The sequence below is a fragment of the Petromyzon marinus genome, chromosome 17, assembly GCF_048934315.1.
Source record: "Petromyzon marinus isolate PM22_M1 ecotype Great Lakes invasive population chromosome 17, UKy_Petmar_22M1.pri1.0, whole genome shotgun sequence".
In the NCBI taxonomy this organism is placed as follows: domain Eukaryota; kingdom Metazoa; phylum Chordata; class Hyperoartia; order Petromyzontiformes; family Petromyzontidae; genus Petromyzon; species Petromyzon marinus.
Window position 1 is genome coordinate 2,994,852 of NC_133683.1, and position 72,089 is coordinate 3,066,940.

The 72,089-nt window shown below is 46.1% G+C and overlaps 1 protein-coding gene across 1 annotated transcript; it reads right to left on the reverse strand.

Annotated features, from left to right (window-relative positions):
* Positions 1 to 19,170: 19,170 nt before the first annotated feature.
* Positions 19,171 to 60,621, reverse strand: LOC116937229 (uncharacterized). The gene is made up of 3 exons (XM_076067741.1): positions 60,573 to 60,621; positions 28,418 to 28,576; positions 19,171 to 21,147 (listed from the first exon to the last, which is right to left on the reverse strand). Exons 1-3 carry the CDS (start codon positions 60,619 to 60,621, stop codon positions 19,745 to 19,747), a joined length of 1,611 nt encoding a protein of 536 aa, XP_075923856.1. The 3' UTR covers positions 19,171 to 19,744.
* Positions 60,622 to 72,089: the final 11,468 nt, after the last annotated feature.

Consider the following 72,089-nt stretch of genomic DNA (forward strand, 5'->3'; position numbering starts at 1 on the left):
GTTTACTGTATGATATTTGAGTTGTTGCATCCCCCTTTTTGCATCCTTGTACGAGGTGCCTCGGTGGATGTGTAGGCTTTGACTTTAACATAGCTATTTCGTTGACCAGTCACAAGCTAATCCCTCAGCTATTCAATGCTAAAATCTCTTGTTTGATTTGTACTAGGTGCCTCTGTTGATGTGTAGGCTTTGAATTTAACATATCTATTTTTGTGACCAGTCACAAGCTAAATCCGTCAGCTATTTCAATGATAAATTCTCCTGTTTGATATGTTAACCCCTTTGTCAAGGTGCCTCTCTTCTCTCAACCAACTTAAAAGACGCTACGAATCTTAGCAGCGTTCATTGGAGCTCTGTCGTCCCGACAGTCACAAGCTAATCCCTCAGCTATTCAATGCTAAATTCTCCCGTTTGATTTGTACTAGGTGCCTCTGTGGATGTGTAGGCTTTGACTTTAACATAGCTATTTCTGTGACCAGTCACAAGCTAAATCCATCAGCTATTTCAATGATAAATTCTCCTGTTTGATATGTTCACCCCTTTGTCAAGGTGCCTCTCTTCTCTCAACCAGCTTAAAAGACGCTACGAATCTTAGCAGCGTTCATTGGAGCTCTGTCGTCCCGACAGTTTTTTGTTCCTTCACCTGAAGAAGGCCAATTGTGTAGTGGCCAAAACGTCGTGAGAATTTAATTGTTATATTTTATTATTTTATTCTCATTCTACGTGATTTTACTGAAAGAACCAAATAAGATGAATCCTTGCAGTCACGAAAGCTTCAAATCGAAAAATGTCCTTAATTAACGCTAAGACACATATTAATCAAAAACGCTAAGACACCTATTAGCAACATCAGTAAGTATGTGCGCTTTGAGCTTTCTCAATTAAAAAAGAGAGAGGGCATCGTCATCTTCTCAGCCGACAAGGGCAATGTCACTGTCATCATGGAAAAAAAACCATACAATAACAAAATTCAGGATCTACTGAATGATGGTAGCTGTACCAAAATCAATAGAGATCCAACCAACTGCCTTGTTACAAAAACCAACAATATCATCACTGATTCAACATCTTTAATCGAACCAACCAAGCAGCTTTCCTTAAAACCCTCTGCTGTTAGACCACCCAGATTTTATGGCTTACCAAAAATCCATAAAGAAGATACACCTCTTCATCCTATCGTCTTCATCATTAACTCACCCACCTGCAAACTGGCCCCATTTCTGTATCAGACCTTACAACCATTCACTGGTAAGACCACCTCAGCTGTACTTAAATCAGCTCACTTGGTATCGTTAATTAAGGACATCTCACTATCTCCAGGTGATTTGCTTGTCACTTTCGATCTAGTATCGTTGTTTACCAAAGTTCCTGTGCCTGACACCATTACAATCATTGAAGATGTGGTCCAACAAGGATTGAATGCTGATGTACCGGCCCTGGTTAGACACTGCCTCACCAACACTTACTTCACCTGGAATGGAACATTGTACAAACAAGTTGAAGCTACCCCGATGGATTCGCCCTTATCTCCAGTTGTAGCCACTGTTTTCATGGAAAAATGTTTTGAGACGGATGCCATCCAGGCATCCACCCTACGGCTTTGTCTAAGAGGTACATAGATGACACGTTCGTCATCTGGCCACATGGCCTACCAGCTCTGGGCCAATTCTTCAACCACATCAATTCCATACACCCAGCCATCAGATTTACCATGGAGGTGGAAAAAGATGGAAAGCTACCCTTTTTGGATATCTTAATTAAAAGGAGACCTGGCGGTTCAATGAGCCACTCTGTCTACAGGAAAGCTACCCATACAGATGCTTACTTGAAACCGGATTCCCACCACCATACATCCCAGAAGAACTCCCTCATCAAGACTCTATACCATGGAGCCCAATGCATTCCGACCAGGAACACATTACCAGTGAACTCAAACACGTACACCAGGCTCTCAGGGCTAATGGTTACTCCGACTACACAATCCGCAAAGCCATCACTCCAGTTATGAAGAAGGATCCTCTTGTGGAGCCACTCAAAACCATCACCTTACCCTACATTGCAGGGGTCACTAAAACGATCTACAAAATCCTGAATAAACACAAGATCCAGGTCCGATTCAACACAGTACATAAAATCCGTGATCTGGTTCCATCTGTAAAAGATGCTGTTCCAGACATACAGTACCCGGGTGTTTACAAACTAAAGTGCCTCTGTGGTAGTAGCTACATTGGAGAAACCAAACGACATATCTCGGACCGCATCCGCGAACATAAAGCAGACTTGAAACACATTAGAACGAACTCCTCCGCCGTGGCAGATCACTGTTATAATTCAGTGGGCTCACATGACATTGACTTCTCAAAGACGGAGGTTCTGTGCAAGCCAACCGGCTACCATGAGAGATTCGTTCATGAGGCTATCCACATATACAAGCACAGAGACAATTTCAACCGAGAAGATGGATTCTGGCTTAGTAACCATTGGAAAGATGTTTTAAACCATTGCGGTTCTTAATTAATAATTTTATGGTGATCTTCAGACGGCAGCTCTTTCACTGGCATTGACTCTTAATACTTCTCACACCACGGTTAATGGTATGGTTTATAACATGATTATAACAGCGCCTCGCAGCTGTTTCTCTCCTCCCTCTGTTCCGACCATGGATGGACACATCAGTCTGAACGGGGCTGGTAGCTGTCCGTGGTGCTGATGTGGAGGGTAAGAATCCACCCATTTTTTCGCCATATAGCATCGTGATATATAACGACTTATTGTTGGTAGCTCAGCTGATTGGAGAATATATAGAGTTTATTGTTAACATTGAGGTAGTTTATATTTTAGTTTTTTTCATCTGTTTACTATATGGTATTCATTATATAGTGTAGTGCATACCCAGTTGCTGTTATGAGCTCTGCTTATTGAAGAATATATTGAGTACATTTATTATATTGATGTAATTTGGACTCAGGTTTTTTCACATCGGTTTACTGTATGATATTTGAGTTGTTGCATCCCCCTTTTTGCATCCTTGTACGAGGTGCCTCGGTGGATGTGTAGGCTTTGACTTTAACATAGCTATTTCGTTGACCAGTCACAAGCTAATCCCTCAGCTATTCAATGCTAAAATCTCTTGTTTGATTTGTACTAGGTGCCTCTGTTGATGTGTAGGCTTTGAATTTAACATATCTATTTTTGTGACCAGTCACAAGCTAAATCCGTCAGCTATTTCAATGATAAATTCTCCTGTTTGATATGTTAACCCCTTTGTCAAGGTGCCTCTCTTCTCTCAACCAACTTAAAAGACGCTACGAATCTTAGCAGCGTTCATTGGAGCTCTGTCGTCCCGACAGTCACAAGCTAATCCCTCAGCTATTCAATGCTAAATTCTCCCGTTTGATTTGTACTAGGTGCCTCTGTGGATGTGTAGGCTTTGACTTTAACATAGCTATTTCTGTGACCAGTCACAAGCTAAATCCATCAGCTATTTCAATGATAAATTCTCCTGTTTGATATGTTCACCCCTTTGTCAAGGTGCCTCTCTTCTCTCAACCAGCTTAAAAGACGCTACGAATCTTAGCAGCGTTCATTGGAGCTCTGTCGTCCCGACAGTTTTTTGTTCCTTCACCTGAAGAAGGCCAATTGTGTAGTGGCCAAAACGTCGTGAGAATTTAATTGTTATATTTTATTATTTTATTCTCATTCTACGTGATTTTACTGAAAGAACCAAATAAGATGAATCCTTGCAGTCACGAAAGCTTCAAATCGAAAAATGTCCTTAATTAACGCTAAGACACATATTAATCAAAAACGCTAAGACACCTATTAGCAACATCAGTAAGTATGTGCGCTTTGAGCTTTCTCAATTAAAAAAGAGAGAGGGCATCGTCATCTTCTCAGCCGACAAGGGCAATGTCACTGTCATCATGGAAAAAAAACCATACAATAACAAAATTCAGGATCTACTGAATGATGGTAGCTGTACCAAAATCAATAGAGATCCAACCAACTGCCTTGTTACAAAAACCAACAATATCATCACTGATTCAACATCTTTAATCGAACCAACCAAGCAGCTTTCCTTAAAACCCTCTGCTGTTAGACCACCCAGATTTTATGGCTTACCAAAAATCCATAAAGAAGATACACCTCTTCATCCTATCGTCTTCATCATTAACTCACCCACCTGCAAACTGGCCCCATTTCTGTATCAGACCTTACAACCATTCACTGGTAAGACCACCTCAGCTGTACTTAAATCAGCTCACTTGGTATCGTTATTTAAGGACATCTCACCATTTCCAGGTGATTTGCTTGTCAGTTTCGATCTAGTATCGTTGTTTACCAAAGTTCCTGTGCCTGACACCATTGCAATCATTGAAGATTTGCTCCAAACTGGAATTGAATGCTGATGTACCGGCCCTGGTTAGACACTGCCTCACCAACACTTACTTCACCTGGAATGGAACATTCTATAAACAAGGTGAAGTTACCCCAATTGGTTCTCCCTTATCTCCAGTTATAGCCAATGTTTTCATGGAAAAATGTTTTGAGACAGATGCCATCCAGGCATCCACCCTACGGCTTTGTCTAAGAGGTACATAGATGACACGTTCGTCATCTGGCCACATGGCCTACCAGATCTGGGCCAATTTTTCAACCACATCAATTCCATACACCCAGCGATCAGATTCACGATGGAGATGGAAAAGGATGGCAAATTAACATTCTTGGATGTTTTAATCGTACAGAGACCAGATGGCTCAATGGTACACTATGTCTACAGGAAAGCCACCCATATGAATGCCTAACAAAACCTGACTCCCACCACCATCCATCCCAGAAGAATTCTCTCAACATAACTCTACACCATAGAGCTCGATGTATTTCCGACCATCACCGCCTAGCCAGTGAACTGGAACACGTACACCAAGGCCTCAAGATGAATGGATATTTAGACTACACAATCCGAAAAGCTATCACCCCAACCATTGGGAAGGAACCATCTGAGGACCCAATAAAAACCATCACCTTGCCATACATAGCAGGGGTCACCAAAAATATTTCCAAAATCATGAGCAAACACAAGATCCAGGTTCGATTCAACACAGTACATAACATTTGTGATCTGATCCCATCTGTGAAGGATGTGATCCCTGACATGCAATACCCCGACGTCTAAAAACTAAGCTGCGTCTGCGGCAGTAGTTACATTGGGGAAACTAAGTGACATGTCTCGGACCGTGTTCGTGAACATAAGGCAGATCTGAAACACGGTAGGACCAATACCTCAGCCATGGCTGATCATTGTTTTAATGCTGTGGGCATACACGAAATTGATTTTTCCAAGACGAAGTTACTCTGCAAACCCACTGCTTATCAGCAAAGATTCGTTAATGAAGCCGTCCAGATGGGTTAACACAGACACAATTTCAACAGACTTGGGTACAAACTGAGCAATCATTGGAAGGACGTTATTAACCAGTTTAAGTCATGACGGGCCATGATGTTCCCAGCCTACCACCTTCTGATATTAGTTGTTTTTTTCGGCTCTCTGATTTTTTACATTAACAGATGTCATTTCTCACTAACACAGCTACCTCATGTGCCATCCTCGAGGCTGCTGCTTCAGGATCTCCCATTAACATGCTAATCTCTCACATTAACATAGCCACCTTGGCGCACTCGCCGTGAAGGAGTCTCGGCGATCTTGCATTGACATGCTAATTTCTGCCTGGCAGCCCTGTGATTGGTGGAAAGCCCACCACCGCCGCGGTCGCTACCCACCACTTGCATTGGCATTGGCTGCTGACATTTGGGCCACGCCCTTTTCAAACCTTTATACCTTTATAAGCAGTTGTTTTTAGCAGCTAACCCCACTTTTCCTGATGACGACCGCTCGTGTTGCGATTGAAACGTCGTGATATTTTTATTATGTTTTCTTATTTTTTCTCTCTACGTGACTTTACCTAAAGACCCAAACAATATGAATTCCTGCAGTCATGAAAGCTTTGAATCAAGGTTGATTAAATGTCAAGTATTGGAGATTTAATTCTGATACAATTATGTTAGTTTTTATTGATTTTGGCGCAGTTTCAAATAATTATTTTTATATCAGTATTTACGTAACTACACTCGTTTACATTCGGCTGTACTCAGCTCACCATTCCTTTGAACTAATAAAAAACTTCTGCTTAACAATTATTAAACATCCTCAGTTGTGTGTCATTAGGTTCAGTATACAAACTGGACTAACAACATTTGGTTTTATGCAACAAAAACTTTATTTCAAAATGTATTTTTTAAAAAGTGTACTGACGAAAGCAACAAATTAAACGTTCTAAATTATATTGTACGTGTACTGCATACAATGTTAACAGTAAGAGCTCAAAGCAGGAACGTACATGTACACCAGATAACTATATTCGTGTGTAAACAATAAATTGCTTACAATATTGTACTTAATGTTGCCCGGTGAAATGAAACATTCTAAATCTAATGAGTCGCATTGTAAATAACATCCTACAGGCTGTTAATATTACTGTTTAGATACGACACATTACATGTCTTTAACATTCTCATGAAGACAAATTACAAAATGCATGACATTGTATCACACTGAATTCCAGCACGAATACTGTTAAATAGTTAGACTACTGGAATGGATGCTCCAGGCACCACTCTACGCGTGAGTGGTGCCAGTGGACTGAGAGGCCGTGCCAGGAGTCGCTGTCGCTGGCTGCTCAATGACCACCACCCTCTCGGCCGCTGCAGGGAGGGCGCGGCGCTGAGCCTTGAACTTCAGCTTCCCGTCTTCAGTCAAGCAGCAGCTCACGCTCTGCGGGTCCACGTCCCTGGGCAGCTGCGTCTCCCTGTGGAACTCCTGGCAGCTGTGGCTGTAGCTGCCGCTGCTGACTTCTCCGCTCTTCACCTCGCGCCGTCCGGCCACCACCAGCTTGTCTCCAGACACCTTCACGGCCAGGTCCTGTGGGGAGAAGTCCTGCACGTCCAGGGACGCGACAAACCCGCCTCCCTGCTCCTGTGGATCTTCAATCTGGAACCCACTGCTCACGGCCGGCTGCTGCAGCAGTGCGTCTCCGTGGCTGCCCGGGGCCCGCGTGTGGCTGCTGAGCTGATCGACTCCACGGAAGATTCTCTCCATCCTCTCGATCTCGCTCCTCATGTCTCGCTGCAGCTGCTGGAAGAGACTTTCACCGCGGGGGTTCCAGACCGGCCAGCCTGGACGTGCAGGACTTCTCCCCACAGGACCTGGCCGTGAAGGTGTCTGGAGACAAGCTGGTGGTGGCCGGACGGCGCGAGGTGAAGAGCGGAGAAGTCAGCAGCGGCAGCTACAGCCACAGCTGCCAGGAGTTCCACAGGGAGACGCAGCTGCCCAGGGACGTGGACCCGCAGAGCGTGAGCTGCTGCTTGACTGAAGACGGGAAGCTGAAGTTCAAGGCTCAGCGCCGCGCCCTCCCTGCAGCGGCCGAGAGGGTGGTGGTCATTGAGCAGCCAGCGACAGCGACTCCTGGCACGGCCTCTCAGTCCACTGGCACCACTCACGCGTAGAGTGGTGCCTGGAGAATCCATTCCAGTAGTCTAACTATTTAACAGTATTCGTGCTGGAATTCAGTGTGATACAATGTCATGCATTTTGTAATTTGTCTTCATGAGAATGTTAAAGACATGTAATGTGTCGTATCTAAACAGTAATATTAACAGCCTGTAGGATGTTATTTTCAATGCGACTCATTAGATTTAAAATTCATTTCACCGGGCAACATTAAGTACAATATTGTAAGCAATTTATTGTTTACACACGAATATAGTTATTTGGTGAACATGTACGTTCCTGCTTTGAGCTCTTACTGTTAACATTGTATGCAGTACACGTACAATATAATTTAGAACGTCAAATTTGTTGCTTTCGTCAGTACACTTTTTTTTAAATACATTTTGAAATAAAGTTTTTGTTGCATAAAACCAAATGTTGTTAGTCCAGTTTGTATACTGAACCTAATGACACACAACTGAGGATGTTTAATAATTGTTAAGCAGAAGTTTTTTATTAGTTCAAAGGAATGGTGAGCTGAGTACAGCCGAATGGAAATGAGTGTAGTTACGTAAATACTGATATAAAAATAATTATTATAAACTGCACCAAAATCAATAAAAACGAACATAATTGTATCAGAATTAAATCTCCAATACTTGCCATTTAATCAACCTTGACTTAAAGCGTTCATGTCTGCAGGAATTCATATTGTTTGGGTCTTTCGGTAAAGTCACGTAGAGAGAAAAAATAACCAAAAAAATAATAAAAATTTCACGACGTTTCAATCGCAACATGAGCGGTCGTCATCAGGAAAAGTGGGGTTAGCTGCTAAAGACAACTGCTTATAAAGCTTTGAAAAGGGCATAGCCCAAATGTCAGCAGCCAATGCCATTGCAAGTGGTGGGTAGCGACCGCGGCGGTGGTGGGCTTTCCACCAATCACAGGGCTGCCAGGCAGAAATTAGCATGTCAATGCAAGATCGCCGAGACTCCTTCACGGCGAGTGCGCCAAGGTGGCTATGTTAATGTGAGAGATTAGTATGTTAATGGGAGATCCTGAAGCAGCAGCCTCGAGGATGGCACACGAGGTAGCTGTGTTAGTGAGAAATGACATCTGTTAATGTAAAAAACTCAGAGAGCCGAAAAAAACAACTAATATTGGAAGGTGGTAGGCTGGGAACATAATGGCCCGTTATGACTTAAACTGGTTAACAATGTCCTTCCAATGATTGCTCAGTTTGTACCCATCTTCTCGGTTGAAATTGTGTCTGTGTTTACACATCTGCATTGCTTCATGAACGAATCTTTGCTGATAGGCAGTGGGTTTGCAGAGTACCTTCGTCTTGGAAAAATCAATTTCGTGTATGCCCACAGCATTAAAACAATGATCAGCCACGGCTGAGGTATTGGTCCTACCGTGTTTCAGATCTGGCTTATGTTCACGAACATAGTCCGAAACATGTCACTTAATTTCCCCAATGTAACTACTGCCGCAGACACAGCTTAGTTTTTAGACGCCGGGGTATTGCATGTCAGGGATCACATCCTTCACAGATGGGATCAGATCACAAATTGTATGTACTGTGTTGAATCGAACCTGGATCTTGTGTTTCCTCATGAGTTTAGAAATATTTTGGTGACCCCTGCTATATATGGCAAGGTGATGGTTTTGATTGGTTACTGAGATGGTTCTTTCCCAACAGTTGGGGTGATAGCTTTTCGGATTGTGTATTCTGAATATCCATTCATTTTGAGGGCTTGGTGTACGTGTTCCAGTTCACTGGCTAGGTGGTGATGGTCGGAAATACATCGAGCTCTATGGTGTAGAGTTTTGATGAGAGAATTCTTCTGGGATGGATGGTGGTGGGAGTCAGGTTTTGTTAGGCATTCGTATGGGTGGCTTTCCTGTAGACAGATTGTCCCATTGAGCCATCTGGTCTCTGTACGATGAAAACATCCAAGAATGGTAATTTGCCATCCTTTTCCACCTCCATGGTGAATTTGATCGCTGGGTGTATGGAATTGATGTGGTTGAAGAATTGGCCCAAAGCTGGTAGGCCATGTGGCCAGATGAGGAACGTGTCATCTATGTACCTCTTAGACAAGGACGTAGGGTGGATGCCTGGATGGCATCTGTCTCAAAATATGTTTCCATTAAAAATTGGCTTCAACTGGAGATAAGGGCGAACCCATTGGGGTAGCTTCAACTTCTTTGTATAGTGTTCCATTCCAGGTGAAGTAAGTGTTGGTGAGGCAGTGTCCAACCAGGGCCGGTACATCAGCATTCAATCCTTGTTGGACCAAATCGTCAATGATTGCAACGGTGTAAGGCACAGGAACTTTAGTAAACAACGATACTAGATCGAAACTGACAAGCAAATCACCTGGAAATAGTGAGATGTCATTAATTAACGATACCAAGTGAGCTGATTTAAGTACAGCTGAGGTGGTCTTACCAGTGAATGGTTGTAAGGTCTGAGACAGAAATGGGGCCCGTTTGTAGGTGAGTGAGTCAATAATGAAGACGATAGGATGAAGGGGTGTATCTTCTTTATGATTTTTGGTAAGCCATAAAGTCTGGGTGGTCTAGCAGCAGAGGGTTTTAAGGAAAGCCGCTTGGTTGGTTCGATTAAAGATGTTGAATCAGTGATGATATTGTTGGTTTTTGTAACAAGGCAGTTGGTGGGATCTCTATTGATTTTGGTAAATCTACCATCATTCAGTAGGTCCTGAATTTTGTTATTGTATTTTTTTTTCCATGAGGACAGTGAAATTGCCCTTGTCGGCTGAGATGATGACGATGTCCTCTCTCTTTTTTAATTGAGAAAGCAAAAAACGCTCATCCTTACTTATGTTGCTAATAGGTGTCTTAGCGTTTTTGATTAATATGTGTCTTAGCGTTAATTAAGGACATCTTATGCTTGCTTGTTGATGTGCTTCACAGTGACGCTCGCTTCACCTGTTAGCGCTGTGAGCGCTGCTCCTTCCTCTGCCGATGTTCTGCCAGTGCAGCTACAGGAGCTGCTTTTATCGCCCTGGCAGTAGCTACGAGCAGATTCCAGGGGAGCCAGAAGCGTCCAGAATGACGCAGCTGCTCCCAGGGCTTCCCTCATCCACAGCAAATAGCAGTGACTCAAACCTGGGGTTCAGCTGTGTGACGTCTTCTCTAAACTAGCACATCAACAAGCATGGCCCTGAGTGTTTACTTTCCTGCGATGCACGTGAAGGAGAGGAACGTCTGGCCAGGCTGGCCGGTCTGGAACCCCCGCGGTGAAAGTCTCTTCCAGCAGCTGCAGCGAGACATGAGGAGCGAGATTGAGAGGATGGAGAGAATCTTCCGTGGAGTCGATCAGCTCAGCAGCCACACGCGGGCTCCGGGCAGCCTCGGAGACGCACTGTTGCAGCAGCCGGCCGTGAGCAGTGGGTTCCAGATTGAAGATCCACAGGAGCAGGGAGGCGGGTTTGTCGCGTCCCTGGACGTGCAGGACTTCTCCCCACAGGACCTGGCCGTGAAGGTGTCTGGAGACAAGCTGGTGGTGGCCGGACGGCGCGAGGTGAAGAGCGGAGAAGTCAGCAGCGGCAGCTACAGCCACAGCTGCCAGGAGTTCCACAGGGAGACGCAGCTGCCCAGGGACGTGGACCCGCAGAGCGTGAGCTGCTGCTTGACTGAAGACGGGAAGCTGAAGTTCAAGGCTCAGCGCCGCGCCCTCCCTGCAGCGGCCGAGAGGGTGGTGGTCATTGAGCAGCCAGCGACAGCGACTCCTGGCACGGCCTCTCAGTCCACTGGCACCACTCACGCGTAGAGTGGCGCCTGGAGCATCCATTCCAGCAACCTGCTTCATTGATGTTTTAATTGTATGGATATTTTGTTTAATCAGTTTCTTCTATCCACGATATGTTCACTAATATGTACGTGTTTCAGCGTTTGCAATTAACTTAATTTGATTACGTGTATCGCTGTACAGGATTGCTAAATTGTTTCGCGTCGTTTTAATTTGCCATTACACTTTAATATATTGCAATAAGATAATGCTAAATGTGTTATTCAAGTATTTTTCATCAACGCTGCTATAGCAATGTAAGTCATACTACTATTACAATAATCTATGCCTCGAGTTTCCTTACTGGCTGGGTTTCTCTCCACCACAACATTAACTCTGTTAGTGGGTTCCAGCTGTTTCCACCGAAACTAGCTGGGTTACTGGCTACACGGATTTTTCCGTTTACAGTAACAAATAAACATTACACATACATGCAGGCATCGACTTACGAACACTCGACTTACGAATTTCCGCACTTAGGAACCAGCTACCATGAAACATGTTTTAACATTGAGAATTACAACGCGAACTCGCACTTGCAAACTGAACCGAGGATCTATTCTTTTTTCAGCGGAGCGATCCTCCACGAGTTGTGTCATCCTCGCGCTTCCAGTGTTTGTGCTCGTGTGTGCGTGCGCGCACGTGTGTACATTATTGTGTTCCCACTTACAAACCGTTTGACTCACGAACGGGTCCCAGGAACTAATTGAGTTCATAAGTCGAGGACTGTCGGGATCGTTGTGTGAAACATAAAATACATACAAATTTATAAAAACATTTTATGTTCAAATACCTTGCATCCTGATGCTGGCTTGTCGTAAGGGGCGAAATGAGTCACCACAATTGCACACACACACACGGACAACAAACGCCACTAAGTGGCGGTGACGTTGCCACGGCACTTGTGCCAGGCTAAGTGCACTTTATGGCCACGTGATCACGGGTCAGATCCAGCTGCCATGGTTTGACTGAGATGAGTGGCAGATGTGTAAGCTGTGCCTCCCCTACTGTGCCAACTTGATGTGTTTTAAACGCCTGAGGCTCTGCTCGTTGTTGTGAGCGTCTCTCTGCTGCCCTCTGTTGTTGCTGGAGGGCGACTACCTCCAACTGCCCAGTATCGTCCATCATGAGTCTCCTCCACATAGGCCGCTCTTTACACTGCTGGTACCAGTCATTCGCAAGTCAATTCAGTTCCACATCCTCTTGTACCACATCATTTAATCTCTTCTCTAGCCCGTGCCGCGCCTGTTTAGACCCCTTTAATGCAGTGGTTAGGGAGGCGTGGTACATGACCCAGCCAATGTAGCATTACCTGCTGGAGGCGCTTACCGATGGGACTTTGTCCAGATCTGTAAAGGATTGTGAGCTCACACAATCCAGCCTGGTTAAACCCAGGATGGATCGTAGGAAGGCCATCCTGAATGTTTATTACCGGCGAAGATGTTCCATTAGGGGGGTCCACGTTTGGCAAGCATCGAGAAGGAAGGGCATGACCGTGGCCGAGAAGATCCGAAGACTGCTGTGGAGCGACAGATATCAGGTAGCTTCCACACAGCGTCATGCAACCGATGAAAAGATAATGCCGCTCGACTGATTCGGAGTGAGACCTCTTCTGTCAAACCGGAGTTGGTCATAAGCACACTATCCAGATGTGGAAAACCATCCAATTTACAACTGCCCCATTACCAATGGGGAGTTAAGGGGTGGAGGATTTAATGCAGACATGGGCTGGGCTTTTTAATCCGGCCCCCCGAACTTGTCCAAATATTATTAAATTAAATTTTACCTTTCACCTGTAATGCCCTCATTTCCCCATTAGATGGAGCACTTTGTCCGGGAATGTGGTAATTGGTTTGGGCGCAGGCCTCAGATGTTTTCATGATGTTTGATCAGTCATGTTACGACATGTTTTTGTATTGTTCATGTTCGTGCAATTTGTTAAATTGCCTTGCAAATAAATGCTTTGCTACCTGTTAAAGGCCAAATCCTTTCATGTAATGATTTTTACATGTCATTTATATTAGTTCACACAAACACTCCATCCATCTGTTCCTTGCCCGGCCCCTCTGTCAAATTTTAGAACCCATTGTGGCCCGCGAGTAAAAAAAATTGCCCACCCCTTGTTTAATGGCACAACATAGCGAGGCAGGTGCTTAGTTTTGGTGGGGCTGATGGTTAAGACCCCACCTCTTAGTGCAGGGGTGGGGAACCTTTTTTGTGCCAAGGGCCATTTGGATATTTATAACATTCGCGGGCCATACAAAATCATCAACTTAAAAATGAGCCTATTATATTTGGTCAAACATTTAGTTAACTCACCCCTAATGCGATGGCTGGAACTGCTTCTCTTTGGTGAGGCGTGTGGAGATATTAGCTGGCATTGATGATGTTAGCTGGTATTGATGATGTTGCTACTCGCAACTGCTTTTCCAGGTTTGCTCCAAGATTGATTGAATTTCGAGTCCCGCCTGCGGTTGCCTTGGCAGGGCCAGACCAAATGATTTCGCAGGCCTCATGGCCGGCCGGCCGGACGTTCCCCACCCCTGTCTAGTGGCACACTCCAGGTCTAGATCATTCGCATACGTAACATGGATGACAAATCGGGAGCAAGCTCTCAAGCGCACCCGTGCGTCAATCCGCCTCCCATTGTATCTATATCAGATATAGATTGCTCCGGTACGGACATGGAAGGTTTCTCGAACGACGTGGACCAAAAATATTTTAAACAGTGTACGGAGCCAGAGGACATTACTGTCGAACCCCAAGGTTAACGGGGAATAGCTTTGTCTTCCGGCCAAGTAGCTTTACTCGGCCCTGCTCAATATCATGGAAGTCCTTAATTATTGTGAGCAGAGAGTCAGAGACTCCGAAAGCATGAAGAACAACCCAGAGTCCAGACCTATTGATGGTATCATAGGCATTGACCAGGTCAATAAAGCAGAGATGTAAGTCCTGTCGGAATTCAACACTCCTCTGCTGTAGCAAACGGAAGGAAGATGTGGCATCTGTGGCTGCCCTGGCCTGAAACCACAATGGGGCTCCCCAATCCTCTTCTCAGCATGCCTGGCAAGGTGATGTTGAATAATCCTTGCCAGGACTTTTTCTGGCACTCTAACACAGGCACAGACTCTAACCAAAACTATCGAATAATTACACGGTTTATTTAAAATTGCACTTTCAATTAATGTGCCTATTAATGTCATTATTTCGGCAAAAAATGTTTTTATCTTAAACTAGTGCAATGAAAAAACATACCCTTTATTGTAAAATTTGCAAAAAAAAGACGATATAATTCCTGTACTGTTTTAGTTTATCTTTCTGAATACACATTTAATGAAAATGTGTTTTAGTGAATGGTTGTTTTTGAAGGTGATATCGTGTAAATGTTTTCCAAAGCTGCTTATGCAGCCGTCACCATCTCCAGCCGTGATTTCTCCACTTCTGTCCGAAGCCATCACCATCTCTTGCGGATTTGCAATGCAAAAATCTGTCTGGCTACTGCCCACCGGTTGATTTATTCGATCCATCTTCGCAGTGGACGCTCTATTGGTTGTGTTCCCTCCTTTAGCTCCCATTCCCACGTTAGTCACGACCACCGGCCGTCATCTCTTCAAGTTGTGTGTCCTGCCTCACCCCACCTTTCTAAACTAAAATTATATGATGTCCAATTGACGTGTCCGTCTTCCATTCTCAGTTTAATTCCTAGCATGTGCATCTCTATGCTTCCTTGTGCACTTCTCAACATTGGTTCCATTGTCTTCGTCAATGGCCATGTTTGTGATGCATCTGTTGTTGCAGGTCATATCCACTGATTAAAAAACGTTCTGCTTTAGGAAAATGGCTTTGTTACGTTTCATGATTTAAGTTCAGATTCCAATCAGCACTGTGCTCTGCCCTGATACGCCTCTCTTAATAATTTTCATCCCTCTCCCCCTTCAACAACCGCCCCACGTATAAATGCACTTCTATGTTTTCAAGTTGTGTCCCTGTTCTTTTTGTTCAATTTGTTATTCCCCCGCACCTCCAATAAGCATGGTTGCCTGCGTACGGTGCGAAAGAAGTTCAGCATGCAAACATACGCTGCGTTGAAAACTTACTCTACAGCATATTCACACTGGAGACGCAGGAGGGTGCTGCTATGAGATTGCCACATTTTTGACTGTAGACCAAGCCTGGACAGATTTCTCAGTCAGCACTCAGTCTAGAATTATCAGAACTACACAGTAAACGACACAATGCGGGTGCTATATCTCGTAAGAATGAATACCCACCACCTAAACACAAATGGTAATTCCTGGACAGGTGACAACTCTAGCCATGCCCATGAAAAAATATATAGTGACTAACTTGGAGACGTAACTTCTTCGAGGCAATTCTTTAATTACACACCGAGCATACTGTTACACACTCTCTGCTGTAATACAACGCTCTGTCCCTCGCTTAAACGCAACTCTCACTCGTGGCTAGCCTACAACACAACGCTCGCCATCTGACACTGACGGCGCTGAACTAAGACAGGCAACTACTGCTAGCAGCACAATTATCAAGTGGATGACGACAGCGGCGAAGGCGACGATCTTCAACAGCAACGACGACGACGACGACGGCGATCCCACTCCAAACGATGGCCCTCATCCCCTGCTCGGGGTCCCCTTTAATCCTCTTAGCGCGGCCTCGCTCCCCTCCGGCCACGCTCCCCTTCTAGAATCTACTAGCAGGATCTCGACGTGTCCTACCCGAGATCCTTCTCAGGTCTATCACGTGGTCTGCTGTCAATCAGGGCTGCTTCACTCTGCAGATCCCCTTCCCTGCCAGCAGCCAGCGCTATGCTATGTAGTGACCAATTCTATGTGACTACACATACACAACATCCTGACCATCACTCGCCTATGCGGATGATAAAATATCAAGCATTGTAGATTTAATTCTGATCTACTGTTGTTCGTTTTGATTGATTTTGGCACAGTTTAAAATATATATTTTAATATCAGTACCAGCGGGAAGTACCCAGCGTTTCCCGGGGCAAAAATATATTTACAAACTTGTCTTCTCTTAAAAACATAACATATACATACACAAACACTAAGCTATTGTGCCCTTTGTCCATTTGTCCGTCAACAAAATTATAGGAGGAGCGACACTAGAAAAACGGCGTATTCTATTATTTATTTCTGTCAACGTGACTTAACCGAAAAAACCAAAGAGTAATTCCTGCAGTCACGAAAACTTTGAATCTAGTTTTAGCGTGTTAATGTTAAATAAACGTGTTGTCTCCTATAGAAGCCTGAGTCTCCATTTGAGCCCACTACAACTGGTGTTGGAAGTGGCCAAACGTTAGTTAATTAACTATAGATTATGGAGACTAGGCGAACAATACGTACCAGGTCTCCAGATGAAGAGGACGACGACCCACCGGCCCCGGGGATGTCGGCGCAATCCCCCAGCCCCCACTGGGGGCCTGGGGTGTCCACCTCCGGTTCCAAACCGCCCTCCAAATTGCCTTACCTACGAGTCCTACTTGGTACAGGCCGGACCCGCTATTGCCGCCTGTTGGGCCCTGACTGCAGCTACATATTTTCCAGTAGTGGTGGCGGCGTATTACGCCTGACAATTACCCACCACATTAAGAAGCACGATGGTAGCTTGCAGTTGTGTGTCGACTTTAGGAAGCTTCATAAGATATCGGTGGCTGACGCGTATCCTCTCCCTCGGATGGACGATTCCCTGGACGCTCTGGCGGGAGCACAGAACTTCTCCACCCTTGATCTCCTGTCCGGATTTTGGCATTTGCCACTAAATGAGGCCTCTAAACCCAAACGGCTTTTCGAACACCTCAAGGCCTGTTTGAATTAAATCAGCTTCCCATGGGACTCCACGCAGCACCGGCTACGTTCCAATGACTGATGGAGCTGGTGCTGGCTGGACTTCAATGGGACTCATGCTTACAATACCTCGACGATGTCATCGTCTTCAGCCGTACGTTCAAAGAACATCTTGATTGGTTACGCGCTGTCTTTCTTAAAATGTGAGCGGCCCATCTCAAATTCAAGCCGCAGAAGTGTTACCCCCTTCAGAAATCCGTGCGGTATCTCGGTCATATTGTCAGTAAATCGGGCATTGCGATAGATCCCGACAAAACCACGTGTGTTCGGACGTGGCCGACCCCCACGTTGATGATGCAGGTGCAGAGTTTTATTGGTTTTGCGTCTTATTATCGCCGGTTTGTCACTGGGTTCGCTACCTTCGCAAAACCTCTCCACGCCTTGACGGTTATGGGTCAGAGGTTTCATTGGGGGGAGGAGGAAGCCGCATTTGTTGCGCTTCGCAATTCCCCTCCGCTACTCTGATTTTGCCATGCCGTGCGTCCTTGATACTGACGCAACCAACACCAGCATTGGCGCGGTTCTGTCCCAGGTTGTCAACAGGGTGGAGTGTGTTGTTGCATACGGCAGCAGAGTGCTGTCGCCAGCCGAACAGCGTTACTGTGTCACGCGCCGGGAACTATTCAGGTCTCCCGCATTAACGAGTTGATTGCTCTGGACATCCCTGGTTCGGTTCCCGTCACCCCTCGTGGGAATAAATATTTGTTGGTTGGCGTCGAATATTTATCGCGCTGGCCGATGGCCTGGCAGCTATGGATGGGAGCCATCCGGTAGTGCCACCTAGGCACATGCCATGGTACAATGGTGAGCACACAGGACTTGTAATCAATACAGAGGTACTATGTACAGGGGCGGCAAGCAGCTAAAAAATGGTGCACGTTTATTATAAATACGACATTCTCAAATGGTTTCGAAATTAAGTGTCTTATCAGCAGAATCGTGCAGAGTTTCTGCCGAACATACACAGCATTAGTTCCTAACACACTTTGGCAGAGTTGGTGTCACTGCCCGGGAAAGGAACATTAATGGTGATTTTGTGGAAAGTCAGGTGAAATGGGTGGTTGGTCAGACTGACCAGCACCCTGTGCTGTGTGGATCGCTCGTGGTTCTGGCCACCAATCGCCAAGCAAATTGGTTGCAGAGACTTCCACGTGTAGAGTGACTTCAGTTGTGTGCAACCGAGTTGCGCAACTGCTTGCACCGGCTGTGGCCGTGTGCGGAAAGCTAACTCGGGTCAAACCTGGGTTTCGAAGCGCGGTGTAGCGTTAACCATGACACTACCGCTCCACACAATCACACACACGCGAAGATCGACACCAAATACGTGCTCTGTTGCACCGCACAGCAACTCACACGCACACTGCAGTGTCCAATAACAACACAAATGTATTAATCATGACAACCACCTGCTCTGCCACTCAAAGCAATGTCCATCACATGGCCATCAACGCGACACATATAGTTCATCACGGTCACCCGACCAGCAGGAGTCACGTGTGTGAGCAGTCCGTGAATGTCGCCGGGCTATGGTGATGCAGTGGTGTGGGTTGGACAAGGGGCGGATGATGATGTCTGTCGTGGAAATCTGTGGAGCGGCATGGAACAAAAGTGGGACGGGTGGCCCAGTGTGGAGCAGGAGCCGCTCGGCTGGGACGAAGGTGGGGAGGAATCCACTGATCCGGTGGAGGCGTGGGGAGGAGGGCGGGACGCCGCGTGAAGCGCGACTCGTGGGAGTGGTGCCAGGCAGAAGGGGCACCTGGGACTCCGTACGCGGGACCCCGGCCGTTGCACCTGGGCTGGGGGGGGATCCGCTGCCCTGCAGGTGGAGCGAGGCCGGGGGGAAGGTGCTCTCGGTCCGGGTGGATGGGACGAATCAATGCGGATGGAGTTGAGGATTCGAGAGGAGGTTTGCGGAGGCGGGGAGGAAGGCGGCTGTTGCGGGACTTGCGGTAACGCTGCCGTGAAGAATAGGGAGCAAAAGACTCGTGTGCCGGGCCCGGTCTGGTATCAAGGTGGCGTGGAGGAACCCAGGGCTCTGGTGGAGGTGGAGGCAGGTGGAAAGCAGGGAGCTCCCAATCCTGGGGGTTAGCTTGATTACTCATGGGTGGAGGTGATGGTGCGAGTGGCGGTGGTGGCGATAGTGGCAGTGGAAGCGATGGCAGAAGTGGAGGTTGAGGCAATGGCAGGAGTGAAGGTGGAGTCGATGTCAGCAGTGGGGGTAGAGTTGATATCAGTGGTGGAGACAATGGCCTGAGTAGAGATGGAGGCGATGGCAGCAGTGGAGTTGAGGATTCGAGAGGAGGTTTGCGGAGGCGGGGAGGAAGGCGGCTGTTGCGGGACTTGCGGTAACGCTGCCGTGAAGAACAGGGAGCAAAAGACTCGTGTGCCGGGCCCGGTCTGGTATCACGGTGGGGTGGAGGAGCCCAGGGCTCTGGTGGAGGTGGAGGCAGGTGGAAAGCAGGGAGCTCCCAATCCTGGGGGTTAGCTTGATTACTCATGGGTGGAGGTGATGGTGCGAGTGGCGGTGGTGGCGATAGTGGCAGTGGAGGCGATGGCAGAAGTGAAGGTTGAGGCAATGGCAGGAGTGAAGGTGGAGTCGATGTCAGCAGTGGGGGTAGAGTTGATATCAGTGGTGGAGGCAATGGCCTGAGTAGAGATGGAGGCGATGGCAGCAGTGGAGCCGATGGCCCGATTGGAGGTGTAGGAGATGGCAGCAGTGGGGGCGATGTCCTGAGTAGAGATGGAGGCGATGGCCTGAGTAGAGGTAGAGGCGATGGCCTGAGTAGAGGTGGAGGCGATGGCCTGAGTTGAGGTGGAGACGATGGCCTGAGTAGAGGTGGAGGCGATGGCCCGAGTAGAGGTGGAGGCGATGGCCCGAGTGGAGGTGGAGGCGATTGCCTGAGTGGAGATGGAGGCGATGGCCTGAGTAGAGGTGGAGGCGATGGCCTGAGTAGAGGTAGAGGCGATGGCCTGAGTTGAGGTGGAGACGATGGCATGAGTAGAGGTGGAGGCGATGGCCTGAGTAGAGATGGAGGCGATGGCCTGAGTAGAGGTGGAGGCGATGGCCTGAGTAGAGGTGGAGGCGATGGCCCGAGTGGAGGTAGAGGCGATTGCCTGAGTGGAGGTGGAGGCGATGGCCTGAGTAGAGGTGGAGGCGATGGCCTGAGTGGAGGTGGAGGCGATGGCCTGAGTAGAGGTGGAGGCGATGGCCTGAGTGGAGGTGGAGAAGATGGCCTGAGTGGAGGTGGAGGCGATGGCCTGAGTGGAGGTGGAGGCGATGGAAGCAGTGGAGGTGGAGTTGATATCAGTGGGGGAGGCGATGGCCTGAGTAGAGATGGAGACGATGGCCTGCGTGGAGGTGGAGGCGATGGCCTGAGTAGAGGTGGAGGCGATGGCCTGAGTAGAGGTGGAGGCGATGGCCCGAGTGGAGGTGGAGGCGATGGCCCGAGTGGAGGTGGAGGCGATGGCCCGAGTGGAGGTGGAGGCGATGGAAGCATTGGAGGTGGAGTTGATATCAGTGGGGGAGGCGATGGCCTGAGTAGAGATGGAGGCGATGGCCTGAGTGGAGGTGGAGGCGATGGCAGCGGGGGAGGCGATGGCAGCGGTGGAGGCGATGGCCCGAGTAGAGATGGAGGCAATGGCCCGAGTGGAGGTGGAGGCGATGGCCCCAGTGGGAGCGATGGCCTGAGTGGAGCTGGATTCTTCAGGTGAGGAGCACAGCTCTGCTTGGTGCCGGGGCTGTTTCCCCTCCCCTGCGCCCGCCGCTTTCGTCTCCGCGCCGCGGCCATACGAGCCCAGGGACTCGGTGCTCGGCCGAGACCTCCACCTTTCTTTCTCTGCAGCGCCCGGGAAATCTTCCTCCTTCCGGTCCTCATCCTCATTCTCATCGCTCTCTGCAAAAGTTACGAAAAACATCAACGGCGTCATTAGCTGAATCTCCCTGCTCCGTGTCTGTGAGTGCGTTGTGACCCTGGGGACAGACTTGCGAGTTTGTTTTTTACGTTTTTGAGCCAGGAGGCCAGGATTGGAAAAAACTTGGGCCACTTTTCATCCAGGCAACTGAAGAGCAGCACAGACTAAGTCTTACTTACCAAACATTTAAACTAACAACAGCATACTCTTTGGTTTCTTTCGGTAAAATCACGTAGATAGAAAAATAACTAATAAAGTGAAACCTTGGATTGCGAGCATAATTCCTTCTGGAAACGTGCTCTTAATCCAAAGCACTCGTATATCAAAGCGAATTTCCCCCATAAGAAATAATGGAAACTCAGATGATTCGTTCCACAAACCAAAAATACCGTATTCATATAAAAAATATTAATACAAAATACCTTTTTATATTTTTATTATTTAATATAAAGTAATCAAATTTATTAATTACATTTAATCGTGGCTGGTGTGAGGGAGAGGAGATAGAGGATGGTTATTGTGTAGGACGACTTTCACTTGCAGTACAGTTACTAAAGAACAGTCACTACACATGGACACAAAATAAAAAAATGCTTTACGCACACACACGTATTCACAACACTACAGTACTGTAGTAAACAGTATACACGTAGTCACAACACTATAGTACTGTAGTAAACAGTATACACGTGGTCACAACACTATAGTACTATAGTAAACAAGATAGGTTCGCACGGATGTTGACTATACGAGTGAGGCACACCGACTGAGACCGAGCATGGGAGACGATTACCCACAATCCCGCAGTATACACGTGGTCACAACACTATAGTACTATAGTAAACAGTATACACGTGGTCACAACACTATAGTACTGTAGTAAACAGTACACACGTGGTCACAACACTATAGTACTGTAGTAAACAGTATACACGTGGTCACAACCCTATAGTACTATAGCAAATACAGTATACACGTGGTCACAACACTACAGTACTATAGAAAACAGTATACACGTGGTCACAACACTATAGTACTGTAGTAAAACAGTACACACTTGGTCACAACACTATAGTACTGTAGTAAAGAGTATACACGTGGTCACAACACTATAGTACTGTAGTAAACAGTATACACGTGGTCACACTATAGTACTATAGTAAACAGTACACACGTGGTCACAACACTATAGTACTGTAGTAAACAGTATACACGTGGTCACAACACTATAGTACTGTAGTAAACATTACACACGTGATCACAACACTATAGTACTGTAGTAAACATTACACACGTGGTCACAACACTATAGTACTGTAGCAAACATTGTACACGTGGTCACAACACTATAGTACTATAGTAAACAGTACACACGTGGTAACACCACTATAGTACTGTAGTAAACAGTATACACGTGGTCACAACATTATAGTACTATAGTAAACAGTATACACGTGGTCACAACACTATAGTACTATAGTAAACAGTATAGACGTGGTCACAACACTATAGTACTATAGTAAACAGTATACACGTGGTCACAACACTATAGTACTGTAGTAAACAGTATACACGTGGTCCCAACACTATAGTACTATAGTAAACAGTATACACGTGGTCCCAACACTATAGTACTATAGTAAACAGTATACACGTGGTCACAACACTACAGTACTATAGTAAACAGTATACACTTGGTCACAACACTATAGTACTATAGTAAACAGTATACACGTGGTCCCAACACTATAGTACTATAGTAAACAGTATACACGTGGTCACAACACTATAGTACTATAGTAAACAGTATACACGTGGTCACAACACTATAGTACTATAGTAAACAGTATACACGTGGCCACAACACTATAGTACTGTAGTAAACAGTATACACGTGGTCCCAACACTATAGTACTATAGTAAACAGTATACACGTGGTCACAAGACTATAGTACTGTAGTATACAGTATACACGTGGTCACAACACTACAGTACTATAGTAAACAGTATGCACGTGGTCACAACACTATAGTACTGTAGTAAACAGTATAGACGTGGTCACAACACTATAGTACTATAGTAAACAGTATACACATGGTCACAACACTATAGTACTATAGGAAAGAGTATAGAACGTGGTCACAACACTATAGTACTGTAGTAAACAGTATACACGTGGTCCCAACACTATAGTACTATAGTAAACAGTATACACGTGGTCACAACACTATAGTACTGTAGTATACAGTATACACGTGGTCACAACACTACAGTACTATAGTAAACAGTATGCACGTGGTCACAACACTATAGTACTGTAGTAAACAGTATAGACGTGGTCACAACACTATAGTACTATAGTAAACAGTATACACATGGTCACAACACTATAGTACTATAGTAAACAGTATACACGTGGTCACAACACTATAGTACTGTAGTAAACAGTATACACGTGGTCCCAACACTATAGTACTATAGTAAACAGAATACACGTAGTCACAACACTATAGTACTGTAGTATACAGTATACACGTGGTCACAACACTACAGTACTATAGTAAACAGTATGCACGTGGTCACAACACTATAGTACTGTAGTAAACAGTATAGAAGTGGTCCCAACACTATAGTACTATAGTAAACAGTATACACATGGTCACAACACTATAGTACTATAGTAAACAGTATACACGTGGTCACAACACTATAGTACTGTAGTAAACAGTATACACGTGGTCACAACACTATAGTAAACAGTATACACATGGTCACAACACTATAGTACTATAGGAAACAGTAAACACGTGGTCACAACACTATAGTACTGTAGTAACCAGTATACACGTGGTCCCAACACTATAGTAATGTAGTAAACATTACACACGTGGTCACAACACTATAGTACTGTAGCAAACAGTGTACACGTGGTCACAACACAATAGTACTATAGTAAACAGTACACACGTGGTAACACCACTATAGTACTGTAGTAAACAGTATACACGTGGTCACAACATTATAGTACTATAGTAAACAGTATACACGTGGTCACAACACTATAGTACTATAGTAAACAGTATAGACGTGGTCACAACACTATAGTACTATAGTAAACAGTATACACGTGGTCACAACACTATAGTACTGTAGTAAACAGTATACACGTGGTCCCAACACTATAGTACTATAGTAAACAGTATAAACGTGGTCCCAACACTATAGTACTATAGTAAACAGTATACACGTGGTCACAACACTACAGTACTATAGTAAACAGTATACACTTGGTCACAACACTATAGTACTGTAGTAAACAGTATACACGTGGTCACAACACTATAGTACCATAGTAAACAGTATACACATGGTCACAACACTATAGTACTATAGGAAACAGTATACACGTGGTCACAACACTATAGTACTGTAGTAAACAGTATACACGTGGTCCCAACACTATAGTACTATAGTAAACAGTACACGTGGTCACAACACTATAGTACTATAGTAAACAGTATACACGTGGTCACAACACTATAGTACTATAGTAAACAGTATACACGTGGTCACAACACTATAGTACTGTAGTAAACAGTATACACGTGGTCCCAACACTATAGTACTATAGTAAACAGTATACACGTGGTCACAAGACTATAGTACTGTAGTATACAGTATACACGTGGTCACAACACTACAGTACTATAGTAAACAGTATGCACGTGGTCACAACACTATAGTACTATAGTAAACAGTATGCACGTGGTCACAACACTATAGTACTGTAGTAAACAGTATAGACGTGGTCACAACACTATAGTACCATAGTAAACAGTATACACATGGTCACAACACTATAGTACTATAGTAAACAGTATACACGTGGTCACAACACTATAGTACTGTAGTAAACAGTATACACGTGGTCACAACACTATAGTACTGTAGTATACAGTATACACGTGGTCACAACACTACAGTACTATAGTAAACAGTATGCACGTGGTCACAACACTATAGTACTGTAGTAAACAGTATAGACGTGGTCACAACACTATAGTACTATAGTAAACAGTATACACATGGTCACAACACTATAGATCTATAGTAAACAGTATACACGTGGTCACAACACTATAGTACTGTAGTAAACAGTATACACGTGGTCACAACACTATAGTACTATAGTAAACAGTATACACATGGTCACAACACTATAGTACTATAGGAAACAGTATACACGTGGTCACAACACTATAGTACTGTAGTAAACAGTATACACGTGGTCCCAACACTATAGTAATGTAGTAAACATTACACACGTGGTCACAACACTATAGTACTGTAGTAAACAGTGTACACGTGGTCACAACACTATAGTACTATAGTAAACAGTAAACACGTGGTCACAACACTATAGTACTATAGTAAACAGTATACACGTGGTCACAACACTATAGTACTGTAGTAAACAATATACACGTGGTCACAACACTATAGTACTATAGTAAACAGTAAACACGTGGTCACAACACTATAGTACTATAGTAAACAGTATACACGTGGTCACAACACTATAGTACTGTAGTAAACAGTATACACGTGGTCACAACACTATAGTACTGTAGTAAACAGTATACACGTGGTCACAACACTATAGTACTGTAGTAAACAGTATACACGTGGTCACACTATAGTACTATAGTAAACAGTATACACGTGGTCACAACACTATAGTACTGTAGTAAACAGTATACACGTGGTCACAACACTATAGTACTGTAGTAAACATTACACACGTGATCACAACACTATAGGACTGTAGTAAACATTACACACGTGGTCACAACACTATAGTACTGTAGCAAACAGTGTACACGTGGTCACAACACTATAGTACTATAGTAAACAGTACACACGTGGTCACACCACTATAGAACTGTAGTAAACAGTATACACGTGGTCACAACATTATAGTACTATAGTAAACAGTATACACGTGGTCACAACACTATAGTACTATAGTAAACAGTATAGACGTGGTCACAAAACTATAGTACTATACTAAACAGTATACACGTGGTCACAACACGATAGTACTGTAGTAAACAGTATACACGTGGTCCCAACACTATAGTACTATAGTAAACAGTATACACGTGGTCACAACACTATAGTACTGTAGTAAACAGTATACACGTGGTCCCAACACTATAGTACTATAGTAAACAGTATACACGTGGTCACAACACTATAGTACTGTAGTAAACAGTATACACGTGGTCACAACACTATAGTACCATAGTAAACAGTATACACATGGTCACAACACTATAGTACTATAGTAAACAGTATGCACGTGGTCACAACACTATAGTACTGTAGTAAACAGTATACACGTGGTCACAACACTACAGTACTATAGTAAACAGTATACACATGGTCACAACACTATAGTACTATAGGAAACAGTATACACGTGGTCACAACACTATAGTACTGTAGTAAACAGTATACACGTGGTCCCAACACTATAGTAAACAGTATACACGTGGTCATAACACTATAGTACTGTAGTATACAGTATACACGTGGTCCCAACACTATAGTACTATAGTAAACAGTATACACGTGGTCAAAACACTATAGTACTATAGTAAACAGTATACACGTGGTCACAACACTATAGTACTATATTAAACAGTATACACGTGGTCACAACACCATAGTACTGTAGTAAACAGTATACACGTGGTCACAACACAAGCAATCGTCTTCAGGTGAAATAATACAGCAGGCGGACTGCTGAGACAGGAAGAAATGTAGCGAGAGAGCTACTGCAACCAAAGGTTACACTATATACGTTTGTGGTGGGATTTGCAAGTAAATGTAAGATCGCAGAGCAAGCATACCCCGGCTAATCCCTCGGCTACTCCGAGGGGGAGTGGGAGCGGAGGGGCTGCCGTAACGGGCGAGATAGTGGGGGTGAAATTTACAGAGGGTACAAGCTGATAGAAAGAGGATCAAACTCAGCAAACTTAGAAATGTAATGCAACTCATTGAGTCGGCCAACACAACAAATAATACTTTGCCTGGTTGATCACCGTCCTTCTCTGCTTGTGTGTCTCCCTGTGTGTGGGGAGCGGTGGTGCAGCTGTTAGCGCTACGCTGCGCTATGAACCTGGCGACCCGGGTTCGATTCCCGCTCACGGCCAACACCAGTGACGATTATCTGAACCGGTCCCGGGCCTCCCCTAGGTCGACTCAGCCTCAAATGAGTACCTGGTGCGGTGTGTAAACATCGCCACTAGGGAGACAAAGGCGGTCGGGCGTGGTGCTGGCCACCCACCCCCTCGTGTACTGTTCCGGCCTTCACAGGTGCTCGCTAACAGCACTTGCCCCTACAGTCTGTTCAGGCTATACGGGGGATCTTTGTGTCTCCCTGTCTGTGTTTGGTCTCTCTCTCTCAAATTTAGTTTCACCTGATGACGACTGCTTGAGTTGCAATCGAAACGTCGTATTCTATTATTTTGTTTATTTTTTCTACGTGACTTTACCGAAAGACCATTGAGTAACAACAGTGTTTTTACGAATCACAGCTAAGAGACAAACAACATTATATTTTCTATTAAACATAACATTTTAATAACATGTTAAAAAATACTTTAAATCTCATCACTGCTCCTCATACTCAATCCGTGATCAGTGCCGGATTATCCTCGGAACAAAATAATCATTAGCTGTGGGCCCCGCACTTTCAAGCGCCCCGCGCTAAATGATCTCACCCTATAAATCCCCGTTCAGTGATTCTGTACTTGCTCTATTACTATAGTAAAATTACAATTACTTTACTATGCAAGTTAAAAACTTCGTGCTTTATAATTGTGTTTTTTTCATTTATTCTGGGCACCTTTATAATATAAGCTACAGGACCCGCACGAGCTTAATCCGGCACTGTCCGGGATACTGTTCCAGTGCCCAACCAGGCTGTTGAAGACACCGTGAGTGGAGTTGAGGGGGATCGGTGGAGGTGTGAAGGGGGTGAGTGATGCCGACGGGCTGCGAGGGGGTCATCCGAGAGGGTGCCCAGTGGGGAGATGAAGCAATGAAATCGCTCCACGTGCAGGTGCTGGGTGGATTACTGCACAGCGGCATCGTGGGAGGTGGCGACGGCTCGTGGAGGTCTCTACCCACTAGTGGATTGACCATGGCTGATGGTGGTGATGATGATGGATGTTGCTCACTCACTTGGCGATGTATGAAACGCCAGAGATGCACGGCGATGTGCAGGGTGTTCAGCAGCACGGTGGAGCTGATGGCCTCCTTGCAGCCGCTGTACAGTTGACCCACAGCGTGGAGCAGAGCAGGGAGCGCGCTGTCCACTATGGCCTGGCAGCTGCTGCTCAGCTCACCCATAGCCTGCAGGAGGGCAGGGAGCACGCTGTCCACAATGTCCTCACTGTGGCTACTGAACATCGGTCCCCAGGTGGCGACCCCTGCTGATGCAGAGACGTTCTTCACGAGTCCCGAGTAGTTGATCGTGGTGGTGGTGGTGTTGGAGGCGTTAATGTCCGAACCCCCACGCCGAGATCCTCCGAGGAGCTCCACCATCGGCTGCGTGAGCAGCAGAACCACAGTGAGGACAGCCGTGAAGATCGCCATGGTGGTGGTGGTGGCGAAGGTCTCTGAAGAACTCGAAGTGGAGGAGCAGCGTGGGGTGAGGTGGTTTCCTCTCCAGGAGCCGACTCCACTCTGACCTCTGCCGTGACGTCACCGGGCCATGACGTCACCGTGACGTCAGAGGTTTCCACGGCTCTTACGTCATTATAGCATTTGGAACGTGGCTGTGCAATGGAACATCAACACGTGATGCACTACAACACTGTATTGTTTATAGAATTGTAATACAATACTAATTATTCACATCTGAGACAGAACATCGGCAGAGGAGGGAGCCTCACTCCTCACTTCTCCCAACCAGCTTAAAAGTCGCTACGAATCTTAACAGCGTTCATTGAAGCTCTGTGGATGTGTAGGCCTTACTTTAACATATATTTCTGTGACCAGTCACTAGCAAATCACCCAGTTATTTCAATGCTAAATTCGCCTAGTTATTTCAATGCTAAATTCTCCTGTTTTGATTTGTACTAAGTGCCTCGGTGAATGTGTATGCTCTGACTTCAACGTAACTATTTCTGTAGCAGTTACAAGCGAGTCACTCAGCCATTTCAATGCTAAATTCTATGCTAATCCCATTGTCAAGGGGTGCCTCTGCGGATGTGTATGCCTTAACTTAGCTATTTCAATGCTAAATTCTATGCTAATTCCTTTTAACAATGGGGGCCTCTGCGGATGTGTATGCTTTAACTTTTAACATAGCTATTTCTGTGACCAGTCACAAGCTAATCATTCAGCCATTTCAATGCTAAATTTTATGCTTATTCCTTCGTCAAGGCTCTTTGTTCCTCTCACACAGCTTAAAAGCCGTGATCTGAACGTGGCTCTCTCACTCCAGCGCTGTCCTACCAGACAGTCTCGCCCCCTTCACCTGATGAAGGCCGCTTGTGTTGTGGCCGAAACGTCGTGAGAATATTATTGTGTTATTTTATTTTATAAATGTATTATTTTATTCTCATTCTACGTGACTTTACCGAAAGAACCAAAGAAGATGTAGGTTTTTACTTTAACATAGCCATTTCCGTGACCAGTCACAAGCTAATCCCTCAGCTATTTGCACAAGCTAATCCCTTAGCTATTTCAATGCTAAATTACTAGTTGCCTCTGTGGATGTGTAGGTTTTGACTTTAACATAGCCATTCCTGTGACCAGTCACAAGCTAATCCCTTAGCTATTTCAATGCTAAATTACTAGTTGCCTCTGTGGATGTGTCGGTTTTGACTTTAACATAGCCAATTCCGTGACCAGTCACAAGCTAATCCCTCAGCTATTGATATGTAAACCCCTTTGTCAAGGTGCCTTACTTCTCCCAACCAGCTTAAAAGTCGCTACGAATCTTAACATCGTTAATTGAAGCTCTGTCGTCCCGACAGTACTGTACCTTTCACCTAAAGACGGCCGCTTGCGTTGTGGCCAAAACGTCGTGAGAATTTTATCGTGTCATTTTATTATTTTATTCTCATTCTACGTGACTTTACCGAAAGAACCAAAGAAAATAAAATAATAAAGATATAAAACAATAAAATTATCCAAATCAAAATTCATATACTGTTGATTTATTCACTCCATATCCGCAGTGGACACTGCCGGTTGTGTTCCTTCCTTAGCTCCCATTCCCACGTTAGTCTCGACCACCGGCCGTCATCACTTCAAGTTGTGTGTCCTGCCTCACCCCACCTTTCTAAACTAAAATTACGTCTTCTTAGTTTTTTCGGTAAAGTCACGTTGAAGAGAAACAACAAAATAACAAAATATATATAAAACAATAAAAATTATCACGACGTTTCGACCATAACTCAAACGGTCATCATCACACCTGTGGATGTGTCGGTTTTGACTTTAACATAGCCAATTCCGTGACCAGTCACAAGCTAATCCCTCAGCTATTGATATGTAAACCCCTTTGTCAAGGTGCCTTACTTCTCCCAACCAGCTTAAAAGTCGCTACGAATCTTAACATCGTTAATTGAAGCTCTGTCGTCCCGACAGTACTGTACCTTTCACCTAAAGACGGCCGCTTGCGTTGTGGCCAAAACGTCGTGAGAATTTTATTGTGTTTTTTTATTATTTTATTCTCATTCTGATGATGACCGTTTGAGTTATGGTCGAAACGTCGTGAGAATTTTTATTGTTTTATATATATTTTGTTATTTTGTTGTTTCTCTTCAACGTGACTTTACCGAAAAAACTAAGAATATGAATTACTGCAGTCACGAAAGCTTTAAATCAAAATTTAAAATTACGTCCTTAATTATATGAAGTCATATGAAGTCCAATTGACGTGTCCGTCTTCCAGTATCAGTGTAATTCTTAGGATGTGCATCATCTCTACGCTTCCTTGTGCATTTCTAAACATTGGTTCTATTTTCCGTTTGTGATGCATCTGTTTGAAAAAAACGTTCTGCTTAAGGCATATGGCTCAGTTACGTTTCATTATTAAGTTAAGATAACAATAAGCACTTTGTTCTGCCCTGATACACCTCTCTTAATCATTTTCATCCGTCTTCCCCTTCAACAACCGCCCTACGTGTAGATGCACTTCTGTGTTTTCAAGGCTGTGTCCCTGTTCTTTTTGCGTTCAGTTTGTTATTCCCCCGCACCTCCAGTAAAGCATGGTTGGCTGCGTACGGTGCGAAAGAAGTTCACCATGCAAACATACGCTGCGTTGAAAAATGATTCTACTGACTGCAGACCAATCCTGGACAGATTTCTCAATACGAGTGCAATATCGAGGGTACAGATCAATACCAACTGAACACAGATGCTAATTCATGGACGGGTGGCAACTCTAGCCATGCCCATGCAAACATACACAACATCTTGACCATGAATCGCCTATGTGGCAGATTAAATGTCAAGCATTATACATTGAATTTCGATCTACTTTTGTTCGTTTTGATTTATTTTGGCGCAGTTTCAAGTAAGTATTTTTAATAGAATTATTGTATTGCCATTTACTGTATAATTGTGATAATAGACCAAGCACTGAGACATTGCCCAGGGTTGGTCTACAATCGAAAAGGTGGCAACCCCATAGCACACCCTCATGTGTTCCAGTGTTAACACATCGTATGTTTGTATCTTGAAATTCTTTCGCACCGTACGTAGCCCACCGCTCCCCCCACCACACACGTGCACAGCAGCTCCAGAGAGCGACTTTTGGGTCAGAGGTAGCCGCATTGTACTGGGGCCGTCCATAAATGAGGGGGGGGGGGTGAGAAATGTGACGTCACATCAAAATGCGCAACTTTAAATAAATATAGACAACACGTTCTACGTAATTAAATAGACTTTTTAATAAATATTTTCTCCTACAACATCAGAGTGCAGCGCCACATTAAATAAGCACCACGATGACAATAGTTTAAAGCGATATGAAGCATGCTTTATTTTGGGGGGGGGGGCACAGCTTTGTACCGTCATATTTGAGGGGGGGCTCTGACTCTTTGTGACGCCGCGTGACGATGGGAGGGGGGGTCAAAAATCGTCTAAAATCGCGTGACGTCATTTATGGACGGCCCCCACAGCGTGAAATAGCGCAACAAACCGAACCCGCGTACAGCGAGGGAAGCCCTGGCTGGTTTATCATTCATTAATCTCCAGTTCAGTCACAAACGAATCTCTTAGAGCCGAAGGCGCGATTCAGTATCACGTTGGCATGCCGTGTCAACCCGTACGGGGTTACCCCGTATTGGTGTACAGGGAGATTGAGTTCTCAGGTCCATACGGCTTACTAGAGCCGTTTCAAAACGGGCAAAACAATGTTTTGTGTTTCTCCCCTTGTGATGGGATTCTGTAGGATGAACGTTGAGATTTGTAAGGGGCACGGGGTGACCAATAAGGTCTGAATTGGTCTGTAATAAGAGAGGCAATGGTTAGGGGTTGACAGGTGTGCGTTGGCACTGCGTGCCACGTCGCGTTGTCATACAGCTGACACTCCGATGAGCAATGATTCGGCGACGCACGGTGCCAAAGGGGCCGTCCATAAATGACGTCACGCGACTTCTGACGATTTTTGACCCCACCCCCCCATTGTCACACGGCGTCACAAAAAGTCAGACCCCCCCCTCAAATATGACGTCACAAAGCTCTGGCCCCCCTCCCACCAAATAAAACATGCTTTAAATCGCTTTAAACTATTGTCATTGTAGTGCGTATTTAATGTGGCGCTGCACTCTGATGTTGTAGGAGAAAACATTTATTAAAAAGTATATTTAATTAAGTAGAACGTGTCGTCTATATTTACTTAAAGTTGCGCATTTTGATGTGACGTCACATTTCTCACCCCCCCCCCCCCCCTCGTCACACATCGTCACAAATGTCTGATCGCCCCCCCCCCCAGGTGCGTGACGTCATTTATGGACGGCCCCAAAGACGTTCAACATTCGTGCGTATCCGCCGTGATGTGGGGCGAAGTAATATTCTAATCTTATTATCCGCGATGCCTGCAGGATTAGCTTTTTTCTTCTTCGTCTTCCAAAGCAGATTATTAATGAGAATATTGATGGAATTTCCCCCAGTGCATGTTGGCTGGGGAAGGGCTGTTTAAGACCCGCGGTGAACCCGCTCATCTCCACGTATCGGCATGAAATGATAAAATCGCAGATTTTCGGAAGCGCGTTCGTTTCAAGTGGATGCTTGTTGTCAACACCGCCATATTGACAGCACTCGCAATCATCCCATACTCAATTGAAACTCTTCTTAAGTAATTGCTTATTGTGTTTAGTTCCTTGTCCTTATCTCATACCTCCGATTAGCACGGTGGGCTACGTACGGTGCGAAAGAATTTCAAGATACAAACATACGATGGAACACATGAGGGTGTGCTATGGGGTTGCCACCTTTTCGATTGTAGACCAACCCTGGGCAATGTCTCAGTGCTTGGTCTATTATCATAATTATACAGTAAATGACAATACAATAATTGTATAAAAAATACTTACTTGAAACTGCTCCAAAATCAATCAAAACGAACAAAAGTAGATCGGAATTCAATGTAAAATGCTTGACATTTAATCTGCCGCATAGGCGATTCATGGTCAAGATGTTGTGTACGTTTGTATGGGCATGGCTAGAGTTGCCAACCGTCCGAGAAATAGCATCTGTGTTCAGGTCGTATTGATCTGTACCCTCGATATTGCACTCGTATTGAGAAATCTGTCCAGGTTTGGTCTGCTATCAGTAGAATCATTTTTCAACGCAGCGTATGTTTGCATGGTGAACTTCTTTCGCACCGTACGCTGCCAACCATGCTTTAATGGAGGTGCGGGGGAATGACAAACTGAACGCAAAAAGAACAGGGACACAGCCTTGAAAACACAGAAGTGCATTTGCACGTAGGGCGGTTGTTGAAGGGGAAGAGGGATGAAAATGATTAAGAGAGGCGTATCAGGGCAGAGCAAAGTGCTTATTTTTATCTTAACTTAATAATGAAACGTAACTGAGCCATATGCCTTAAGCAGAACGTTTTTTTCAAACAGATGCATCACAAACAGAAAATATAACCAATGTTTAGAAATGCACAAGGAAGCGTAGAGATGATGCGCATCCTAAGAACAACACTGATACTGGAAGACGGACACGTCAATTGGACTTCATATGCAAATTAAGGACGTAATTTTAGTTTAGAAAGGTGGGGTGAGGCAGGACACACAACTTGAAGTGATGACGGCCGGTGGTCGAGACTAACGTGGGAATGGGAGCTAAGGAAGGAACACAACCGGCAGTGTCCACTGCGGATATGGAGTGAATAAATCAACAGTATATGAATTTTGATTTGGATAATTTTATTGTTTTATATCTTTATTATTTTATTTTCTTTGGTTCTTTCGGTAAAGTCACGTAGAATGAGAATAAAATAATAAAATGACACGATAAAATTCTCACGACGTTTTGGCCACAACGCAAGCGGCCGTCTTTAGGTGAAAGGTAACTGTCGGGACGACAGAGCTTCAATTAACGATGTTAAGATTCGTAGAGACTTTTAAGCTGGTTGGGATAAGTGAAGCACCTTGACAAAGGGGTTTACATATCAATAGCTGAGGGATTAGCTTGTGACTGGTCACGGAATTGGCTATGTTAAAGTCAAAACCTACACATCCACAGAGGCAACTAGTAATTTAGCATTGAAATAGCTAAGGGATTAGCTTGTGACTGGTCACAGGAATGGCTATGTTAAAGTCAAAACCTACACATCCACAGAGGCAACTAGTAATTTAGCATTGAAATAGCTAAGGGATTGGTTTGTGCAAATAGGTGAGGGATTATCTTTATTATTTTATTGTTTCCCTTCTACGTGACTTTACCGAAAGAACCAAGAATATAGTATATGAATTAGATCATTTATTTATTTTGCTAACTTTACAATTAATCGTACATTTTAATTGTACTAGTTTAATGTCTTTGGGTTTAGTTTCTAATTCTCTAGGATAAAACAAGTTATTTTGTCAAAAAGAATGACGTTAATTGGCGCATACATTGAAAGTGCAATTTTAAATGAACCGTGTCAGTCTTCAAATACTGTTCTGGTTATTCCCACCTTGTTGGTGTCCCTATTGTCTCCTGCACCCACTAACAACGGAGTTATTGTTGGGATGGAGAGAAGCACAGCCAGCAGCCAGCCAGGAAACTCGAAACATAGAATATATTAATAGCAGCATGACTTACACTGCTACAGCAGCGAGGTGGTCATGTAACTATTTACATTCTCTGTGTCGCAAACATTAAATGGCAACTAATCTTTCCGTGGTACGCTTGTCCCCACGATTTGAGGACCAATTCCTTAGCGAAGGATTTACTACCAATTGAAGGATGATACAAGTGAAATGTGAAGTGGTAAGATTGATCTTAGATCATTGCAAGCCAATCCCAGATTCTGAGTGCGGAGTGACTCGGCAGGGCCGACGGCGTGAGCCTGGCACCTTGGGAGTTGTCATGGTCAGGGAGCAATGAGGCCGCGTTACCGGTTGTCTAAGTTTTGGGGAATTCTGTGTCCAGAACTCTGATCCACAGTAACGATGAAACAAACACAATGTAGAAAAAAAACAGTTGCAAATGTTGCAGGAAATTGAAAGGCATTTTATTACAAAAATCATTACCATTCACACAAACAGTATAGTATTATAGTAGTTCGAAAATTAGACTGTAGAAAATAGTCATGTGTAATGATGAAAAATACTTGAATATAACATTTATCATTATCTTATTAGAATATATGAACGTGTAATGGCAAATTAAAACGATGCGATACGATTTGACAATCCTTTACAGCGATACACTTAATCCAGTGAAGTTGAATGTGAACGCTGAAACACGTAAATATTACTGAACATATCGTGAATAGAAGAAACTGATTTAACAAAATATCCATACAATTAAAACATCAATGAAGCAGGTTGCTGGAATGGATGCTCCAGGCGCCACTCTACGCGTGAGTGGTGCCAGTGGACTGAGAGGCCGTGCCAGGAGTCGCTGTCGCTGGCTGCTCAATGACCACCACCCTCTCGGCCGCTGCAGGGAGGGCGCGGCGCTGAGCCTTGAACTTCAGCTTCCCGTCTTCAGTCATGCAGCAGCTCACGCTCTGCGGGTCCACGTCCCTGGGCAGCTGCGTCTCCCTGTGGAACTCCTGGCAGCTGTGGCTGTAGCTGCCGCTGCTGACTTCTCCGCTCTTCACCTCGCGCCGTCCGGCCACCACCAGCTTGTCTCCAGACACCTTCACGGCCAGGTCCTGTGGGGAGAAGTCCTGCACGTCCAAGGACGCGACAAACCCGCCTCCCTGCTTCTGTGGATCTTCAATCTGGAACCCACTGCTCACGGCCGGCTGCTGCAGCAGTGCGTCTCCGAGGCTGCCCGGAGCCCGCGTGTGGCTGCTGAGCTGATCGACTCCACGGAAGATTCTCTCCATCCTCTCGATCTCGCTCCTCATGTCTCGCTGCAGCTGCTGGAAAATACTTTCACCGCGGGGGTTCCAGACCGGCCAGCCTGGCCAGACGCTCCTCTCCATCACGTGCATCGCAGGGAAGTAAACACTGAGGGCCATGCTTGTTGATGTGCTTCACAGTGAGGCTCGCTTCAGCTGTGAGCGCTGCTCCCTCCTCCGCCGATGTTCTGCCAGTGCAGCTATAGGAGCTGCTTTTATAGCCCTGGCAGTAGCTATGAGCAGATGCCAGGGGGAGCCAGAAGCGTCCAGAATGACGCAGCTGCTCCCAGGGCTTCCCTCATCCACAGCAAATAGCAGTGACTCAAACCTGGGGTTCAGCTGTGTGACGTCTTCTCTAAACTAAAAATGATATTTCCATTGGAAACAAGCAGGCAAGACACAACTTTAATACACTATAGTACACCAGGACAGTGATATTTTGAAATGTACATATTGTCAATGAGAAAACGTGGTGTGCATTTGTGTAATTCCTTCACGTAAAGTCCTGGTCACAAAAGCAAAGTTTATGGGGAATAATACCCATTTTATATAGTTTTAAGGCATAAGCAATTAGAAAATAACACTTACTACCCAGGAACAAAAATCGTGTTACATAGTGAATTATCAGTGCAGAGCGAATTCCATGGCAGTAAACTGCTCACAGACTGCAGCCCGAGACACGAGTCACGCTCTTGATTCTGTGCGGATGGAGGAAGCCCCTGGGAGCAGCTGCGTCATTCTGGACGCTTCTGGCTGCCCCTGGCATCTGCTCGTAGCTACTGCCAGGGCTATAAAAGCAGCTCCTGTAGCTGCACTGGCAGAACATCGGAAGAGCAGGGAGCAGCGCTAACAGCTGAAGCGAGCCTCACTGTGAAGCACATCAACATGGAAGCATGAGATGTCCTTAATTAACGCTAAGACACATTAATCAAAAACGCTAAAACACCTATTAGCAACATCAGTAAGGATGAGCGCTTTGAGCTTCCTCAATTAAAAAAGAGAGAGGACATCGTCATCCTCTCAGCCGACAAGGGCGATGTCACTGTCATCATGGAAAAAAAAACACATACAATAACAAAATTCAGGACCTACTGAATGATTGTAGCTATACCAAAGTCAATAGAGATCCCACCAACCGCCTTGTTACAAAAACCAACAATATCATCACTGATTCAACATCTTTAATCGAACCAACCAAGCGGCTTTCCTTAAAACCCTCTGCTGCTAGACCACACAGATTTTATGGCTTACCAAAAATCCATAAAGAAGATACACCACTTCGTTCTATCATCTTCATCATTAACTCACCCACCCACAAACTGGCCCGATTTCTGTCTGAGACCTTACAACCATTCACTGGTAAGACCACCTCAGCTGTACTTAAATCAGCTCACTTGGTATCGTTAATTAAGGACATCTCACTATCTCCAGGTGATTTGCTTGTCACTTTCGATCTAGTATCGTTGTTTACCAAAGTTCCTGTGCCTGACACCATTACAATCATTGAAGATGTGGTCCAACAAGGATTGAATGCTGATGTACCGGCCCTGGTTAGACACTGCCTCACCAACACTTACTTCACCTGGAATGGAACATTGTACAAACAAGTTGAAGCTACCCCAATGGATTCGCCCTTATCTCCAGTTGTAGCCAATGTTTTCATGGAAAAATGTTTTGAGACGGATGCCATCCAGGCATCCACCCTACGTCCTTGTCTAAGAGGTACATAGATGACACGTTCGTCATCTGGCCACATGGCCTACCAGCTCTGGGCCAATTCTTCAACCACATCAATTCCATACACCCAGCCATCAGATTTACCATGGAGGTGGAAAAAGATGGAAAGCTACCCTTTTTGGATATCTTAATTAAAAGGAGACCTGACGGTTCAATGAGCCACTCTGTCTACAGGAAAGCTACCCATACAGATGCTTACTTGAAACCGGATTCCCACACCATCCATCCCAGAAGAACTCCCTCATCAAGACTCTATACCATGGAGCCCAATGCATTCCGACCAGGAACACATTACCAGTGAACTCAAACACGTACACCAGGCTCTCAGGGCTAATGGTTACTCCGACTACACAATCCGCAAAGCCATCACTCCAGTCATGAAGAAGGATCCTCTTGTGGAGCCACTCAAAACCATCACCTTACCCTACATTGCAGGGGTCACTAAAACGATCTCCAAAATCCTGAATAAACACAAGATCCAGGTCCGATTCAACACAGTACATAAAATCCGTGATCTGGTTCCATCTGTAAAAGATGCTGTTCCAGACATACAGTACCCGGGTGTTTACAAACTAAAGTGCCTCTGTGGTAGTAGCTACATTGGAGAAACCAAACGACATATCTCGGACCGCATCCGCGAACATAATGCAGACTTGAAACACATTAGAACGAACTCCTCCGCCGTGGCAGATCACTGTTATAATTCAGTGGGCTCACATGACATTGACTTCTCAAAGACGGAGGTTCTGTGCAAGCCAACCGGCTACCATGAGAGATTCGTTCATGAGGCTATCCACATATACAAGCACAGAGACAATTTCAACCGAGAAGATGGATTCTGGCTTAGTAACCATTGGAAAGATGTTTTAAACCATTGCGGTTCTTAATTAATAATTTTATGGTGATCTTCAGACGGCAGCTCTTTCACTGGCATTGACTCTTAATACTTCTCACACCACGGTTAATGGTATGGTTTATAACATGATTATAACAGCGCCTCGCAGCTGTTTCTCTCCTCCCTCTGTACCGACCATGGATGGACTCATCCGTCTGAACGGGGCTGGTAGCTGTCCGTGGTGCTGATGTGGAGGGTAAGAATCCACCCATTTTTTCGCCATATAGCATCGTGATATATAACGACTTATTGTTGGTAGCTCAGCTGATTGGAGAATATATAGAGTTTATTGTTAACATTGAGGTAGATTATATTTTAGTTTTTTTTTTATCTGTTTACTATATGGTATTCATTATATAGTGTAGTGCATACCCAGTTGCTGTTATGAGCTCTGCTTATTGAAGAATATATTGAGTACATTTATTATATTGATGTAATTTGGACTCAGGTTTTTTCACATCGGTTTACTGTATGATATTTGAGTTGTTGCATCCCCCTTTTTGCATCCTTGTACGAGGTGCCTCGGTGGATGTGTAGGCTTTGACTTTAACATAGCTATTTCGTTGACCAGTCACAAGCTAATCCCTCAGCTATTCAATGCTAAAATCTCTTGTTTGATTTGTACTAGGTGCCTCTGTTGATGTGTAGGCTTTGAATTTAACATATCTATTTTTGTGACCAGTCACAAGCTAAATCCGTCAGCTATTTCAATGATAAATTCTCCTGTTTGATATGTTAACCCCTTTGTCAAGGTGCCTCTCTTCTCTCAACCAACTTAAAAGACGCTACGAATCTTAGCAGCGTTCATTGGAGCTCTGTCGTCCCGACAGTCACAAGCTAATCCCTCAGCTATTCAATGCTAAATTCTCCCGTTTGATTTGTACTAGGTGCCTCTGTGGATGTGTAGGCTTTGACTTTAACATAGCTATTTCTGTGACCAGTCACAAGCTAAATACATCAGCTATTTCAATGATAAATTCTCCTGTTTGATATGTTAACCCCTTTGTCAAGGTGCCTCTCTTCTCTCAACCAGCTTAAAAGACGCTACGAATCTTAGCAGCGTTCATTGGAGCTCTGTCGTCCCGACAGTTTTTTGTTCCTTCACCTGAAGAAGGCCAATTGTGTTGTGGCCGAAACGTCGTGAGAATTTAATTGTTATATTTTATTATTTTATTCTCATTCTACGTGATTTTACTGAAAGAACCAAATAAGATGAATCCTTGCAGTCACGAAAGCTTCAAATCGAAAAATGTCCTTAATTAACGCTAAGACACATATTAATCAAAAACGCTAAGACACCTATTAGCAACATCAGTAAGTATGTGCGCTTTGAGCTTTCTCAATTAAAAAAGAGAGAGGGCATCGTCATCCTCTCAGCCGACAAGGGCAATGTCACTGTCATCATGGAAAAAAACCCATAAAATAACAAAATTCAGGATCTACTGAATGATGGTAGCTGTACCAAAATCAATAGAGATCCCACCAACCGCCTTGTTACAAAAACCAACAATATCATCACTGATTCAACATCTTTAATCGAACCAACCAAGCAGCTTTCCTTAAAACCCTCTGCTGTTAGACCACCCAGATTTTATGGCTTACCAAAAATCCATATAGAAGATACACCCCTTCATCCTATCGTCTTCATCATTAACTCACCCACCTGCAAACTGGCCCCATTTCTGTATCAGACCTTACAACCATTCACTGGTAAGACCACCTCAGCTGTACTTAAATCAGCTCACTTGGTATCGTTATTTAAGGACATCTCACCATTTCCAGGTGATTTGCTTGTCAGTTTCGATCTAGTATCGTTGTTTACCAAAGTTCCTGTGCCTGACACCATTGCAATCATTGAAGATTTGCTCCAAACTGGAATTGAATGCTGATGTACCGGCCCTGGTTAGACACTGCCTCACCAACACTTACTTCACCTGGAATGGAACATTCTATAAACAAGGTGAAGTTACCCCAATTGGTTCTCCCTTATCTCCAGTTATAGCCAATGTTTTCATGGAAAAATGTTTTGAGACAGATGCCATCCAGGCATCCACCCTACGGCTTTGTCTAAGAGGTACATAGATGACACGTTCGTCATCTGGCCACATGGCCTACCAGATCTGGGCCAATTTTTCAACCACATCAATTCCATACACCCAGCGATCAGATACACGATGGAGATGGAAAAGGATGGCAAATTAACATTCTTGGATGTTTTAATCGTACAGAGACCAGATGGCTCAATGGTACACTCTGTCTACAGGAAAGCCACCCATATGAATGCCTAACAAAACCTGACTCCCACCACCATCCATCCCAGAAGAATTCTCTCATCATAACTCTACACCATAGAGCTCGATGTATTTCCGACCATCACCGCCTAGCCAGTGAACTGGAACACGTACACCAAGGCCTCAAGATGAATGGATATTTAGACTACACAATCCGAAAAGCTATCACCCCAACCATTGGGAAGGAACCATCTGAGGACCCAATCAAAACCATCACCTTGCCATACATAGCAGGGGTCACCAAAAATATTTCCAAAATCATGAGCAAACACAAGATCCAGGTTCGATTCAACACAGTACATAACATTTGTGATCTGATCCCATCTGTGAAGGATGTGATCCCTGACATGCAATACCCCGACGTCTAAAAACTAAGCTGCGTCTGCGGCAGTAGTTACATTGGGGAAACTAAGTGACATGTCTCGGACCGTGTTCGTGAACATAAGGCAGATCTGAAACACGGTAGGACCAATACCTCAGCCATGGCTGATCATTGTTTTAATGCTGTGGGCATACACGAAATTGATTTTTCCAAGACGAAGTTACTCTGCAAACCCACTGCTTATCAGCAAAGATTCGTTAATGAAGCCTTCCAGATGGGTTAACACAGACACAATTTCAACCGACTTGGGTACAAACTGAAAAATCATTGGAAGGACGTTATTAACCAGTTTAAGTCATGACGGGCCATGATGTTCCCAGCCTACCACCTTCTGATATTAGTTGTTTTTTTCGGCTCTCTGATTTTTTACATTAACAGATGTCATTTCTCACTAACACAGCTACCTCGTGTGCCATCCTCGAGGCTGCTGCTTCAGGATCTCCCATTAACATGCTAATCTCTCACATTAACATAGCCACCTTGGCGCACTCGCCGTGAAGGAGTCTCGGCGATCTTGCATTGACATGCTAATTTCTGCCTGGCAGCCCTGTGATTGGTGGAAAGCCCACCACCGCCGCGGTCGCTACCCACCACTTGCATTGGCATTGGCTGCTGACATTTGGGCCACGCCCTTTTCAAACCTTTATACCTTTATAAGCAGTTGTTTTTAGCAGCTAACCCCACTTTTCCTGATGACGACCGCTCGTGTTGCGATTGAAACGTCGTGATATTTTTATTATGTTTTCTTATTTTTTCTCTCTACGTGACTTTACCTAAAGACCCAAACAATATGAATTCCTGCAGTCATGAAAGCTTTGAATCAAGGTTGATTAAATGTCAAGTATTGGAGATTTAATTCTGATACAATTATGTTAGTTTTTTATTGATTTTGGCGCAGTTTCAAATAATTATTTTTATATCAGTATTTACGTAACTACACTCGTTTACATTCGGCTGTACTCAGCTCACCATTCCTTTGAACTAATAAAAAACTTCTGCTTAACAATTATTAAACATCCTCAGTTGTGTGTCATTAGGTTCAGTATACAAACTGGACTAACAACATTTGGTTTTATGCAACAAAAACTTTATTTCAAAATGTATTTTTTAAAAAGTGTACTGACGAAAGCAACAAATTAAACGTTCTAAATTATATTGTACGTGTACTGCATACAATGTTAACAGTAAGAGCTCAAAGCAGGAACGTACATGTACGCCAGATAACTATATTCGTGTGTAAACAATAAATTGCTTACAATATTGTACTTAATGTTGCCCGGTGAAATGAAACATTCTAAATCTAATGAGTCGCATTGTAAATAACATCCTACAGGCTGTTAATATTACTGTTTAGATACGACACATTACATGTCTTTAACATTCTCATGAAGACAAATTACAAAATGCATGACATTGTATCACACTGAATTCCAGCACGAATACTGTTAAATAGTTAGACTACTGGAATGGATGCTCCAGGCACCACTCTACGCGTGAGTGGTGCCAGTGGACTGAGAGGCCGTGCCAGGAGTCGCTGTCGCTGGCTGCTCAATGACCACCACCCTCTCGGCCGCTGCAGGGAGGGCGCGGCGCTGAGCCTTGAACTTCAGCTTCCCGTCTTCAGTCAAGCAGCAGCTCACGCTCTGCGGGTCCACGTCCCTGGGCAGCTGCGTCTCCCTGTGGAACTCCTGGCACCTGTGGCTGTAGCTGCCGCTGCTGACTTCTCCGCTCTTCACCTCGCGCCGTCCGGCCACCACCAGCTTGTCTCCAGACACCTTCACGGCCAGGTCCTGTGGGGAGAAGTCCTGCACGTCCAGGGACGCGACAAACCCGCCTCCCTGCTCCTGTGGATCTTCAATCTGGAACCCACTGCTCACGGCCGGCTGCTGCAGCAGTGCGTCTCCGAGGCTGCCCGGAGCCCGCGTGTGGCTGCTGAGCTGATCGACTCCACGGAAGATTCTCTCCATCCTCTCAATCTCGCTCCTCATGTCTCGCTGCAGCTGCTGGAAGAGACTTTCACCGCGGGGGTTCCAGACCGGCCAGCCTGGCCAGACGTTCCTCTCCTTCACGTGCATCGCAGGGAAGTAAACACTCAGGGCCATGCTTGTTGATGTGCTAGTTTAGAGAAGGCGTCACACAGCTGAACCCCAGGTTTGAGTCACTGCTATTTGCTGTGGATGAGGGAAGCCCTGGGAGCAGCTGCGTCATTCTGGACGCTTCTGGCTCCCCTGGAATCTGCTCGTAGCTACTGCCAGGGCTATAAAAGCAGCTCCTGTAGCTGCACTGGCAGAACATCGGCAGAGGAAGGAGCAGCGCTCACAGCTGAAGCGAGCCTCACTGTGAAGCACATCAACAAGCATGGCCCTCAGTGTTTACTTCCCTGCGATGCACGTCATGGAGAGGAGCGTCTGGCCAGGCTGGCTGGTCTGGAACCCCCGCGGTGAAAGTCTCTTCCAGCAGCTGCAGCGAGTCAACAGGAGCGAGATCGAGAGAATGGAGAGAATCTTCCGTGGAGTCGATCAGCTCAGCAGCCACACGCGGGCTCCGGGTAGCCTCGGAGACGCACTGTTGCAGCAGCCGGCCGTGAGCAGTGGGTTCCAGATTGAAAATCCACAGGAGCAGGGAGGCGGGTTTGTCGCGTCCCTGGACGTGCAGGACTTCTCCCCACAGGACCTGGCCGTGAAGGTGTCTGGAGACAAGCTGGTGGTGGCCGGACGGCGCGAGGTGAAGAGCGGAGAAGTCAGCAGCGGCAGCTACAGTCACAGCTGCCAGGAGTTCCACAGGGAGACGCAGCTGCCCAGGGACGTGGACCCGCAGAGCGTGAGCTGCTGCTTGACTGAAGACGGGAAGCTGAAGTTCAAGGCTCAGCGCCGCGCCCTCCCTGCAGCGGCCGAGAGGGTGGTGGTCATTGAGCAGCCAGCGACAGCGACTCCTGGCACGGCCTCTCAGTCCACTGGCACCACTCACGCGTAGAGTGGCGCCTGGAGCAGCAACCTGCTTTATTGATGTTTCAATTGTATGGATATTTAGTTTGACCGACCCTCTGTGCTGCATATTATTGTTTCCAAACTTTACTAAATCTTGTTCAATTTGACGTGCTTCTCCATCTCTCTGTGTTTCCTCTCTCTTAAATTTAGCTATTCTATACCTGATGATGATTGCTTGCGTTGCAATCGAAACGTCGTATGCTATTCTGAAATTTTATTTTATTATTTCTTATTTCTACGTGACTTTACCGAAAAAACCTAAGAGCAGTTTCTTCTATCCACACTATGTTCAGTAATATTTACGTGTTTCAGCGTTCACATTCAACTTCTTTGGATTAAGTGTATCGCTGTAAAGGATTGACATTAAACTGGTACAATTAAAATGTACGATTAATTGTAAGGTTAGCAAAATAAATGATCTAATTCATATACTATATACTTGGTTCTTTCGGTAAAATCACGTAGAAGGGAAACAATAAAATAACAAAGATATAACACAATAAAATTCTCACAAATCAAAATTCATATAACGTTGATTTATTCCCTCCGTCTCCGCACTTAACACTGCCGGTTGTGTTCCCTCCTTAGCTCCCATTCCCACGTTAGTCTCGACCACCGGCCGTCATCACTTCAAGTTGTGTGTCCTGCCTCACCCCACCTTTGTAAACTAAAATTACGTCCTTAATTTGCATATGATGTCCAATTGACGTGTCCGTCTTCCAGTATCAGTGTAATTCTTTGGATGTGCATCATCTCTACGCTTCCTTCTGCATTTCTAAACATTGGTTCTATTTTCCGTTTGTGATGCATCTGTTTGAAAAAAAAACGTTCTGCTTAAGGCATATGGCTCAGATATGTTTCATTATTAAGTTAAGATAACAATAAGCACTTTGCTCTGCCCTGATACGCCTCTCTTAATCATTTTCATTCCTCTTCCCATTCAACAACCGCCCTACGTGTCAATGCACTTCTGTGTTTTCAAGGCTGTGTCCCTGTTCTTTTTGCGTTCAGTTTGTCATTCCCCCGCACCTCCAATTAAAGCATGGTTGGCTGCGTACGGTGCGAAAGAAGTTCACCATGCAAACATACGCTGCGTTTGAAAAATTATTCTACTGACTGCAGACCAATCCTGGACAGATTTCTCAATACGAGTGCAATATCGAGGGTACAGATCAATACCACCTGAACACAGATGCTAATTCCCGGATGGGTGGCAACTCTAGCCATGCCCATGCAAACATACACAACATCTTGACCATGAATCGCCTATGCGGCAGATTAAATGTCAAGCATTTAACATTGAATTCCGATCTACTTTTGTTCGTTTTGATTTATTTTGGCGCAGTTTCAAGTAAGTCTTTTTGATATAATTATTGTATTGTCATTTACTGTATAATTATGATAATAGACCAAGCACTGAGACATTGCCCAGGATTGGTCTACAATCGAAAAGGTGGCAACCCCATAGCACACCCTCGTGTTCCAGTGTTAACACATCGTATATTTGTATCTTGAACTTCTTTCGCACCGTACGTAGCCCACCGTGCTAATCGGAGGTATGAGGTAAGGACAAGAAACTAAACACAATAAGCAATTACTTAAGAAGAGTTTTCAATTGAGTATGGGATGGTTGCGAGTGCTGTCAATGTGGCGGTGTTGACAACAAGCATCCACTTGAAACGAACGCGCTTCCTAAAATCCGCGATTTTTCATTTCATGCCGATACGTGGAGATGAGCGGGTTCACCGCGGGTCTTAAACAGCCCTTCCACAGCCAACATGCGCTGGGGGAAATCTCATCAATATTCTCATTAATCATCTGCTTTGGCAGACGAAGAATGAAAAAGCTAATCCTGCAGGCATCGCGGATAATAAGATTAGAATTAAACTTCGCCCCACATCACGGCGGATACGCACGAATGTTGAACTTTTTGGGGCCGTTCATAAATGACGTCACGCACCTGGGGGGGGGAGGGTTCAGACATTTGTGACGATGTGTGACGAGGGGGGGGGGTTTGAAAAATGTGACGTCACATCATAATGCGCAATTTTAAATGAATATAGACAACACGTTCTACTTAATTAAATAGACTTTTTAATAAATGTTTTCTCCTACAACATCAGAGTGCAGCGCCACGTTAAATACGCACTACAATGACAATAGTTTAAAGCGATTTGAAACATGTTTTATTTTTTTTAGGGGGTGGGCAAAACTTTGTGACGTCACATTTGATGGGGGGTCTGACTTTTTGTGACGCCGCGTGACGATGGGGGGGGGGGGGTGAAAAATCGTCAGAAATCTCGTGACGTCATTTATGGACGGCCCCATTGGCACCGTGCGTCGCCGCATCATTGCTCATCGGAGTGTCAGCTGTATGACAACGCGACGTGGCACGCAGTGCCAACGCACACCTGTCAACCCCTAACCATTGCCTCTCTTATTACAGACCAATTCAGACCTTATTGGTCACCCCGTGCCCCTTACAAATCTCAACGTTCATCCTACAAAGTCCCATCAAACAAAACATTGGTTTGCCCGTTTTGAAACGGCTGTAGTAAGCCGTATGAACCTGAAAACTCAATCTCCCTGTACACGAATACGGGGTAACCCCGTACGGGTTGACACGGCATGCCAACGTGATACTGGATCGCGCCTTCGGCTCTAAGAGAGTCGTTTGTGACTTAACTGGAGATTAATTAATGATAAACCAGGCAGGGCTACCCTCGCTGTACGTGGGTTCTGTTTGTTGCGCTATTTCTCGCTGTGGAGGCGTCCATAAATGACGTCACGCGATTTTGGACGATTTTTGACCCCCCCTCCATCGTCACACGGCGTCACAAAAAGTCAGACCCCCCCCCTCAAATATGACGTCACAAAGCTGTGCGCCGCCCCTCCCCAAAAATATAAAACATGTTTCATATCGCTTTAAACTATCGTCATTGTAGTGCGTATTTAATGTGGCGCTGCACTCTGATGTTGTAGAAGAAAAGATTTGTTAAAAAGCCTATTTAATTATGTAGAACGTGTTGTCTATATTTAATTAAAGTTGCGCATTTTGAGGTGACGTCACATTTCTCAAACCCCCCCCCCTCGTCACACATCGTCACAAATGTCTGACCTCCCCCCCCCCTCGGTGCGTGACGTCATTTATGGACGGCCCCAGTGCAATGTGGCTACCTCTGACCCAAAAGTTGCTCTCTGGAGCTGCTGTGCGCGTGTGTGGTGGGGGGAGCGGTGGCGCAGCGTTTAGCGTTTAGCACGCTGCGCTACGAACCCCGACTACACGAGTTCGATTCCCGCTCACCTCATACCTCCGATTAGCACGGTGGGCTACGTACGGTGCGAAAGAAGTTCAAGATACAAACATACGATGTGTTAACACTGGAACACGTTAGGGTGTGCTATGGGGTTGCCACCTTTTCGATTGTAGACCAACCCTGGGCAATGTCTCAGTGCTTGGTCTATTATCATAATTATACAGAAAATGACAATACAATAATTATATCAAAAATACTTACTTGAAACTGCGCCAAAATAAATCAAAACGAACAAAAGTAGATCGGAATTCAATGTTAAATGCTTGACATTTAATCTGCCGCATAGGCGATTCATGGTCAAGATGTTTTGTATGTTTTCATGGGCATGGCTAGAGTTGCCACCCGTCCGGGAATTAGCATCTGTGTTCAGGTGGTATTGATCTGTACCCTCGATATTGCACTCGTATTGAGAAATCTGTCCAGGATTGGTCTGCAGTCAGTAGAATCATTTTTCAACGCAGCGTATGTTTGCAGGGTGAACTTCTTTCGCACCGTACGCAGCCAACCATGCTTTAATGGAGGTGCGGGGGAATAACAAACTGAACGCAAAAAGAACAGGGACACAGCCTTGAAAACACAGAAGTGCATCTACACGTAGGGCAGTTGTTGAAGGGGAAGAGGGATGAAAATGATTAACGAGGCATATCAGGGCAGAGCAAAGTGCTTATTGTTATCTTGACTTAATAATGAAACGTTAATAATGAAACGCTAATCACTCAGCTGTTTCAATGCTAAATTATATGCTAATTCCTTTGTCAAGGCGCTCTGTTTCTTCTCACACAGCTTAAAGGTCGCGATATGAGCGTGGCTTTTTCGCTCCAGCGCTGTCCTCCAGACAGTCTCGTCCCGTCACCTGATGAAGGTCGCTTGTGTTGTGGCCGAAACGTCGTGAGAATTTTATTGTGTTATTTTATTTTATCAATTTATTATTTTATTCTCATTCTACGTGACTTTACCGAAAGAACCAAAGAATATTAATCCTTGCAGTCACGAAAGCTTTAAATCGAAATGAAACGTAACTGAGCCATATGCCTTATGCAGAACGTTTTTTTTCAAACAGATGCATCACAAACGGAAAATAGAATCAATGTTTAGAAATGCACAAGGAAGCGTAGAGATGATGCACATCCTAAGAATTACACTGATACTGGAAGACGGACACGTCAATTGGACATCATATGCAAATTAAGGACGTAATTTTAGTTTAGAAAGGTGGGGTGAGGCAGGACACACAACTTGAAGTGATGAAGGCCGGTGGTCGAGACTAACGTGGGAATGGGAGCTAAGGAGGGAACACAACCGGCAGTGTCAACTGCGGAGATGGAGAGAATAAATCAACAGTATATGAATTTTGACATGTGAGAATTTTATTGTTTTATATCTTTATTATTTTATTGTTTCCCTTCTACGTGACTTTACCGAAAGAACCAAGAATATAGTATATGATTTAGATCATTTATTTATTTTGCTAACTTTACAATTAATCGTACATTTTAATTGTACTAGTTTAATGTCCTAAGGTTTAGTTTCTAAATCTCTAGGTTAAAACAAGTTATTTTTTCAAAAAGAATGACGTTAATTGGCGCATACATTGAAAGTGCATTTTTAAATTAACCGTGTCAGTCTTCAAATACTGTTCTGGTAATTCCCACCTTGTTGGTGTCCCTATTGTCTCCTGCACCCACTAACAACGGAGTTATTGTTGGGGTGGAGAGAAGCACAGCCAGCAGCCAGCCAGGAAACTCGAGACATAGAATATTTTAATAGCAGCGTGACTTACACTGCTACAGCAGCGATGTTGTCATGTAACTATTTGCATTCTCTGTGTCGCAAACATTAAATGGCAACAAATTTTTCTGTGGTAGGCTTGTCCCCACGATTTGAGGACCAATTCCTTAGCGAAGGATTAACTACTAATTGAAGGATAATACAAGTGAAATGTGAAGTGGTAAGATTGATCATAGACAATTGCAAGCCAATCCCAAATTCTGAGTGCGGAGTGACTCGACAGGGCCGACGGCGTGAGCCTGGTACCTTGGGAGTTGTCACGGACAGGGAGCAATGAGGCCACGTTACCGGTTGTCTTAGTTTTGGGGAATTCTGTGTCCAGAACTCTGATCCACAGTAACGATGAAACAAACACAATGTAGAAAAAAGAACAGTTGCAACTGTTGCAGGAAATTGAAAGGCATTTTATTACAAAAAAAAACATCATTTACCATTCACACAAACACTATAGTATTATAGTAGTTCGAAAATTAGACTGTGCAAAATAGTCATGTGTAATGATGAAAAATAATTGAAGATAACATTCATCATTATCTTATTGCAATATATGAACGTGTAATGGCAAATTAAAACGAAGCGATACGATTTCACAATCCTTTACAGCGATACACTTAATCCAATGAAGTTGAATGTGAACGCTGAAACACGTAAATATTACTGAACATAGCGTGGATAGAAGAAACTGATTTATCTAAATATCCATACAATTGAAACATCAATAAAGCAGGCTGCTGGAATGGATGCTCCAGGCGCCACTCTACGCGTGAGTGGTGCCAGTGGACTGAGAGGCCGTGCCAGGAGTCGCTGTCGCTGGCTGCTCAATGACCACCACCCTCTCGGCCGCTGCAGGGAGGGCGCGGCGCTGAGCCTTGAACTTCAGCTTCCCGTCTTCAGTCAAGCAGCAGCTCACGCTCTGCGGGTCCACGTCCCTGGGCAGCTGCGTCTCCCTGTGGAACTCCTGGCAGCTGTGGCTGTAGCTGCCGCTGCTGACTTCTCCGCTCTTCACCTCGCGCCGTCCGGCCACCACCAGCTTGTCTCCAGACACCTTCATGGCCAGGTCCTGTGGGGAGAAGTCCTGCACGTCCAGGGACGCGACAAACCCGCCTCCCTGCTCCTGTGGATCTTCAATCTGGAACCCACTGCTCACGGCCGGCTGCTGCAGCAGTGCGTCTCCGAGGCTGCCCGGAGCCCGCGTGTGGCTGCTGAGCTGATCGACTCCACGGAAGATTCTCTCCATCCTCTCAATCTCGCTCCTCATGTCTCGCTGCAGCTGCTGGAAGAGACTTTCACCGCGGGGGTTCCAGACCGGCCAGCCTGGCCAGACGTTCCTCTCCTTCACGTGCATCGCAGGGAAGTAAACACTCAGGGCCATGCTTGTTGATGTGCTAGTTTAGAGAAGGCGTCACACAGCTGAACCCCAGGTTTGAGTCACTGCTATTTGCTGTGGATGAGGGAAGCCCTGGGAGCAGCTGCGTCATTCTGGACGCTTCTGGCTCCCCTGGAATCTGCTCGTAGCTACTGCCAGGGCTATAAAAGCAGCTCCTGTAGCTGCACTGGCAGAACATCGGCAGAGGAAGGAGCAGCGCTCACAGCTGAAGCGAGCCTCACTGTGAAGCACATCAACAAGCATGGCCCTCAGTGTTTACTTCCCTGCGATGCACGTCATGGAGAGGAGCGTCTGGCCAGGCTGGCCGGTCTGGAACCCCCGCGGTGAAAGTCTCTTCCAGCAGCTGCAGCGAGACAAGAGGAGCGAGATCGAGAGGATGGAGAGAATCTTCCGTGGAGTCGATCAGCTCAGCAGCCACACGCGGGCTCCGGGTAGCCTCGGAGACGCACTGTTGCAGCAGCCGGCCGTGAGCAGTGGGTTCCAGATTGAAAATCCACAGGAGCAGGGAGGCGGGTTTGTCGCGTCCCTGGACGTGCAGGACTTCTCCCCACAGGACCTGGCCGTGAAGGTGTCTGGAGACAAGCTGGTGGTGGCCGGACGGCGCGAGGTGAAGAGCGGAGAAGTCAGCAGCGGCAGCTACAGTCACAGGTGCCAGGAGTTCCACAGGGAGACGCAGCTGCCCAGGGACGTGGACCCGCAGAGCGTGAGCTGCTGCTTGACTGAAGACGGGAAGCTGAAGTTCAAGGCTCAGCGCCGCGCCCTCCCTGCAGCGGCCGAGAGGGTGGTGGTCATTGAGCAGCCAGCGAAAGCGACTCCTGGCACGGCCTCTCAGTCCACTGGCACCACTCACGCGTAGAGTAGCGCCTGGAGCAGCAACCTGCTTTATTGATGTTTCAATTGTGTGGATATTTAGTTTGACCGACCCTCTGTGCTGCATATTATTGTTTCCAAACTTTACTAAATCTTGTTCAATTTGACGTGCTTCTCCATCTCTCTGTTTCCTCTCTCTTAAATTTAGCTATTCTATACCTGATGATGATTGCTTGCGTTGCAATCGAAACGTCGTATGCTATTCTGAAATTTTATTTTATTATTTCTTATTTCTACGTGACTTTACCGAAAAAACCAAAGAGCAGTTTCTTCTATCCACACTATGTTCAGTAATATTTACGTGTTTCAGCGTTCACATTCAACTTCTTTGGATTAAGTGTATCGCTGTAAAGAATTGACATTAAACTGGTACAATTAAAATGTACGATTAATTGTAAGGTTAGCAAAATAAATGATCTAATTCATATACTATATACTTGGTTCTTTCGGTAAAATCACGTAGAAGGGAAACAATAAAATAACAAAGATATAACACAATAAAATTCTCACAAATCAAAATTCATATAACGTTGATTTATTCCCTCCGTCTCCGCACTTGACACTGCCGGTTGTGTTCCTCCTTAGCTCCCATTCCCACGTTAGTCTCGACCACCTGCCGTCATCACTTCAAGTTGTGTGTCCTGCCTCACCCCACCTTTCTAAACTAAAATTACGTCCTTAATTTGCATATGATGTCCAATTGACGTGTCCGTCTTCCAGTATCAGTGTAATTCTTTGGATGTGCATCATCTCTACGCTTCCTTCTGCATTTCTAAACATTGGTTCTATTTTCCGTTTGTGATGCATCTGTTTGAAAAAAAAAAACGTTCTGCTTAAGGCATATGGCTCAGATATGTTTCATTATTAAGTTAAGATAACAATAAGCACTTTGCTCTGCCCTGATACGCCTCTCTTAATCATTTTCATTCCTCTTCCCATTCAACAACCGCCCTACGTGTCAATGCACTTCTGTGTTTTCAAGGCTGTGTCCCTGTTCTTTTTGCGTTCAGTTTGTCATTCCCCCGCACCTCCAATTAAAGCATGGTTGGCTGCGTACGGTGCGAAAGAAGTTCACCATGCAAACATACGCTGCGTTTGAAAAATTATTCTACTGACTGCAGACCAATCCTGGACATATTTCTCAATACGAGTGCAATATCGAGGGTACAGATCAATACCACCTGAACACAGATGCTAATTCCCGGATGGGTGGCAACTCTAGCCATGCCCATGCAAACATACACAACATCTTGACCATGAATCGCCTATGCGGCAGATTAAATGTCAAGCATTTAACATTGAATTCCGATCTACTTTTGTTCGTTTTGATTTATTTTGGCGCAGTTTCAAGTAAGTCTTTTTGATATAATTATTGTATTGTCATTTACTGTATAATTATGATAATAGACCAAGCACTGAGACATTGCCCAGGATTGGTCTACAATCGAAAAGGTGGCAACCCCATAGCACACCCTCGTGTTCCAGTGTTAACACATCGTATATTTGTATCTTGAACTTCTTTCGCACCGTACGTAGCCCACCGTGCTAATCAGAGGTATGAGGTAAGGACAAGAAACTAAACACAATAAGCAATTACTTAAGAAGAGTTTTCAATTGAGTATGGGATGGTTGCGAGTGCTGTCAATGTGGCGGTGTTGACAACAAGCATCCACTTGAAACGAACGCGCTTCCTAAAATCCGCGATTTTTCATTTCATGCCGATACGTGGAGATGAGCGGGTTCACCGCGGGTCTTAAACAGCCCTTCCACAGCCAATATGCGCTGGGGGAAATCTCATCAATATTCTCATTAATCATCTGCTTTGGCAGACGAAGAATGAAAAAGCTAATCCTGCAGGCATCGCGGATAATAAGATTAGAATTAAACTTCGCCCCACATCACGGCGGATACGCACGAATGTTGAACTTTTTGGGGCCGTTCATAAATGACGTCACGCACCTGGGGGGGGAGGGTTCAGACATTTGTGACGAGGGGGGGGGGGGTTTGAGAAATGTGACGTCACATCATAATGCGCAATTTTAAATGAATATAGACAACACGTTCTACTTAATTAAATAGACTTTTTAATAAATGTTTTCTCCTACAACATCAGAGTGCAGCGCCACGTTAAATACGCACTACAATGACAATAGTTTAAAGCGATTTGAAACATGTTTTATTTTTTTTAGGGGGTGGGCAAAACTTTGTGACGTCACATTTGATGGGGGGTCTGACTTTTTGTGACGCCGCGTGACGATGGGGGGGGGGGGGTGAAAAATCGTCAGAAATCTCGTGACGTCATTTATGGACGGCCCCATTGGCACCGTGCGTCGCCGCATCATTGCTCATCGGAGTGTCAGCTGTATGACAACGCGACGTGGCACGCAGTGCCAACGCACACCTGTCAACCCCTAACCATTGCCTCTCTTATTACAGACCAATTCAGACCTTATTGGTCACCCCGTGCCCCTTACAAATCTCAACGTTCATCCTACAAAGTCCCATCAAACAAAACATTGGTTTGCCCGTTTTGAAACGGCTGTAGTAAGCCGTATGAACCTGAAAACTCAATCTCCCTGTACACGAATACGGGGTAACCCGCACGGGTTGACACGGCATGCCAACGTGATACTGGATCGCGCCTTCGGCTCTAAGAGAGTCGTTTGTGACTTAACTGGAGATTAATTAATGATAAACCAGGCAGGGCTACCCTCGCTGTACGTGGGTTCGGTTTGTTGCTCTATTTCTCGCTGTGGAGGCGTCCATAAATGACGTCACGCGATTTTGGACGATTTTTGACCCCCCCTCCATCGTCACACGGCGTCACAAAAAGTCAGACCCCCCCCCTCAAATATGACGTCACAAAGCTGTGCGCCGCCCCTCCCCAAAAATACATGTTTCACATCGCTTTAAACTATCGTCATTGTAGTGCGTATTTAATGTGGCGCTGCACTCTGATGTTGTAGGAGAAAAGATTTGTTAAAAAGCCTATTTAATTATGTAGAACGTGTTGTCTATATTTAATTAAAGTTGCGCATTTTGAGGTGACGTCACATTTCTCAAACCCCCCCCCCCCCTCGTCACACATCGTCACAAATGTCTGACCTCCCCCCCCCCTCGGTGTGTGACGTCATTTATGGACGGCCCCAGTGCAATGTGGCTACCTCTGACCCAAAAGCTGCTCTCTGGAGCTGCTGTGCGCGTGTGTGGTGGGGGGAGCGGTGGCGCAGCGTTTAGCGTTTAGCACGCTGCGCTACGAACCCCGACTACACGAGTTCGATTCCCGCTCACCTCATACCTCCGATTAGCACGGTGCGCTACGTACGGTGCGAAAGAAGTTCAAGATACAAACATACGATGTGTTAACACTGGAACAGGAGGGTGTGCTATGGGGTTGCCACCTTTTCGATTGTAGACCAACCCTGGGCAATGTCTCAGTGCTTGGTCTATTATCATAATTATACAGTAAATGACAATACAATAATTATATCAAAAAGACTTACTTGAAGCTGCGCCAAAATAAATCAAAACGAACAAAAGTAGATCGGAATTCAATGTTAAATGCTTGACATTTAATCTGCCGCATAGGCGATTCATGGTCAAGATGTTGTGTATTTTTGCATGGGCATGGCTAGAGTTGCAACCCGTCCGGGAATTAGCATCTGTGTTCAGGTGGCATTGATCTGTACCCTCGATATTGCACTCGTATTGAGAAATCTGTCCAGGTTTGGTCTGCAGTCAGTAGAATAATTTTTAAACGCAGCGTATGTTTGCATGGTGAACTTCTTTCGCACCGTACGCAGCCAACCATGCTTTACTGGAGGTGCGGGTGAATAACAAACTGAACGCAAAAAGAACAGGGACACAGCTTTGAAAACACAGAAGTGCATCTACACGTAGGGCGGTTGTTGAAGGGAAGAGGAATGAAAATGATTAAGAGAGGCGTATCAGGGCAGAACAAAGTGCTTATTGTTATCTTAACTTAATAATGAAACGTAACTGAGCCATATACCTTAAGCACAACGTTTTTTTCAAACAGATTCATCACAAACGGAAAATAGAACCAATGTTTAGAAATGCACAAGGAAGCGTAGAGATGATGCACATCCTAAGAATTACACTGATACTGGAAGACGGACAAATCAATTGGACATCATATGCAAATTAAGGACGTAATTTTAGTTTAGAAAGGTGGGGTGAGGCAGGACACACAACTTGAAGTGATGACGGCCGGTGGTCGAGACTAACGTGGGAATGGGAGCTAAGGAGGGAACACAACCGGCAGTGTCAAGTGCGGAGATGGAGTGAATAAATCAACAGTATATGAATTTTGATTTGTGAGAATTTTATTGTTTTATATATTTATTAATGTATTGTTTCCCTTCTTGGTGACTTTACCGAAAGAACCAAGAATATAGTATATGAATTAGATCATTTATTTATTTTGCTAACTTTACAATCAATCGTACATTTTAATTGCGCTAGTTTAATGTCTTCAGCTTTAGTTTCTAATTCTCTAGGATAAAACAAGTTATTTTGTCAAAAATAATGACGTTAATTGTCGCATACATTGAAAGTGAAATTTTAAATTAACCGTGTGAGTCTTCAAATACTGTTCTGGTTATTCCCACCTTGTTGGTGTCCCTATTGTCTCCTGCACCCACTAACAACGGAGTTATTGTTGGGGTGGAGAGAAGCACAGCCAGCAGCCAGCCAGGAAACTCGAGACATAGAATATTTTAATAGCAGCGTGACTTACACTGCTACAGCAGCGATGTTATCATGTAACTAGTTACATTCTCTGTGCCGCAAACATTAAATGGAAACTAATTTTTCTGTGGTACGATTGTCCCCACGATTTGAGGGCCAATTCCTTAGCGACGGATTTACTACCAATTGAAGGATGATACAAGTGAAATGTGAAGTGGTAAGATTGATCTTAGATCATTGCAAGCCAATCCCAGATTCTGAGTTCAGAGTGACTCGGCAGGGCCGACGGCGTGAGGCGGGCACCTTGGGAGTTGTCACGGACAGGGAGCAATGAGGCCGCGTTACCGGTTGTCTTAGTTTTGGGGAATTCTGTGTCCAGAACTCTGATCCACAGTAACGATGAAACAAACACAATGTAGAAAAAAAGAACAGTTGCAACTGTTACAGGAAATTGAAAGGCATTTTAATACAAAAAACAAACATCATTACCATTCACACAAACAGTATATATTATAGTAGTTCGAAAATTAGACTGTGGAAAATAAACACCTAATCCAATGAAGTTGAATGTGAACGCTGAAACACGTAAATATTACTGAACATTGCGTGGATAGAAGAAACTGATTTAACTAAATATCAATACAATTAAAACATCAATAAAGCAGGTTGCTGGAATGGATCCTCCAGGCGCCACTCTACGCGTGAGTGGTGCCAGTGGACTGAGAGGCCGTGCCAGGAGTCGCTGTCGCTGGCTGCTCAATGACCACCACCCTCTCGGCCGCTGCAGGGAGGGCGCGGCGCTGAGCCTTGAACTTCAGCTTCCCGTCTTCAGTCAAGCAGCAGCTCACGCTCTGCGGGTCCACGTTCCTGGGCAGCTGCGTCTCCCTGTGGAACTCCTGGCAGCTGTGGCTGTAGCTGACGCTGCTGACTTCTCCGCTCTTCACCTCGCGCCGTCCAGCCACCACCAGCTTGTCTCCAGACACCTTCACGGCCAGGTCCTGTGGGGAGAAGTCCTGCACGTCCAGGGACGCGACAAACCCGCCTCCTTGCTCCTGTGGATCTTCAATCTGGAACCCACTGCTCACGGCCGGCTCCTGCAGCAGTGCGTCTCCGAGGCTGCCCGGAGCCCGCGTGTGGCTGCTGAGCTGATCGACTCCACGGAAGATTCTCTCCATCCTCTCGATCTCGCTCCTCATGTCTTGCTGCAGCTGCTGGAAGAGACTTTCACCGCGGGGGTTCCAGACCGGCCAGCCTGGCCAGACGCTCCTCTCCATCACGTGCATCGCAGGGAAGTAAACACTCAGGGCCATGCTTGTTGATGTGCTTCACAGTAAGGCTCGCTTCAGCTGTGAGCGCTGCTCCCTCCTCCGCCGATGTTCTGCCAGTGCAGCTACAGGAGCTGTGTGGGGGCTACCGTCCCCCGCCATCACTGAATTGTCGGGGCCGCTGCTCACCGACTCCCCCATTCCACTCACACCGCTACCCCCCGGCTGCTCCTTCAGGTCCAGACTAACGACCCCTAACGTCTCGCCCCCCTGTACCTCTGCCTGGGATGTAGACCGCGTTTACATAGTTTAATTATCGGCTCGTACGCTCCGCGCTTGCGATGCGTTACACTGTGCAAAGGCGGGGTGGGGCTGTAAGCGCGCTCACCAGTAAATCTCCGTCCCGCCCGTAAACAAACAGGCGCGGCGCGTGTTTCCCTCCCACCCGCGCTCCACGTGTGCCGACAATAACAAACACGCCCCTACCCTCTGCCCCTAAACAAACCAATCGCACACGAAGGGGTTGGAGCCGGGGGACGGGCGGGCAGGGTTTCTGCCGTGCGCGCCGCTGATTGGGGACGCTCGCTTGGCTCTGAGTTAAAGGTCCGGCTCAAACAGTCGCGCGAATACGCGCGCGCTCGGCGCTCTAACTCGCTATCTCGCGACCAGACCCGTGTGCGGGTGCGTGACCGCGGCACCGCCACCCAGGTACGCGATCGCTAAGCACTATGGTGGGCAATCGTGCGGGCACGTAAACACCACCCGCTTCGTCTCGAGGTGCACAGCCGCGCATACACGTAGACACCCAGCGCACACTGCCCTCCACTTCACGCTCCCAAAAGACCACGCAACACAGTTGTTTTTCCCCCCACTAGCGAATTTTATTTACCTGTGATGGTATGGTCAGTGGACGCTAACCTATCCCTCGGAGGTCTACGAGTCGATTTCCCCTACCGCTCGCCCCGCTCTCTATCCTGGATGTAAAACGGCTGAACTTACGCCTCTCTCACTCGTACTTACTTCTCCCCGATGTACTGACCGCTGTGAGGGAATGAGGCGACGAGCCTGCCGATGCTGGAGTACGTCTCACGGACGTCTCGGATGGCTGACTCTCCTGCTCCCGGGACCGCGATGATCTTGAACCAGAAGAACCCCCCTGCTACCCCGACCCCCCCCCTTTTTATCCTACCTACAACAAAGGAATTTTTGCTCTTTCCGACCCTTGGCCTCCCGTCCAATCAGGGGCTCGGATTCTCCCGCCCTTTCGATGTCCGGATCCCAGCTCAGATGACGTCGCCGCAGTGATCTCACCGACGTCCGCTCTCTGTTCTCCCGCTACCAGTCCACTGACCCGTGCATGTATGAGGCTCCACTCGCGGTGGTTCGATGGCCCTTGCCGCGACCATGCAACTTTAATATCAGGTCGCGGCGCCGCAGTGCATGTCAGCTACAGGGGGGAGGATCGCCCAATTTCCCGGCCGCAGGAAACCATGAGGTTCGATCCCACTAGGGACTTCTGGACAAAAACCTATCAGCCGGGTGACCTCCCCTCCTGGCTCTACGTGGGGCGTGTGTACGTTCGTGTGTGGGGGGGGGGGGGTGGTGAGGGTGCGCAGCGTCGGCGTCGACATCCCCCGGTGGCGGCTTTGCAGCGGTGGCCACGACCTCGGCAGAGTGGCCCTGCTGCAGCGGCCTCACGACTGTGCAGGGGCCAAAACGCGGACGTCTGAGAAGGCACCGGCCCCGGGAGAGTGGCGGGAAATCCGCGGCATAGGTGATGGCGCCGCGGTAGCGGGCGCGGTTCCGCTGGAGCGGCTCCGCTGCGGCGGCACCACAGCTGCTTTTATAGCCCTGGCAGTAGCTACGAGCAGATGCCAGGGGCAGCCAGAAGCGTCCAGAATGACGCAGCTGCTCCCAGCGGCTTCCTCCATCCGCACAGAATCTAGAGCGTCACTCGTGTCTCAGATGTGAATAATTAGTATTGTATTACAATTCTATAAACAATACAGTGTTGTAGTGTATCACGTGGTGATGTTCTATTGCACAGCCACGTGCGGAATGCTATAATGACGAAAGAGCCGTGGAAAGCTCTGACATCACGGTGACGTCATGGCCCGGTGACGTCACGGCAGAGGCCAGAGTGGAGTCGGCTCCTGCAGAGGCAACCACCTCGCCCCACGCTGCTCCTCCACTTCGAGGTCTTCAGAGAACTTCGCCACTACCACCATGGCGATCTTCACGGCTGTCCTCACTGTGGTTCTGCTGCTCACGCAGCCGATGGTGGAACTCCTCGGAGGATCTCGGCGTGGGGGTTCGGACATCCACGGCTCCAACACCACCACCACCACGATCAACTACTCGGGACTCATGAAGAACGTCTCTGCACCAGCAGGGGTCGCCACCTGGGGACCGATGTTCACTAGCGGCCACGCAGATGGACAAGAGAGGGACGGCCCAGCCTGGCCCCACGGGATGTCCTGGCTCATGCACAGCGCGCCGACTCCTCTCCTGCACGCTGCGGGTCAGCTGTGCAGTAGCCACAGTGAGGACATTGTGGACAGCGTGCTCCCTGCCCTACTGCAGGCTATGGGTGAGCTGAGCAGCAGCTGCCAGGCCATAGTGGACAGCATGCTCCCTGCTCTGCTCCACGTTGTGGGTCAGCTGTACAGCGGCTGCAAGGAGGCCATCAGCTCCACCGTGCTGCTGAACACCCTGCACATCGCCGTGCATCTCTGGCGTTTCATACGTTGCCAAGTGAGTGAGCAACATCCATCATCATCACCACCATCAGCCATGGTCAATCCACTAGTGGGTAGAGACCTCCACGAGCCGTCGCCACCTCCCACGATGCCGCTGTGCAGTAATCCACCCAGCACCTGCACGTGGATCGATTTCATTGCTTCATCTCCCCACTGGGCACCCTCTCGGATGACCCCCTCGCAGCCCGTCGGCATCACTCGCCCCCTTCACACCTCCACCGATCCCCCTCAACTCCACTCACGGTGTCTTCAACAGCCTGGTTGGGCACTGGAACAGTATCCCGAACAGTGCCGGATTAAGCTCGTGCGGGTCCTGTAGCTTATATTATAAAGGTGCCCAAAATAATGAAAAAACACAATTATTGAAACACGAAGTTTTTAACTTGCATAGTAAAGTAATTGTAATTTTACTATTGTAATAGAGCAAGTACAGAATCACTGAACCGGGATTTATAGCGTGAGATCATTTACCACGGGGCCCTTGAAAGTGCGGGGCCCACAGCTAATGATTATTTTGTTCCGAGGATAATCCGGCACTGATCACGGATTGAGTATGAGGAGCAGTGATGAGATTTAAAGTATTTTTTTACATGTTATTAAAATGTTATGTTTAGTAGAAAATATAATGCTGTTTGTCTCTTAGCTGTGATTCTTAAAAACACTGTTGTTACTCAATGGTCTTTCGGTAAAGTCACGTAGAAATAAAATAAAATAAATAATACAATACGACGTTTCGATTGCAACCCAAGCAGTCGTCATCAGGTGAAACTAAATTTGAGAGAGAGACCAAACACAGACAGGGAGACACAAAGATCCCCCGTATAGCCTGAACAGACTGTAGGGGCAAGTGCTGTTAGCGAGCACCTATGAAGGCCGGAACAGTACACGAGGGGGTGGGTGGCCAGCACCACGCCCGACCGCCTTTGTCTCCCTAGTGGCGATGTTTACACACCGCACCAGGTACTCATTTGAGGCTGAGTAGACCTAGGGGAGGCCCGGGACCGGTTCCTGAAAATCAATGTGACTTCTGCTGTTGCCTTTGAGAGATCAGTTCAGATATGCGTGGCTTCACCTTGGCAAGTGCCACTCTCATGTCATTTTCACAGCAAAGTCTGTTCCTTTTCTTCGTTTTTATGTCCAGCATCCTCGAAAAGGATTGCTCACAAAGATATGTTGTAACAAATGGTATAAAAAAATCCAGGGCTTTCTTAGCAATAACTGGATACTTGTTCATTTGTCGACACCAAAACGTTGAGAGCGTTGTTGTTCTGAAGAGTTGCTGTTGAACCTGGCTCTGCTGAATTTCAATTATTTCGTCGAGGAATTCATCATTGACATCTGCTGTTTCAACAGCAAACGTGAACGGCTGTCTCACCCATGCTGGATATGACTCTCTTGTAGGGAAATATCCGTCGAGAGACTTTGCAAGCTCATCTAAGTGCGTGGCAATTGTTTGCTTCAGTTCCGTGGATACAGAAATATCTCCGATTCCAGACACATCTTCGATCTTACTTACACAGTCGTCCAGAAGCGGGAAGTTTGCGAAGTTATTGTTCTCTGTTCGTCGTTTCCATAACGGTAGCTTTTTTTGAAAAGCCTTCAGGTGTTCTTCCGCTTCCATGATATTGACTCCACCACCCTGCATCTGCTGATTGAGATGATTGAGAGCTGCGAATATATCAGCCATGTACGCTAAAATGAGAATGAACTCAGGATTTTTGAAGCAATCTGCATGGCAGTGTTGGTGCTCTTGCAAAAACAGGGCTAATTCCACACGCATGGTAAAAACACGATTCAGCACCTGTCCCCGGGATAACCACCGAATATTAGAATGGAGCAGAAGTACCTCAAATTCAGAGCCCATTTCTTTACACAGCTCACTGAAGATGCGGTGCCTCAGAGCACTTTTTCGCACATAGTTCACACATTCCACCACAGTTTTTAATACTTCTGCCATTTTTGTAGGTAAGGTTTTTGTTGCCAACGCATGCCTGTGCAGAATACAATGCGTCACAATGATGTGTGGTGCATCGGCCTTTACTAGCGCGCCAAAACCAGACTTTCTTCCCAGCATGACTGGAGCTCCGTCCGTACAAACTGCAGAAACCATATCCCATGAAAGATTGTTGTCTCTGAAGAAGTCATCCACAAGCTTCTTCACATCGGCTGCCTTCGTTGTTGTTGTAAGAGGCTTACAAAATAAAAACTCTTCTTTTATCATGTCGTCTTTCACATAGCGTACAAAAACAGCAAGCTGGCTTAGATCAGAAACGTCTGTGGTTTCGTCGAGTTGAAGGCTGAATTTTGCCGGGCTTGAAATCAGATCCGCGACTACTTGAGCCAAGATGTCTTTACTCATGTCTTCTATTCTGTCACTGACGGTGTCATTTGAAAGGGGAATTTGGGATAATTTACCTTCGGCCGCTGTTCCGAGTATCAGATTCGCCATCTTTAATGCAGCTGGTTTCACAAGTGTTTCACCAATGGTGTGTGGCTTGCCCTGCTTTGCGATCAGGTAAGCAACTTCGTACGATGCTGTCAGGATCGGTTTGTTAACAGGTACAAATCCAAGAGCAGGCAGAGTGGCCCTTTCATCGAATCTGGCTCTCTTCACCCTGAATTCAGCAAGTGTTGTGTTCTTGTATTCCCCGTCTCCATGCAGCTTCAAGAAGTGTTCCTTTAGTTTTGCCGGTGCAAGACTAGAGTTGCTCAACTTGGCGTTGCAAATCATGCAGATAGGACGCTCACTCCCATCACGTTCCGTGATACATGAGAATCCATGTTGTACATATTCGTCCGACCACTTTCTTCTTTTGCCCGACATAGTTAGTATGGATAAAATATTAAATAAATCACACGACGTACGACAACAACAGTCACACGTTGAGTACTGAGTACGCACTAAATTCCCCGCAGCGCTGATTGGCCAAGCAGTGTAGCATGATCATCTGCAGCCAGTGATGGCCAAGCGGGCCGTGTGTGTCATCACAAATTTACACAATAATTCAAGTGTGTCCGGACCTCCGTGGCGGGGGCTCTGCCGAACCCCTGAGATCGACTCACCGAACCCCTGGTGTTCGATCGAACCCAGGTTAAGAACCACTGCTCTAGTGACTCTATCGGATTCTAGTGACTCTATCGGATTCAACACCGCATTGGCAAAACTGCCGTTATTCACCAAGCCTGGTGCACCCTTTATCATGTAATCCTTTTCGTGGGTCTTCATATGCCTTTTGAATTTTCCTTGCTGATCAAAGCTTCGTCCGCATATGCCGCACCATTGGTCATGGGTCTCCTTGTGCGTTCTTACGTGGGCTTCTAGGCACCATGCCAGTTGGAATTTTTTCCCACAGACGTCACAAGAGATGAGTTTTTTCGCTCTTGTAACTCTACCGGATTGAGGTGGGGTCGAGACGGGTGCTGGTGAAGTGCCATCGATGGTAAAGGCAATTCTCCCAGCACCACCATGACTCGCAGCGGAGTTGCTCTCGCACATCTGAAACAAAAGACAATGGTCAAGCGCATTACACCTGTGTCATATGTGGACTCACAAAGGCATACATAAGGTGGCAAGATTCATTATAACAGATTCATTATAACAGAACTCCTCAATATAACAGAACTCCTCAATAGTGCAGATCCTATCATCAGAGTCTGCGGAGAGGAGGATGTCGTTGGTAACTCTGAGGAGGGCTGTTTCAGTGCTGTGTTGTGAACGGAAGCCGGATTGAAATGGTTCGAACAGGTCATTTGAGGAGAGGTGGGCTTTGAGTTGTTTGGCGACAGTGCGTTCCAGTATCTTAGACAGAAAGGGGAGATTGGCAATGGGCCGAAAGTTTGACAATGTTGGGGTCAAGTCCATTTTTTCTGAGAATGGGGGTGACAGCAGCCAGTTTGAGTGAACGTGGGATTGAGCCAGAGCTGAGAGAGGAGTTAATTATTTTTGTGATGAGTGTGGAGATAGCTGGTAAACAGTCTTTGATGAGGTGGGATGGGGTCCAGGACACATGTTGATGTTTTCATCCCTGTCAAGATTTTAGACAGCTCCCCCGGCGACACTGGGGAGAACTGAGACAGTGGCTGAGAGGTGTGGTGGGGGGGAACAAATGATGGAATGACAGAGCAGACAGTGGAAGCAGAAGAAGAGGACAGGTTGTTGTAAATGGTGTCAATTTTGGTCTGAAAGAATGATAGAACGGTGTTGCATTTATCAATTGTGAATGAGTTGACGATATTGTCATTGGGTTTGAGAAGTGTATTTACTGTGTAGAAAAGAGCCTTTGGGTTGGTAGAACCAGAATGTATGAGGTGTGAGTAGTAGGTGGACCGGGTAGTGTTAAGAGCTTCCTTATACTGCTGAAGGTAATCTGTGTGAGCTTGTAGATGAACAGTTAAACCAGTTTTCTTATGGAGCCTTTCAAGCTGACGCTTACGGGATTTCATTTTGTGCAGAATATGAGTGTACCAGGGAGCAGAGTGAGTGAATGAGACAGTTTTAGTTTTGATGGGAGCCAGATGATCGAGACTGGTGGAAAGTGTTTCATTGTAGTAGTTGGTGAGGTCGGAAGGGTTGTCAGTCATGGGTGGGGGGAAGGAGGATATTTTGCTGGCAAGAGAGGCTGAAAGGGCAGGACTAGAGATGGATTTAAGATTTCTGAAAGAAGTTGTCCTTTTGTCCTTGGTTGTAGAAATGGGGAGATCAATGTTCATGGTGATTGCCAGGTGGTCCGAGATGTTGAGGTTGTGGGGCTCGGGGAGCGGTATGGTGAGACCAGTAGAGCAGACCAGATCCAAAATGTGACCACGGCTGTGGGTTGGAAAGTTGAGATGTTGGGTGAAATTGAAGCAGTGTAGCAGTTCCAGGAATTCAATAGCAAATTTACAGTCAATGTCAATGTGGATGTTGAAATCTCCCAGGAGCAGAACTGAAGGTGAGATGGCAGATAACTCAGTTAAAAAGTCAGAGAGAAAGGAAGGATTTGGTTTGGGGGGTCGGTAGATTATGGCAGTGACCAGAGGAGTGGGACCAGGGAGTTTGAAAGTGATGTGTTCAAAGGAGTGAACAGCAGGGATGGAGATGGTGGATGTTTTAATGTCCTTTCTGTACACTGCAGCGACACCACCTCCCCGCCCCTCAGATCGGAGTTTGTCCATGTATGCATATCCTGTAGGTGTAGTCCTGTTGAGTGCGAAATAGTCCGTAGGTTTATGCCAAGTTTCAGTGATACAGAGAAAATCCAGGTTATTGTCAGTAATGAATTCATTTAAAATGAGGCTTTTATTGTTTAGTGAGCAGGTGTTGAGCAAAGCCAGTTTCAGGTGACTTTGCTTCGTGGTGAATTGAGAGGACCGAGGGACGGGGCGGAGATTGGTTAGGTGCACGTGTCGTATGTTGTGATGACATATTGAGGAAGTTGTGGGGCGCAAACAGGACCAGAGCCTTTGTGAAGCGGACGGCGAATTAGTCCAGTTTCTCGGTGAATGTCAATGCAGTCCAAATGAAGGTGGTTGTTGATTGAGTGGAAGTTGGTGGTGGAGTGGAGTGGTGGAATCCAAGTGTGGAGCTAGCACTAGCTTGTACCCAGATGCCCGGTGTCTTGTAAATGGGAGGGCGTCCACGGCTCCCAGGCGCCGCTCCGGCTTCTCGATGGTGGCGCTGCGACCGCTGCGTGACGGGAGCCGTGGGAGCAGCTCAGGTAGACCCAGAGAGTAGCAGCTCAGGCAGACCCAGGGAGCAGCAGCTCAGGTAGACCCAGGGAGCAGCAGCTCAGGTAGACCCAGGGAGCAGCAGCTCAGGTAGACCCAGGGAGCAGCAGCTCAGGTAGACCCAGGGAGCAGCAGCTCAGGTAGACGCAGGGAGTAGCAGCTCAGGTAGATCCAGGGAGCAGCAGCTCAGGTAGACGCAGGGAGCAGCAGCTCAGGTAGACCTGGGGAGCAGCTTAGACAGGCCCAGGGAGCAGCAGCTCAGGCAGACTCAGGGAGCAGCAGCTCAGGTAGACCTGGGGAGCAGCTTAGACAGGCCCAGGGAGCAGCAGCTCAGGCAGACGCAGGGAGCAGCAGCTCAGGTAGACACAGGGAGTAGCAGCTCAGGCAGGCCCAGGGAGCAGCAGCTCAGGTAGACACAGGGAGCAGCAGCTCAGACAGGCCCAGGGAGCAGTAGCTCAGGCAGGCCCACGGAGTAGCAGCTCAGGTAGACCCAGGGAGCAGCAGCTCAGGCAGGCCCAGGGAGATGAGTCGCATGTGGAAGAGTTGTTAATCGTGAAACTAAAAGTTTTGGCTAAAAATATAAAGCCACCCACAGTTGGAATTTACCAAATTTAGCGGCAAACCAAATTAAACGCGTAATAAAAAAAAAAATCGTTATTATGGAACACTGAGAAAGACAGAGCGGAAGAATACGTGGATTGGAGAACAGAGGCCGGTTACACGTAGATGGGAGGTCTCGGAAAAAATAATATCGTGCGAGCCCACTGCATTATAACAATGATCATCCACGGCAGAGGTATTGGTTCTGCCGTGTTTCAAATCTGCCTTGTGTTCGCGAACACGGTCCGAGACATGTCATGGATTTTGTGTACTGTATTGAATCGGACCTGGATCTTGTGTTTGTTTAAGATTTTGGAAATATTTTTGGTGACACGTGCTATGTATGGCAAGGTGATGGTTTTGATTGGGCCCTCAGATGGTTGTCTCCACATGGCTGGAGATACAGCTTTGCGGATTGTGCGGTCTGAGTATTCATTCATCTTGAGGGCTTGGTGTATGTGTAGAGGCATTAATCGGCACTCCCCATCCTGTTAGCGAGTAGCTCCCACTTCTCGTCAACAGGGGGCAGAAGCGCTATCACGCCACTGTTAATGACTATGCCCCAAGGGGCCAACGACAATCCCTGGGAAGCGGATCCTGAGACACATTCCCCGGACCCTGGGAGGGGGGACTGGGAGATGATATCACCTTCCAGAAAGTTCTGGAAGGGAGGTGTGGCTAGAGCGGAGCAAGCCACGAACCAGTATATAAGCTGGACCTCTCAAGGGTCCGGCTCAGGCATTTCCAAGCCGAAGGCTGAAGACCTGGGCTGAAGTTAGGACCCTGGACCCCAAGCTCCGTCGTCCTTCCAAGGGTCGGAGCTCAGTGAGGCCAGTGTTCAGGACCCGAAGACCCTGGCACGGTCGGGTCAGCATAGCCTCCTCTAGGGCCCCCAGCCAGAGGACGGGGAATTAACGGGTTCCCAGTGTTAGGGCCCGTGTAGTCTGGAGGCCATACCTCCCCAGGTATCGGGTTAAGGGGCCGCTACCCCTTTGTGTTAGGGACCCTGTAAAATAGTGTTAATAAATATCGTGTTGCCTCGCAAGAAGTTCTCCGCCGATTATTTACCCACTTCATATGTGCTCCAGTTCACTGGCTAGGTGGCGCTGGTCGGAGATGCAGCGGATTATTTTTTCCACCTGAGGACGACCGCTTGTGTTGCGATAGAAACATCGTTATATGTTATTTTTTCTTTTATTTTTCTACCTACGTGACTTTACCGAAAGAACCAAAGAGTATGGATTTCTGCAGTCACAAAAGCTTCAAATTATCACCTAAATAAGATTTTGTATATGAACAACAATGACTATCTCCATTTTCCAAATGTTACCCACCAGAGATCCTTTCTGTATATACACAACAGCAAGCTAATTATAGCACCATACGTTCAGTCCCTATTCATGACACACTTGACTCCCAATCCCCATGTAAGATTGCAATATAATTTCTGCATGAGGGCCCGTCAAAAAGTGTTGAGAATGGACACTTTTTCCAAAAAACTACGTTAAATAGTCTTAATTAAAAGTCCAGTATAGTACTATTCGTGGCACTCATAAGTGAACTTCATTATTGCTCATGTTAATTATTACAATATTAACTATTTACCCAGGAAAGCCTCATTGAGTCTAAAGACTGATTTTTTTTCAGAAGTTTCCCATTGCATTTAGATATTTGGCAATTACATTAATGAGCGTTTGGCTCTGTGTGAGTAGAACCCAGAGAGACCCCCACCTTGCACATGGGGAAACAGCACAACTCTGCACAGATTCTACCCACACTCGATAAATAATTAAAACCGATCTTGATTTGAAGCTTTTGCGACTGCAGGAATCCATACTCTTTGGTTCTTTCGGTAAAGTCACTTTGGTAGAAATAAAATAAAATAAATCACGACGTTTCGATAGCAACACAAGCCATCGTCTTCAGGTGAAAATCGCGACAGCCGCGATGTCTGCTGCGAGCAGCACGATGTCTGCTGCCTTGTGAAGAGAAGCTGTTACCAGCAAGAGTTTACATAAGTTTTTGAGAACAAAGGTAGCCAAAGTAGTGCTAATGGGGTATTATAGTGTAAAGGTAATAAATAGCGTGCCATGTTAAAGGAAATGAACTTAGATTAGCATGTTGGATTATAGTGCAAAGTTAATTTGCTTCCGTAGCGCATAAGAGTTCAGATTAGCATGTAGGATTAGCATATGTATTTTGATAAGAGATGCATGTAAAAGTTAGTGAAAAAAAATAGCAAGTTAATGTCAGTCTATGTGTAACCAAGAATAGCATGTTAAAGTTGATGAGAAAAGTATGTCAAAGTCAATGAGCGAAGTTAATGAGAATATCATGTTAAAGTCAATGAAAGATGAGCAAGTCGATGTCAGTCTACGTGTAATAAATAGCGTGGTATGTTAAAGTTAATGAACTTAGCATAAGAACGGCTGGCGGGAGAGAGAGAGAGAGAGAATGTGTTTTAATGAGAGAAGCATGTAAAAGTTAATGAAAAAATTAGTAAGTTAATGTCAGTCTATGTGTAACCAAGAGTGGCATGTTAAAGTTAAAGAGAAAAGCATGTAAAAGTACGTGAACGAAGTCAATGAGAATATCATGTTGAAGGCAATGAGAGATGAGCAAGTCGATGCAGTCATGCCGGTGGTAGCATGTCCACGTGTGACAAAAGCAGCCGTGTTAGCGATCCAAAAGATGGCCGTGCCAACGCGTTCGGGTGCGGAGCTCGCTCCCGCTAGGAGCTCGCTCCCGCCACGGAGCTCGCTCCCGCTAGGAGCTCGCTCCCGCCACGGAGCTCGCTCCCGCCGCGGAGCTCGCTGACGTCACAAAGCTCTGCCCCCCCCCCCCAAAACCATATTTCCATTTTGAAAATAAAACATGCTTCAAATCGCTTTAAACTATTGTCATTGTATTTAATGTGGCGCTGCACTCTGATGTTGTAGGAGAAAACATTTATTAAAAAGTCTATTTAACTAAGTAGAACATGTTGTCTATATTTATTTTAAGTTGCGCATTTTGACGTGACGTCACATTTCTCAACCCCCTCCCCTCGTCACAAATGTCTGACCCCCCCCCTCCCCAGGTGCGTGACGTCATTTATGGACGGTCCCCATCGCCTTAAAACGCAAACTCACGCTTGCAAACTGAACCCGCGGAACTTTTTTTGTTCAGCAGCGCGATCCTCCGCGAGATGTAATGAGTCGGCCTCGCGCTGTGAGTGAGTGTGAGTGAGACAGCATCGTCCCCCACTCCTCCTGATGTCGAGGGTAAATGGGCGAGGTTTAGGTCTGTGACTCATGCAGCTGCAATGGCTGCTTTGTGTACGCGGTCCAGACCTCCCCAGAGACCCTGGCTGACAGAGGAAGTGTTCAGGATTGTTGAGAAAAAGCGACAGGCCCACTCTAATCGTCTACAGCATCCCACGTCAGAGAATGAGGAGGCTTACCGCAGCCTTCGCTCGGAGGTTCGGAGAGCCGTGAGGCGCTGCAAGGATGGGGGGTGGTCGCAGGTTGATGAGGAGATGGAGTCTGCCTCAATGGCCCGCGATCACAAATTCCTATTTAACTCCATCAAAAAAGTAACCTACAGCGCCACACCTATTACCATTGTAGAGGTAATCGTCACTCACCACTCTGTGGGCTGGTAGCTTCCCCTTATCGTCAATAGGGGGCGGAAGCGCTATCACGCCAGGGCTAATGTCCATGGCCCAAAAAGGGGCCAAGACAATACATATCGTGTTGCCTCAGAAGTTTATTCGTCAATTTATACCCACTACACCATCATTAGGGGAACGAAGGGTGATCCAATCTCCGACCCCCAGCGACAGGTTTGCAGATTTGCTGAGCATTTCTGTGAGGTCCTGGGGGAGGGGGAATCCCTCAGCCTGGAAAACATCATGGGACAAAGTGGGGATGACCCTGCTGAGGATGCGGTGCCTCAAATATTGGAGGAGGAAGTCACCCTCTGTAAGTGGCTGGCTGAGGTACCATCCGTTGAGGAAGTACTGAGGGCGATCCAGAGTCCGAGAACAGGAAAGGCACCGAGCAGAGATGATCTCCAAAGCGAAATGCTGAGGGAGGGTGGCGTTTGTGCGTAGACTGCCCTACATGACATCATAACAACAGTCTGGGCCACTGGACGGGTTCCGCAGGATTGGAAGGATGCCCTGGCGGTCCCCCTCTTTAAGAAGGGGGACCGCACAGACTGTAACAACTACAGGGGCATCTAACTCCTCAGTGTGCCGGGAAAGGTCCTGGCAAGGATTATTCAACATCGCCTTGCTAGGTACGCTAAGGAGAGGCTTGCGGAGCCCCAATGCGGTTTCAAGAAAGGGCGGTCCTGCAAAAATGTCATATTTTCTGTCCGTCTGCTACAGCAGAGGTAGAGGGAATTCCAACTAGACCTACATCTCTGCTTTATTGACCTGGTTAAGGCCTATGATACCATCAGTAGGCCTGGGCTCTGGGTTGTTCTTCGTGCTTTTAGAGTCCCTGACCCTCTGCTCACACTCATTAAGGACCTTCATGATGGTGAGCAGACCCGAGTAAAACTACATAGCCGGGAGTCAGAGCCATTCCCTGCGACAGGGATGTCCTCTGGCTCCAACATTATTTAACATCTATTTCGACCACATA

Bases quoted from the DNA above. Each gene is read 5' to 3' on its own strand.
- LOC116937229 (XM_076067741.1), bottom strand. From the start codon at position 60,621: ATGGTGGTAGTGGCGAAGTTCTCTGAAGACCTCGAAGTGGAGGAGCAG. The intron at 28,577-60,572 runs GTGGGGCGAGGT...GCTATGGGTGAG, and splicing joins CCTCGAAGTGGAGGAGCAGC to CTGAGCAGCAGCTGCCAGGC. The intron at 21,148-28,417 runs GTGAGTGAGCAA...TAACTTTTGCAG, and splicing joins GGCGTTTCATACATCGCCAA to AGAGCGATGAGAATGAGGAT.